At 45.8% G+C, this 72,089-nt stretch overlaps 1 protein-coding gene across 1 annotated transcript; it reads right to left on the bottom strand.

Annotated features, from left to right (window-relative positions):
• Positions 1 to 30,460: 30,460 nt before the first annotated feature.
• mettl1 (methyltransferase 1, tRNA methylguanosine) lies at positions 30,461 to 62,830 on the bottom strand. The gene is made up of 6 exons (XM_084316779.1): positions 62,665 to 62,830; positions 61,977 to 62,104; positions 61,146 to 61,330; positions 45,871 to 45,984; positions 35,973 to 36,074; positions 30,461 to 32,241 (listed from the first exon to the last, which is right to left on the bottom strand). The coding sequence occupies exons 1-6, from the start codon at positions 62,742 to 62,744 to the stop codon at positions 32,125 to 32,127; spliced, it is 726 nt and encodes a 241-aa protein (XP_084172905.1). The 5' UTR covers positions 62,745 to 62,830; the 3' UTR covers positions 30,461 to 32,124.
• Between the last annotated feature and the right edge of the window lie 9,259 nt (positions 62,831 to 72,089).

Here is a 72,089-nt window from a genome sequence, read left to right as displayed (position 1 = left end):
GGCAAGGAACAGAGGAGCTAGGCAAGGAACAGAGGAGCTAGGGAAGGAACAGAGGAGCTAGGCAAGGAACAGAGGAGCTAGGGAAGGAACAGAGGAGCTAGGCAAGGAACAGAGGAGCTAGGGAAGGAACAGAGGAGCTAGGGGAGGAACAGAGGAGCTAGGGAAGGAACAGAGGAGCTAGGGAAGGAACAGAGGAGCTAGGGAAGGAACAAAGCAGCTAGGGAAGGAACAGAGGAGCTAGGGAAGGAACAAAGCAGCTAGGGAAGGAAGAGAGGAGTTAGGGAAGGAACAAAGCAGCTAGGGAAGGAACAAAGCAGCTAGGGAAGGAACATAGGAGCTAGGGAAGGAACAGAAGAGCTAGGGAAGGAAGAGAGGAGTTAGGGAAGGAACAGAGGAGCTAGGGAAGGAACAGAGGAGCTAGGGAAGGAACAGAGGAGCTAGGCAAGGAACAGAGGAGCTAGGGAAGGAACAGAGGAGCTAGGGAAGGAACAGAGGAGCTAGGGAAGGAACAGAAGAGCTAGGGAAGGAAGAGAGGAGTTAGGGAAGGAACAGAGGAGCTAGGGAAGGAACAGAGGAGCTAGGGAAGGAACAGAGGAGCTAGGCAAGGAACAGAGGAGCTAGGGAAGGAACAGAGGAGCTAGGGAAGGAACAGAGGAGCTAGGCAAGGAATAGAGGAGATAGGGAAGGAACAGAGGAGCTAGGGAAGGAACAGAGGAGCTAGAGAAGGAACAGATGAGCTAGGGGAGGAACAGAGGAGCTAGGCAAGGAACACAGGAGCTAGGGAAGGAACAGAGGAGCTAGGGAAGAAACAGAGGAGCTAGGGAAGGAACAGAGGAGCTAGGCAAGGAATAGAGGGGATAGGCAAGGAACAAAGGAGCTAGGGAAGGAACAGAGGAGCTAGGGAAGGAACAGAGGAGCTAGGGAAGGAACAGAGGAGCTAGGGAAGGAACAGAGGAGCTAGGGAAGGAACAGAGGAGCTAGGGAAGGAACAGAGGAGCTAGGGAAGGAACAGAGGAGCTAGGGAAGGAACAGAGGAGCTAGGGAAGGAACAGAGGAGCTAGGGAAGGAACAGAGGAGCTAGGGAAGGAACAAAGCAGCTAGGGAAGGAACAGATGAGCTAGGGAAGGAACAGAGGAGCTAGGGAAGGAACAAAGCAGCTAGGGAAGAAACAGAGGAGCTAGGCAAGGAACAGAGGAGCTAGGGAAGGAACAGAGGAGCTAGGGAAGGAACAGAGGAGTTAGGGAAGGAACAGAGGAGCTAGACAAGGAACAGTGCAGCTAGGGAAGGAACAGAGGAGCTAGGGAAGGAACAGAGGAGCTAGGGAAGGAACAGAGGAGCTAGGGAAGGAACAGAGGAGCTAGGCAAGGAACAAAGCAGCTAGGGAAGGAACAGAGGAGCTAGGGAAGGAACAGAGGAGCTAGGCAAGGAACAAAGCAGCTAGGGAAGGAACAAAGCAGCTAGGGAAGGAACAGAGGAGCTAGGCAAGGAACAAAGCAGCTAGGGAAGGAACAGAGGAGCTAGGCAAGGAACAGAGGAGCTAGGGAAGGAACAGAGGAGCTAGGGAAGGAACAGAGGAGCTAGGCAAGGAACAGAGGAGCTAGGGAAGGAACAGAGGAGCTAGGGAAGGAACAGAGGAGCTAGGCAAGGAACAAAGCAGCTAGGGAAGGAACAGAGGAGCTAGGGAAGGAACAGAGGAGCTAGGGAAGGAACAGAGGAGCTAGGGAAGGAACAGAGGAGCTAGGGAAGGAACAGAGGAGCTAGGGAAGGAACAGAGGAGCTAGGCAAGGAACAGAGGAGCTAGGGAAGGAACAGAGGAGCTAGGCAAGGAACAGAGGAGCTAGGGAAGGAACAGAGGAGCTAGGGAAGGAACAGAGGAGCTAGGGAAGGAACAGAGGAGCTAGGGAAGGAACAGAGGAGCTAGGGAAGGAACAGAGGAGCTAGGCAAGGAACAGAGGAGCTAGGCAAGGAACAGAGGAGCTAGGCAAGGAACAGAGGAGCTAGGGAAGGAACAGAGGAGCTAGGCAAGGAACAGAGGAGCTAGGGAAGGAACAGAGGAGCTAGGGAAGGAACAGAGGAGCTAGGGAAGGAACAGAGGAGCTAGGGAAGGAACAGAGGAGCTAGACAAGGAACAGTGCAGCTAGGGAAGGAACAGAGGAGCTAGGGAAGGAACAGTGCAGCTAGGGAAGGAACAGAGGAGCAAGGCAAGGAACAGTGGAGCTAGGGAAGGAACAGAGGAGCTAGGGAAGGAACAGAGGAGCTAGGGAAGGAACAGAGTAGCAAGGCAAGGAACAGTGGAGCTAGGGAAGGAACAGAGGAGCTAGGGAAGGAACAGAGGAGCTAGGGAAGGAACAGAGGAGCTAAGGAAGGAACAAAGCAGCTAGGGAAGGAACAGAGGAGCTAGGGAAGGAACAGAGGAGCTAGGGAAGGAACAGAGGAGCTAGGGAAGGAACAGAGGAGATTGTTCGGAGCTAGGGAAGGAACAGAGGAGCTAGGGAAGGAACAGAGGAGCTAGGGAAGGAACAGAGGAGCTAGGGAAGGAACAGAGGAGTTAGGGAAGGAACAGAGGAGCTAGACAAGGAACAGTGCAGCTAGGGAAGGAACAGAGGAGCTAGGGAAGGAACAGAGGAGCTAGGGAAGGAACAGAGGAGCTAGGGAAGGAACAGAGGAGCTAGGCAAGGAACAAAGCAGCTAGGGAAGGAACAGAGGAGCTAGGGAAGGAACAGAGGAGCTAGGCAAGGAACAAAGCAGCTAGGGAAGGAACAAAGCAGCTAGGGAAGGAACAGAGGAGCTAGGCAAGGAACAAAGCAGCTAGGGAAGGAACAAAGCAGCTAGGGAAGGAACAGAGGAGCTAGGCAAGGAACAAAGCAGCTAGGGAAGGAACAGAAGAGCTAGGGAAGGAACAGAGGAGCTAGGGAAGGAACAAAGCAGCTAGGGAAGGAACAAAGCAGCTAGGGAAGGAACAGAGGAGCTAGGCAAGGAACAAAGCAGCTAGGGAAGGAACAGAAGAGCTAGGGAAGGAACAGAGGAGCTAGGGAAGGAACAAAGCAGCTAGGGAAGGAACAGAGGAGCTAGGCAAGGAACAGAGGAGCTAGGGAAGGAACAGAGGAGCTAGGGAAGGAACAGAGGAGCTAGGCAAGGAAGAGAGGAGCTAGGGAGGGAACAGAGGAGCTAGGGAAGGAACAGAGGAGCTAGGCAAGGAACAGAGGAGCTAGGGAAGGAACAGAGGAGCTAGGGAAGGAACAGAGGAGCTAGGGAAGGAACAGAGGAGCTAGGGAAGGAACAGAGGAGCTAGGGAAGGAACAGAGGAGCTAGGCAAGGAACAGAGGAGCTAGGGAAGGAACAGAGGAGCTAGGGAAGGAACAGAGGAGCTAGGGAAGGAACAGAGGAGCTAGGGAAGGAACAGAGGAGCTAGGGAAGGAACAGAGGAGCTAGGCAAGGAACAGAGGAGCTAGGGAAGGAACAGAGGAGCTAGGGAAGGAACAGAGGAGCTAGGCAAGGAACAGAGGAGCTAGGGAAGGAACAGAGGAGCTAGGGAAGGAACAGAGGAGCTAGGGAAGGAACAGAGGAGCTAGGGAAGGAACAGAGGAGCTAGGCAAGGAACAGAGGAGCTAGGCAAGGAACAGAGGAGCTAGGGAAGGAACAGAGGAGCTAGGGAAGGAACAGAGGAGTTAAGGAAGGAACAGAGGAGCTAGGGAAGGAACAGAGGAGCTAGGCAAGGAACAGAGGAGCTAGGCAAGGAACAGTGCAGCTAGGGAAGGAACAGAGGAGCTAGGGAAGGAACAGAGGAGCTAGGGAAGGAACAGTGCAGCTAGGGAAGGAACAGAGGAGCAAGGCAAGGAACAGTGGAGCTAGGGAAGGAACAGAGGAGCTAGGGAAGGAACAGAGGAGCTAGGGAAGGAACAGAGGAGCAAGGCAAGGAACAGTGGAGCTAGGGAAGGAACAGAGGAGCTAGGGAAGGAACAGAGGAGCTAGGGAAGGAACAGAGGAGCTAGGGAAGGAACAAAGCAGCTAGGGAAGGAACAGAGGAGCTAGGGAAGGAACAGAGGAGCTAGGGAAGGAACAGAGGAGCTAGGGAAGGAACAGAGGAGATTGTTCGGAGCTAAGGAAGGAACAGAGGAGCTAGGGAAGGAACAGAGGAGCTAGGGAAGGAACAGAGGAGCTATGAAAGGAACAGAGATAGGCAAGAAACATAGGAGCTAGAGAAGGAACAGAGGAGCTAGGGAAGGAACAGAGGAGCTAGGGAAGGAACAGAGGAGCTAGGGAAGGAACAGAGGAGCTAGGGAAGGAACAGAGGAGCTAGGGAAGGAACAGAGGAGCTAGGGAAGGAACGGAGGAGCTAGGGAAGGAACAAAGCAGCTAGGGAAGGAACAGAGGAGCTAGGGAAGGAACAGAGGAGCTAGGGAAGGAACAGAGGAGCTAGTGAAGGAACAGAGGAGCTAGGCAAGGAACAGATCAGCTAGGGAAGGAACAGAGGAGCTAGGGAAGGAACAGAGGCGCTAGGGAAGGAACAGAGGAGCTAGGGGAGGAACAGAGGAGCTAGGGAAGGAACAGAGGAGCTAGGGAAGGAACAGAGGAGATAGGGAAGGAACAGAGGAGCTAGGGAAGGAAAAGAGGCGCTAGGGAAGGAACAGAGGAGCTAGGGAAGGAACAGAGGCGCTAGGGAAGGAACAGAGGAGCTAGGGAAGGAACAGAGGAGCTAGGGAAGGAACAGAGGAGCTAGGGACGGAACAGAGGAGCTAGGGAAGGAACAGAGGAGCTAGGGAAGAAACAGAGGAGCTAGGGAAGGAACAAAGCAGCTAGGGAAGGAACAGAGGAGCTAGGGAAGGAACAGGGGAGCTAGGGAAGGAACAGAGGAGCTAGGGAAGGAACAAAGGAGCTAGGCAAGGAACAGTGGAGCTAGGGAAGGAACAGAGGAGCTAGGCAAGGAATAGAGGAGCTAGGGAAGGAACAGAGGAGCTAGGGAAGGAACAGAGGAGCTAGGGAAGGAACAAAGCAGCTAGGGAAGGAACAGAGGAGCTAGGGAAGGAACAGAGGAGCTAGGGAAGGAACAGAGGAGCTAGGGAAGGAACAGAGGAGATTGTTCGGAGCTAGGGAAGGAACAGAGGAGCTAGGGAAGGAACAGAGGAGCTAGGGAAGGAACAGAGGAGCTAGGGAAGGAACAGAGGAGCTAGGGAAGGAACAGAGGAGCTAGGGAAGGAACAGAGGAGCTAGGGAAGGAACGGAGGAGCTAGGGAAGGAACAAAGCAGCTAGGGAAGGAACAGAGGAGCTAGGGAAGGAACAGAGGAGCTAGGGAAGGAACAGAGGAGCTAGTGAAGGAACAGAGGAGCTAGGCAAGGAACAGATCAGCTAGGGAAGGAACAGAGGAGCTAGGGAAGGAACAGAGGCGCTAGGGAAGGAACAGAGGAGCTAGGGGAGGAACAGAGGAGCTAGGGAAGGAACAGAGGAGCTAGGGAAGGAACAGAGGAGATAGGGAAGGAACAGAGGAGCTAGGGAAGGAAAAGAGGCGCTAGGGAAGGAACAGAGGAGCTAGGGAAGGAACAGAGGAGCTAGGGAAGGAACAGAGGAGCTAGGGAAGGAACAGAGGAGCTAGGGAAGGAACGGAGGAGCTAGGGAAGGAACAAAGCAGCTAGGGAAGGAACAGAGGAGCTAGGGAAGGAACAGAGGAGCTAGGGAAGGAACAGAGGAGCTAGTGAAGGAACAGAGGAGCTAGGCAAGGAACAGATCAGCTAGGGAAGGAACAGAGGAGCTAGGGAAGGAACAGAGGCGCTAGGGAAGGAACAGAGGAGCTAGGGGAGGAACAGAGGAGCTAGGGAAGGAACAGAGGAGCTAGGGAAGGAACAGAGGAGATAGGGAAGGAACAGAGGAGCTAGGGAAGGAAAAGAGGCGCTAGGGAAGGAACAGAGGAGCTAGGGAAGGAACAGAGGCGCTAGGGAAGGAACAGAGGAGCTAGGGAAGGAACAGAGGAGCTAGGCAAGGAACAGAGGAGCTAGGGAAGGAACAGAGGAGCTAGGGAAGGAACAGAGGAGCTAGGGAAGGAACAGAGGAGCTAGGGGAGGAGCTAGGCAAGGAACAGAGGAGCTAGGCAAGGAACAGAGGAGCTAGGGAAGGAACAGAGGAGCTAGGGAAGGAACAGAGGAGTTAAGGAAGGAACAGAGGAGCTAGGGAAGGAACAGAGGAGCTAGGCAAGGAACAGAGGAGCTAGGCAAGGAACAGTGCAGCTAGGGAAGGAACAGAGGAGCTAGGGAAGGAACAGTGCAGCTAGGGAAGGAACAGAGGAGCAAGGCAAGGAACAGTGGAGCTAGGGAAGGAACAGAGGAGCTAGGGAAGGAACAGAGGAGCTAGGGAAGGAACAGAGGAGCAAGGCAAGGAACAGTGGAGCTAGGGAAGGAACAGAGGAGCTAGGGAAGGAACAGAGGAGCTAGGGAAGGAACAGAGGAGCTAGGGAAGGAACAGAGGAGCTAGGGAAGGAACAAAGCAGCTAGGGAAGGAACAGAGGAGCTAGGGAAGGAACAGAGGAGCTAGGGAAGGAACAGAGGAGCTAGGGAAGGAACAGAGGAGATTGTTCGGAGCTAGGGAAGGAACAGAGGAGCTAGGGAAGGAACAGAGGAGCTAGGGAAGGAACAGAGGAGCTATGAAAGGAACAGAGATAGGCAAGAAACATAGGAGCTAGAGAAGGAACAGAGGAGCTAGGGAAGGAACAGAGGAGCTAGGGAAGGAACAGAGGAGCTAGGGAAGGAACAGAGGAGCTAGGGAAGGAACAGAGGAGCTAGGGAAGGAACAGAGGAGCTAGGGAAGGAACGGAGGAGCTAGGGAAGGAACAAAGCAGCTAGGGAAGGAACAGAGGAGTTAGGGAAGGAACAGAGGAGCTAGGGAAGGAACAGAGGAGCTAGTGAAGGAACAGAGGAGCTAGGCAAGGAACAGATCAGCTAGGGAAGGAACAGAGGAGCTAGGGAAGGAACAGAGGCGCTAGGGAAGGAACAGAGGAGCTAGGGGAGGAACAGAGGAGCTAGGGAAGGAACAGAGGAGCTAGGGAAGGAACAGAGGAGATAGGGAAGGAACAGAGGAGCTAGGGAAGGAAAAGAGGCGCTAGGGAAGGAACAGAGGAGCTAGGGAAGGAACAGAGGCGCTAGGGAAGGAACAGAGGAGCTAGGGAAGGAACAGAGGAGCTAGGGAAGGAACAGAGGAGCTAGGGACGGAACAGAGGAGCTAGGGAAGGAACAGAGGAGCTAGGGAAGAAACAGAGGAGCTAGGGAAGGAACAAAGCAGCTAGGGAAGGAACAGAGGAGCTAGGGAAGGAACAGGGGAGCTAGGGAAGGAACAGAGGAGCTAGGGAAGGAACAAAGGAGCTAGGCAAGGAACAGTGGAGCTAGGGAAGGAACAGAGGAGCTAGGCAAGGAATAGAGGAGCTAGGGAAGGAACAGAGGAGCTAGGGAAGGAACAGAGGAGCTAGGGAAGGAACAAAGCAGCTAGGGAAGGAACAGAGGAGCTAGGGAAGGAACAGAGGAGCTAGGGAAGGAACAGAGGAGCTAGGGAAGGAACAGAGGAGATTGTTCAGAGCTAGGGAAGGAACAGAGGAGCTAGGGAAGGAACAGAGGAGCTAGGGAAGGAACAGAGGAGCTATGAAAGGAACAGAGATAGGCAAGAAACATAGGAGCTAGAGAAGGAACAGAGGAGCTAGGGAAGGAACAGAGGAGCTAGGGAAGGAACAGAGGAGCTAGGGAAGGAACAGAGGAGCTAGGGAAGGAACAGAGGAGCTAGGGAAGGAACAGAGGAGCTAGGGAAGGAACAGAGGAGCTAGGGAAGGAACGGAGGAGCTAGGGAAGGAACAAAGCAGCTAGGGAAGGAACAGAGGAGCTAGGGAAGGAACAGAGGAGCTAGGGAAGGAACAGAGGAGCTAGTGAAGGAACAGAGGAGCTAGGCAAGGAACAGATCAGCTAGGGAAGGAACAGAGGAGCTAGGGAAGGAACAGAGGCGCTAGGGAAGGAACAGAGGAGCTAGGGGAGGAACAGAGGAGCTAGGGAAGGAACAGAGGAGCTAGGGAAGGAACAGAGGAGATAGGGAAGGAACAGAGGAGCTAGGGAAGGAACAGAGGCGCTAGGGAAGGAACAGAGGAGCTAGGGAAGGAACAGAGGAGCTAGGGAAGGAACAGAGGAGCTAGGGACGGAACAGAGGAGCTAGGGAAGGAACAGAGGAGCTAGGGAAGGAACAGAGGAGCTAGGGAAGGAACAGGGGAGCTAGGGAAGGAACAGACGAGCTAGGGAAGGAACAAAGGAGCTAGGCAAGGAACAGTGGAGCTAGGGAAGGAACAGAGGAGCTAGGCAAGGAATAGAGGAGCTAGGGAAGGAACAGAGGAGCTAGGGAAGGAACAGAGGCGCTAGGGAAGGAACAGATCAGCTAGGGAAGGAACAGAGGAGCTAGGGAAGGAAAAGAGGAGCTAGGGAAGGAACAAAGCAGCTAGGGAAGGAACAGAGGAGCTAGGGAAGGAACAGAGGAGCTAGGGAAGGAACAGAGGAGCTAGGGAAGGAACAGAGGGGAAAACATTCAGTGTCATGGTGTGTGTGTGTTTATCATATAAGTTATCAGGACTATAAGGTATATTATGACCGATATACAGACCCTCATCTATTTATTGTAATATGCCTATTACCCTACCTCTAACTGCACCTCCCCTCCCCCATGCAGCTAGGACACCTGAATTTCCACAAGGGGATCAATAATGGCATATCTTATCTTAAATGGAGTTTAACCCACACGCGCATAGTAAATACTTTTTGAATACATGGAACTGATGGGAGAGGGGAAATTAAACAGAACGTGCAGAATGACTTAATATTCAGAGAAGCACAGACTGGTTCGTTTCAGTCACGATCGCCTCTGAATAGCCCCCTGGGCGAAGCTGTATTTCAGTGTCATTATATAAGGTCCACTGAGGACACCGCTTAAAATGCAACCTGGTAGCTACTAGGAATGTGCACAACCTCACATTTTCCCTCCGCTCTGCAGTAAACAGAAAATACATTTTCTGGTATCCCTTCCCACTTTATACAACCAGGAGAGAGAACCCTGGATATCTTTGACTCATTTCAAGAAATCCTGCCAAGCCAAATTAGCTTAATGCACTGGTAGATTGTTTTACTTGTTTCAAGCACATAATTTGCTCGAAGCTAGTTTTTATTTCTTACTTTTGCAGTGTGGAGTTCTCTTTCCTGATTAGATAAGTGAGAACGGGGTACCAGAACATGCATCTTCTGTTTACTGCAGAGCAGAAGGGACTGGGGAGACCCATGTTACTGACCAGACACTCTCTATCAGTGATGTGCTGTCAGAATGTAGAGCTATTATTTTAACACGTAGACCACTTATTTTAACCAAAAGAAAAACCAGGTACAGCACCTTTAACTAAAACATTCAAAAGGAGGTCATTATGAAGCCCTTGATGTAATAGTTTCAAGTTCAAGTTTTGTTTTATTTGTCACGTATAAGGTACACGTACATTGCAGTGAAACGCTTGGTTCTGTATGGGCCCCCTGCAATTGTCCAATAACCATGTACTGTACCAATAACTGGGGGCGACAGTGGCTCAGGAGGTAGAGCAGTCGTCTGGCAATCCAGAGGTTTGCCGGTTCAATTCCCGCACCTCCCGGGTAGCCCCTAACTGCTCCCGATGAGCAGGTTGGCACCTTGTATGGTTGCCTCCGCCGTCGGTGTGTGAATGTGTGAGTGAATGGGTAAAATGTGAGGAACAAATTGTAAAGCGCTTTGGATAAAAGCTGCTATATATAAATTCAGTCATTTATAGAGGTGTAACGATTCGACCTCACAACGATTCGATTCGATAACGATTCAATGCATCATGAAATCTCTTCATTTGACCACGATTAGTAATTTTCGATACATTTTCTATCAGTTAATTCCCCAAAAAAATTTGAATACACAAATGTGGCTGGAGAAACTGATTCACTCAGCATGAATGGACTATAGGTAAATAAAAACAATACACAAAAAAAATACAGAAACAAATAATAATAATAATCTTTTAAAAAAATGTTTTATTTAGATTATAATAGATTCTAACATATTCAAATTGATGCATCGAATCGAACACATTAGAACCGATGCATTTCGATTAATCGATGCATTGTTACACCCCTAGTAATTTACCATGTATTTAGACACATACTGGGATTCTATAGGCAGCCTGGGCCCTATTCCCCGTACCTGGTTCAACTAAGTCGATCAAAAGTCCCATTATCCAGATTCAATTAACCTGATGTTTGAATCCACGCTTTCCCTGTTCCTCGAAGGTGGATTCAGTCTCGTTCATTTGAACCAGACTTGATACTCAGGATAAGTGCGCACGGCCGCCTCAGCTGAAAAGACAGCAGGTGTCGATCGCAGAAATCCTGATTTTCTAACGGCATTGATTGATTGATTTAAAACTTTATTAACAGATTACAGAATGGGTACAATACAGTACGGCTCAATAGCCTCGCCGACAAGTTAAATGCATATCTATAGGTTCATTTTAAGTCCCTCATTACCCCAATAAATCAGATTATATTTCTTTAAATGTGCCTGCTGGCACTAGGCTTAATGGAATGAATAATCAAATGAGATCTTGCTAGCGAAAATAATTTGTTCAACTCTTTCAGAATAAGGATAAAAACAAGCACAAATAGTATATCTAATTGATACAAATTATATTATGAGGATATCTGTAGGCCTACTGTATGTGCTTATGTATTATGTACTATATAAATATTAGAAAAAGAAAGCAATACGCTTGGACCAGCACTCACAGATTTTGGTTATTTAATGGCAGCCTGAAACAAACATGTTTCGGAACAATTATGTTTCTTCCTCAGTGTTGATGGCTAGCCTTCAACACTGAGGAAGGAACATCAAGTCAAGTCAAGTCAAGAGTTTTAATTGTCACGGCATACAGGTATACAATGAAATGCGGGTGGTCTTGCCCGCAACGATGTGCAATACAGTGGTACAACATATAATAGAATAAAAAAAATGAAAAAACAACATTGTGCAGTAAACAGGTAACAGGTAACATGGAGTGACATCTCGGTATCTGTACATAGTTATTTACAGAGCATATGGGACATGCTAGTTAGCTTTGGTAGTGCAATACACTGTTATATTTCGTATTGCATCGCGTCCCGCTCTGAGCCTTACGAGATACTTCTATCTCCTGTGATACCTAATGTATCTCCCACGAACAAAAAACACATGCACCCCACCTGTATGGGGCCCCGCCCCTTATGGTGGCATTACCCATATAACCATGACTCTGGTCATGAAACACCCTTCCTCTATTTTCGTCCCAGCGTATTGGATGCGTGCACCATACGAGCTAGCGGAATGAAAAGATTAAGGAAGATTAATAATGTTGAGGGCTTACCGGAGAGTTGTTTTTCCCTGGATTCTCTGGAGCTTGTTTCGGCAACACATGAGACCTATGCTGGTGGTTCCTCGGCTGACGGCGACGGACCGAGGGGCAGCGTACAAGGTTTGGCTAACGGGTCGGCTTGTACAAAGGTGAGGTCTGTGTCAGTAGGCGTCAATGTCGGTGTTGGTCGTGCTGTGGAGTATGTTTCGGCACCAGGGCCGGGGCGGCTTGGCGATCGTTCCACTGTAGTGGGCGATGTCTTGGCGATCCTGGAACATGCTGTTGACGCTAATGCTAATGCTACTGCTAATGCTAATGCTACTGCTGCTTCTTCTGCTAACGCTGATGTTGACGCTGGAATGTCTAATAATCCCCGCCGCGGGATTCTGCTTTTCCCTCCTCTTGCCACCTTCATTGATGAAGGTCAGTCGGTGGTGGGTGTGGGGGGGTTCGCTGAGCTCTATTTACCTTTTTTGCGGGTGAAGGGGCTGACGACGGGGTGCAGCCCGGGGGTACCTTGGCTAAGTAGCCAGGTAGCTTCTTTTTTGTGCCCAGGCGGGGATGAACGACGTTCCGCCCGGCCGTTGCTTGATAGCATGTCGGCTCGGAGGGTGGCAGTATGGACGAATGAGTGGTATACTGCTGCAGGATGGCATTTAGCGGCGGCCAGTGTTGTGGCTCAGCTGGCTACTTTCCTATCCAAGATGGCGTCGGGTTGTAGGTCTTTGGGTCCAACCGACACTATGAACGTGATTCATGTTTGTGGTGTTATAGAGATCTTGACTCAGTCGCAAGCTATAACTGCGGGGAGGATTCGGATGCTATCGACTTTGGTTGTTAGGCATGTTTGGTTGGAGCAGTCTCCTCTTGGGGAAGAGGATAGGTTTTCTCTCCTCACGACTCCTTTTTCCACAGATAGTCTTTTTGGGCGTTCTGTGGAGGCGCAGGCGGTTTTTGATTCGGGTCCTACACCGCCTCACGCTGTGCAGCCAGGGGTGGGAGCACGGTCTCGTCAACGACTGTGGCGAGATCCTCGACAGGCGGCCATGTTTCCCCCGCCAGTGGTGCCCTGGTTGGAGAATCGACAGGGTTTCGCAAGGCCGACAGTCTTGGCGGCCGAGGGATCGGCCATTTTGGGTGATTTCGGGGTTGGTAAACCACCCCGTCGTCATTTTGCCGCGAGCAGCCCGCTCCCCGTTCAGTCCGCTTTCTGTTACCCTCAGAAGCGGGGCTCTGAGTGTTCTCCTTTGGCTGCGGGCCGCGAACCTTCTTTGAAGCGTATGCGGCCCCATTCTTCACTTCTCATGGAGACAGGGGCTGACACCCAGTTGATGGCTGAGCCTGGGTCTGTCCGTGAGAATGTTCCGTCGTCGCGTGGTTCCTACACCGCAGGTTGTGGGTGGGTGGAACCTGGTGTTACGGCTGCCACTAGCTCCAGTGGTCAGCAGGGGGACTCGGTGCCTCTTCTGTTGAATGCTCAGCAGGGGTTACCCCGGCTTCGCCCTCGCCAGGCGGGGTATCGCGCTGTTGCCTCCCACTCCCGTCAAACCGGCAGTGGTCTGCAAAGGAGAGGCTGGCGTGATTTTAGTGGTAGCAATATCACTGCAGGGCTTCGGCGTGTAGGAGCCCATGGGGTCCTCAGGCCTTGCGTGTCTGGCTGCGGAACGGCTCCTCAGCGTGTGCTGGAGGGGTGTTCAGGGGGTGAGTGTGTGTCCACAAGTTTGATGACCGCTCCTCCCGTATCAAACCGGCCCTTTCTGTCGGGGTCCCCCCTTGGGTGCTTTGCACGACGGGGGGGACCGGGCCAATTATCTGCTGTTCCTTGCGGCCCAGCGTCAGTTGACGGCGGGGGCGCTGTGGGATTATATTCACATATGGCGACGGGAATGTCCCTTGAATCGGTGGATGAGGAGAACGTTAGAGGCGGGGCTGGTTTTGCAGTTTGCGCGGCCCCATCCTCCGTTCTCAGGTTTGGTGCCGACCCTATTGTTAGGGTCGGGCGCGGTGACAGCCCTGGCCGACGGGATCCAATCTCTGTTGGCGAAGCAGGCCGTCGTTGTGGTCCCGAGAGAGGACGCAATGTCAGGCGTCTACTCCCGTTATTTTCTGGTGCCCAAGAAAACTGGGGGGGTCAGACCTATACTGAATCTGTCCATGTTCAATCGGTTGATTGTAGTGAGACCGTTCAGGATGTTGACCGTCCGACTCCTTCTGCTTGCTGTCAGGAGGGGGGACTGGTTCACCTCCATAGACCTGAAGGATGCGTATTTTCACATACCCATTTTCCCTCCTCACAGGAAGTTCCTACGGTTCCTGTTTCAGGGCGTAGCGTACGAGTACCACAGAATGCCGTTCGGTTATTCTCTGGCTCCCCGCACATTCACCAAGTGCGTGGCGGCTGCTCTGGGGCCTTTACGTCGTCGGGGGATACGAGTTCTGTTCTATCTCGACGACATTCTGCTCCTCAGCCGTTCAGAGGAGGTTGCCAGGTCTCATACTCGACTGGTGGTGGAATTCCTCACCAGCCTGGGTTTTGCTGTGAATTGGAAGAAGAGTACCCCTCTTCCCAGTCAACAGGTGGAGTACTTGGGCTTGACATTGAGGTCGAAGCCCATGCTTGCGACCCTCTCGGAGCAGCGTCGGGGGGATCTCCGTCACGCGCTCGGGGGTTTCCGTCTGGGAGGGACGGTTACGGCGCTGCAGGTGATGCGTCTGCTGGGCCTTATGTCGGCGGCCCACACGGTGGTTCCTCTTGGCCTCCTCTTTATGAGGCGGATACAGAGGTGGTTTCTCTCTTTGAGAATAGATCCGGTGTGGGGCAAAGGGAGACGGTTGACGGTTCCTTTGTCGATATGGGGGGATCTCGCCCACTGGGGGAGGCTGGGTATCCTCTCCGCTGGGGTCCCCATGGGCAGCAGTGGCTCCCACGTCACGGTTTTCACCGACGCCTCTCTCACAGGTTGGGGAGGGGCGTTTCGGACCCACGCAGTGGGGGGCAGCTGGACGGGTCATGCCGACCCAGCTGTCCTGCATATCAATGTGTTGGAGTTGAAGGCGGTCCTCCTGGTCCTCAAACGGCTCGGCCACCTGGTGGTAGGCGAACACGTTTTGATCAGGACGGACAATGTGACGGCGGCGGCGTATATCAACAGGCAGGGTGGGACTCGTTCCGCCCGCCTGCTCCGGGTGGCGCGCGAACTGTTGCTATGGGCATCCCGCAGGCTGCGCAGTCTGCGGGCGCTCCACGTTCCTGGTACGGAAAATGTGGCGGCGGATATAATGTCTCGGGGCGGTCCTCGTCGCGACGAGTGGGAACTCCGCCCCGACATAGTCAGACAGATCTGGGATCGGTTCGGGGAGGCCTCGGTAGATCTGTTTGCGTGCCGACGTTCTCACAAGTGCCCCTTGTGGTTCTCGCTCAGTCGAGCGGATCATCCCCCCTTGGGGGTGGATGCCTTCTCGACCTTTCCGTGGCCGCCCGGTCTTCTGTACGCCTTCCCTCCTGTACAGCTGTTGAGTCAGCTGTTGGAGCGGATACGGAGGGAGCGCAGGACGGTGGTCCTGGTCGCGCCGGACCGGGGCACGTCAGTGTGGTTCCCGGTCTTAATCCAGCTTCTGGTCGCTCCTCCTTGGGTCATTCCGTGGTCAGCAACGGCCCTCTCGCAGCACAACGGAGTGCTTGTCCAGCCTCCGGTGTTGGGTCAACGCCTGGTGGTGTGGCTGGTGGGAGGGTGAGTCTGGAGAGGATGGATCCCGCAGTGGTTGATACCATCCGGTGTGCGCATGCTCCCTCCACTGTCGCGGTTTACGCGGGCAGGTGGCGTGCGTTCCAAGAATGGTGCGATTGCGGTGCCACTCTGCGACCTAATCCTGCTTTCGTGCCTAAGAATATCCGGAGTTCCTTCCGCTCCCGGGATATTGTGGTTCAGGCTTTTCGTCCTCCTCCTCACACTAGTGAGTTAGATGCGGGCCTTCACCTGTCATGTCCAGTCCGTGCTTTGGGGATTTACCTCAGCCGTACTCAGGACTTCAGGGTTACCGACCAGCTTTTTGTCTGTTACGGTGGGGCTCGTGCTGGTAAGGCACTGTCGAAGCAGCGCCTGTCCCATTGGTTGTGCGAGGGTATTGCCCTCTGCTACACGTTGGCTGGGCAGGATCCCCCTGGGGGCGTCAGGGCGCACTCCACTCGTGGGGTGGCTGCCTCTGCCGCTCTCCTGGGTGGGGCCTCGGTGGAGGACATCTGTGCTGCAGCTTCATGGTCCTCACCGGGCCCCTTTGTAAGGTTTTACCTCATGGACATGACCGGGGATTCTGTCTCCCAGGCGGTTCTGGGGTCTGTGGCCTTTCCTGCTTCCCGTCCTTTGGTCGGGTAGCAGGAGTGTATGGGTATGGGCCGCAGTGTGTTGAGTCACACGTGGTTCCGCCTGTACGGTGTGTTCAAGGGGTTCTGGCTCCCTCTTGTTCGCATTCAGGTGGAGTTGACTGCGCCCCCCCTTCGTTAGGAAGGATGGGGTGACAGGGCTCCCCGCACCCCTTGATGTGGGCTTACGGGTCCTCAGGGGGTACATCTGTCGGGTCTCGCGCCCGCTCTTCCCCATTATCTCGTAAGGCTCAGAGCGGGACGCGATGCAATACCAAATATAACGATAGTTATATTAGTATTGGCTAAGCGTCCCGCTCTGCGCGCCCTGAGTTCCCTCTTGAGGGATCTTTTCCTGGGACGGGTTTTTGGCGAGGAAGGGTGTTTCATGACCAGAGTCATGGTTATATGGGTAATGCCACCATAAGAGGCGGGGCCCCATACAGGTGGGGTGCATGTGTTTTTTGTTCGTGGGAGATACATTAGGTATCACAGGAGATAGAAGTATCTCGTAAGGCTCAGAGCGGGACGCTTAGCCAATACTAATATAACTAGGTTATCTACATAACCTATCGTTCCTGTTATTCTAATTTAAAGTGTCCTTTCCTTTGGCCATAAGTGTGCGTGTGTGCGACATGAGTGTGTGCCCGCTCATGTTAAAGTGTTAAGTGGCTGCTCGTGTGTGAGCGTGCACAGCGTGCGTGTCGTGTGTGTGTTCATGTGTGCTTGTGTGTGGATAGTTCAATGTTCTGAGCACTCAATGTTCATTGTTCATGGCTCTGATGGCCTGGGGGAAGAAGCTGAGCCTAAGCCGCTCTGTCCTAGTAGCTGGGGTTCGCAGGCGTCTGCCTGACCTCAGCAGCTGAAACAGGCTGTTATTGGGGTGGTGAGGGTCTTTCATTATCCTGCAGGCTCTGGATTTGCACCTCTTGTTGTATAGAACCTGCAGGGGGGGTAGTGCAATACCCGTGGTACGCTCGGCTGAGCGCACCACTCTCTGTAGGGCCTTCTTGTCCTGTGCCGTGCTGCTTCCATACCAGGCAGTGATGTTTCCGGTCAGGATGCTCTCTACAGCTCCTGAGTAGAAGGACTGGAGTATCTTCCCCGATACTCTGAACTTCCTTAACTGTCTCAGGTGGTAGAGGCGCTGTTTCGCCTTATTTACTACTGTGTCTATGTGTGTTGACCATGTCAGGTCCTCTGAGATGTGGACCCCCAGGTACTTAAAGCTGCTCACCCTGTCCACGGTAGCCCCGTTAATCATCAGTGGTGTGTGCGTCTCCTGCTGTCCTCTCCTATAATCCACGATCAGCTCCTTGGTTTTACCAATGTTCAGGAGCAGGCTGTTGTCCTGGCACCAGCGTTCCAGTACCTCAACCTCCTCCCGGTAGGCCTTCTCGTCGTTGTCCGAGATCAGCCCCACCACCACCGTGTCGTCTGCGAACTTCACTATGGAGTTGGAGCTGAACTTGGCCACACAGTCGTGTGTGTAGAGTGAGTACAGCAGGGGGCTTAGAACACAGCCCTGGGGGGACCCGATGCTCAGGGTGATGGTGTTGGAGGTCTGACCCCCCACCCTGACCGCCTGGGGTCTTTCACTCAGAAAGTCCAGTACCCAGGCGCTCAGGGCGGAGCTCAGACCCAGCTCGATCAGCTTGTCCACCAGTCTGGTGGGGACTATGGTGTTGAACGCTGAGCTGTAGTCAATGAACAACAGTCTCACATAGCCCCCCTTCTGACGGTCAAGGTGGGAGAGGGTGCTGTGCAGTACCTGGGAGACCGCGTCGTCAGTGGACCTGTTTGTCATGTATGCAAATTTTTGCAAACATAATTGTTCCGAAACATGTTTGTTTCAGGCTGCCATTAAATAACCAAAATCTGTGAGTGCTGGTCCAAGCGTATTGCTTTCTTTTTCTATTATACTCCACGGGATTTCAGCACCCAGTGTTATATTTTGTGAGCGCAGTCTATCTTGACTTAACTATATAAATATTATACATGGTTCCCAAAGAGAGGCTTGGAGGGAGGCTTGCAGTTACACTATTAATCAGGTTTTAATCTGTTCATCCATACATGCATTGAATTGATTAACCTTCAGTTTATACCAGTGACACCTCATGTTCATCATCAGATAACAGTGCTTGAAATGCATTTTCTCAAATTTATTCATCAAAACGTCAAAGGCTCATTCAATTTATCAAGTCACGTCACGTCATCAAATCCATCAAACAGCGCATCTCCTCATATATTTTAAACCCAGTTACAATATCACAATAACGTGTGACACTGTCACAGTGACAGTGATACAATTAAACACTCCACAGATTCAGATTCCTCATAATTCATATCCACAATCCGCGCATAGACGCTTCAGCTTGAATGAAACACAATCCGGGCGCTCCGTTAAGCAAATACACAGCAAAGAATATAAAACGAATCAGAGCCAAACGCCCGATAGGTTTCATTCATTAAAAATATCCCTGCGGGATTCACATTTGCAATGATCTGTTTAGTCCGTTATTAAAATAACTGTGTGTGTCGCGAGCACCGTATCCGTATAAATATGACGTGCTGAATAGGACAACGTAAATTCATAGGCTGAATATAATTTATTATCAGCGTTACTGCAGACCTATTATTTTACATTTCAAACGAAGCACAAAAACATAATTCAGAATGGTATAATGGGATCTAGACTGTGAGAAATATTTCAGGAAGGGAGCTGGGATTTCTTTGCGAGGGTGTGGCCATGCAGGTTATCCAGCTAACTGAACTAAACCCTGCCCTCGACCAGGTTCAAACTTTCTGATCTGTTACCATGGCGATTTAGAAAAACAGAAGACAGTGGGGTCCAGCAGCAGGAACTGGAGTCTCCCTCCCGGGTCAGGAGTCAAGGGGAGGTCGGCATGTGAAAGCCGCAGACGTGAACCGAAATAGCTGAGGGTTAAAACACTAATTCACACAAGACTGGCGGCATGGTGTAAGATTATCTGAAACTTATGTAAGAGCGCGTCGGGGCAGGGTTTCACGGACACAAATGGCTCAGACAAAAACAAAGCCGGTGACATCACGCAGAGAGAAAGATGCACACGCATGCATGTAAAGTCGGCCGCAGTGTTAATTTTGTCAACAAAAATGATGACTAAATATGGTCGTCAACGAAGCTTTTCCCCCTGACTAAATCTAGACTAAAACAAAAAAGACAAAATCGAGACTAAAACTGACTAAGACTAAAATGCTCAGACCTGTAGTTGACTAAAACTGACTAAACTAAAAAGAAATGAAGGTGACTAAATATGATAAACGAAAAAGGAGCATTTGACACATGACTAAGACTAAAACTAAAATTAAAATAGCTGCCAAAATTAACACTGCGGCCGTCTTGTGACTTTTAAACGTTGCGATGTGTGAGATTCTTTTGTTTGCGTTTTGTTGTTCCCTAAAATAATGTGGTGTGTTGAGTGGGAGGCCTCTGCGTGGATTCGACCACTGAAAAGGGCAGATTCCGAGAGAATTCCCCTGTGAGCTTCTCTGATTGGTTTTGAAGGGCAAGCCTCTCTCTGTGTGAAACTTTAGAATGGAATATCTCTGCTCTGGTCAATGACACCCGCTCAGAGTGGACTATGAGTCAGTGTGTCCACGTTGAGATGTGTTTCGGGGGAGAATTCAAGCAAGAAATACCTGTGATAGAAAATAAAAATGTTTTACTTTAAGTAATTTGGTCCACATGATAAGATCTCAGCTGGGCTTCAGGTTGGGGTCACAACAGCTGCTCCAGTGGCAGGCATATTTATTAAATTTTAGGCCTAATTTTATGCCTGCACTTCATGCATTGCTCTTGATCTGCCAATTGTTTGCTAATTGTATGCCTATGTCTTTTTACGGCTGTGAAGCAGTTTGAGCTGCAATTCTTGTATGAAATAATAATTATGAACTTTATTTGTATACAGTAGCATCTTTCATATGAGAATTGCAGATCAAAGTGATTCACATGAGTAAAAAGACATAGGCATAAGATGAGCAAAAAATCAAGAGCAATGCACAGACATAACAAGTGCAGACATAACATTAGGCATAAAATGAGCATAAAATAGATAAACTCTGCAAAAAACATGCATAATATTCTGTACTTAAGTGTGTTTGACAAAATATCAGGTTTTGTTCGTTTTGTAATTTCTGAGTTGCACACGTGAGTTGCTATGGCAAAATCTTTCTATTCACCACAAGCTTTCCAGTGTATGGGCTTCCATTATTGAGGCATGTGCCGTCTTGCTCCAAATCACTACCACCCCCTGCAGCGGGGGGTGGGGTGGGGGGACGACTTAAAAACCGTCTGCACGGACCCGTTTCAAAAGTCCTTTTTTTTGCTGAGTTGCTTGTTTATTTAGAGTTCACTTCTACAAGACCCAAAATTAACCTGGGCCCCGTTTCATGTACCTGGATAACTGAGTTAGCCGGATAACTTTAGCTGGATAACTGGGTTAGCCGGACTTTCCGGTTTCATGTACGTGTATTTTCCAGATCACCATGCCAACAGATCCAAAAGTTTGAGCCTGCTCGAAAGCAGAGTTCAAGTTCAAGTTAGCCCGATCACGCAGAGCCACGCCCCCGCAAAGAAAGTGACAGCCCGTTTCCTGAAACTATTCCCACAGTCTACGATCTGCATTATACCATTCTGAATTACGTTTTTGTGCTCCATTCTTCCAGAGGGGGCTTTTGAAATGTAAAATAGACCCAAAATGCTGATATTAAATTCACTTTGTCCTAAATAATGCACGTTATATATACCGTGGCGACGGTGGCGCTCGCTCGTGCGATGTACACATGATGTGGTTATTTTAATTGTAACTGGGATTAAGATGTCTGATGAGATGCGCTGTTTGACGGATTTGAGAAATTGAATGAGCCGTTGACGTCACATTAATGAATGAGGATAAAGAGATAAACTTCATTCAAAACAAAGGATATTCTAAACACGGGTCTCTCGTTCATTAATGTATAAACAATGAATTTATCCCATCTGGCCCAGTGGCCCAGCGGTAGTGCTCAAGCCTGCCAATCCAGCGACCGGGGTTCAAATCCCAGTCTTTCCAATATGATTTTTTTGAATATAATATTAATGATTATACGCCAAAGTAGCCTGGTTTTAAGTTAAAATATTATAAATCTACATGCATTGAGGATGTCATTCTTTATATAGCTCTCAACGTGCACCAAATTGAATTATTCCTATATTGCAAAAAGAAGGAAAAGACTAGGGTCTTGAACCCCGGTCGTCCGTGTGAAAGTCAAAAGAAGAACCCGTTACACCACAGAGAAGATAAGTAAAAGATTGACTATACATCAATCAATGGGTAAGAGAGCCGTATCGTAATTCTGTATAACAGTTAACTAATAATTTTCGCTAGCAAGATCTCATTTGATTATTCAATCCAGCAGGCAAGTTTAAAGAAATATAATCTGATTGATTGAGGTAATGAGGGACTTAGAATTAGCCTATAGATAACACATTTAACTTGTCGGCGAGGCGATTGAGCCGTATCGCAATCTGTCAATAAAGTCTTAAATCAATTAATCAATCAAAGCCGTTGAGAATCAGGATCTCTGCCATCGATACGTGCTGGCTTTTCACCTAAAACGGCCGCGCGCATTTAGCCTGACTCGCAAGTCTGGCTTGAGTTAACGAGACTGAATCCACCTTTGTGAAACAGGAAAATCCCGGCTTCGAACATCGGGTTAACTGAAGCTGGATAATGGACATCTTGATCGACTTAGTTGAACCACGTACATGAAACAGGGCCCTGCTCTGTCCCCGAAAAAAAAATATATATATTTACAAACTAAAAATACATATGAAGATTTCAGTAAGATGGGTCTCCCAGTCCCTCCGCTCTGCAGTAAACAGAAAATAAAAGTTTTGGTATCCCGTTCCCAATTGATCCAATCAGGAGAGAGAACTCCACAGAGCGGGGTGTGGTGTGGGTAGCAGGAGAAACATGACTGCTTGCTCGTAAACCTTTTTTCCCCACCTAAGCGGTTCACTTAAACATTTCCGACAACATTTTAGCCAAGAAATAGGATATGCAACTGCTGGATCTCAATTCATTTGATCTGCGACTCCTACAGTAGTTTGACAGTTTGATCTAAATGTCGTGAGCCAGGCGTACCAACTGCAGCGTGGTATATGGCGACTTGTGCTCATAAATGATCCTTTAAAATGTTTCTGACATCATTTTAGGCTAGAAATAGGATATGCAATTGCTGGATCTTAATTCCTATTTAATCTGTAATGCCTAGTTTTGACAAGAAGTTAGCCAAAATGCTAATATCACTAAGAGCACCTTTAAGCCACGTACTTACTTACTCATAGTATATTTAGATTCTAGTGTCTATTATAACCGTATTTATTGTAATGCGTAATATAACTGATGGCATACAGACCCTCATCTGCACCTCGATTACACTGCCTACTTGCTCATATGCGTGTACTCAAGAGTTAATTATATTGTTTACACTGCCTTTTTTACTTTCTACTGTACTATCATTTTATTACCTGTATTATGTCTTCTATTATTACCATGTACCTGTACCTCCCCTCCACCCTGCTGCTATGACAGCTGAATTTCCTCAAGGGGATCAATAAAGGAATATCTTATCTTATCTTAAGAGAGATGATCAGTCACTCACTGGGGTCACCGTTACCGATTTCAGACGTTCATAATTACCGGGGTGGATTGACTTCTAGCGAACACTTAAGTCATTTAGAGTTTAGGTGTTTCCACACAATTCGTTTAACACTAGCACAGCCGACAAGGGGTCACATGACCCCCAGGCATTTTCAATAAATGTATCCTCGTCACTCTGTCGAGCTCCAGCTCAGTCACTCAATGACTTTTCCTAAAAGTACCCGTTTTATCTGGCACGGTTTCTGAAATTTCAAAATGACTTCAGGAAAATGGAATTAGAACGTTATTTCAGCTATTTCTGCTGAGCAGCCACCTCCCTACCTCCTTGACCCCTTTCACTCTCTCCCTCCCTTTCTCTCTCCCTCTCCCTCCTTCTCACTTCCTCTCCCTCCCTCTCCCTCCTTCTCACTTCCTCTCCCTCCCTCCCTCCCTCATTGACCCTCCCTCCCTTCTCTCCCTCCCATCTCCATTCTAAAGGCTGTCGGGTCTTCTGACCCGTTCCCGGCAGGAATTAGTGTAATTTTCTCCATGGCTGTGCTAGTGTTAAGTCACCAACCATCCCGTGTTTAGAACCCAACCAACGCCGCCTGACCCGTGTCCTCCTCTGGGAGTCTCTGCTAAGCCCCCCAGTATATACATGCAGCTTCATGCACGCCAATGAGAGTTGTGGGGCAGCCAGCCTCTACCCTACAGTACTCAAATACAGTGCAGAATCAGATGTCAGTTCACCCCCCCCCCCCCCCCCACACACACATAAAGACAGACCACCCAAGAAAAAATAACTGTAGAATGAGAAGATGAGCATAACAAGTAGGCCTATTCTTAGATACCAAAATAAAATATATTTAGGGCAAAAAAAGGACACATTTATTAAAAGGATTAGTCTTCCAGCTCTGATTAATAATAATTCCACTTCATGTCATCATTCCACTTCACTCGCACTCTCTCCCCCTCTCTCCTGCTCCCTCTCCCCCCTCTCCTCTCTCTCTCCTGCCCCCTCCCTCCTCTCTCCCCTTCTCTCCTGCTCCCTCTCTCCTGCTCCCTCTCTCCCCCCACTCTCTCCTGCCCCCCCTACCCTACTCCCTCTCCCCCCTCTCTCTATTTATGATCATTGAGCCTAAAGACATCTACCTATTTTTTAGCGACGAGTTGGAACTTGGAAGTACCGTTTTAGGGCCTCTACCACAGAATCAAAAATAGCATGTCTCCTGTTATGAAAGAGATAATTGCAGCCCACAATTGAACCCCTGAGACAAAGAGCCATACTGTATGTCAGCGTTTAAATATTTTTCCTTCTTCTTCTGGACAGCCTGTGTTTTTGCATTTGTAAAGTCAATCCGAATCATTTGATCACATCGCCACCGAAAAGACACTTCACCTCAACATACTGTAGGTACGGAGTGGGGTTATTCGTGTTGTTTTTCATCTCAAGGATTCTATAAAAAGTTATATTCATTCTATTAAAAAGAAATAGATGAGGATTCAACAGAACAATTGAGCACATCAGATGAAGAACAGTGATGGTTGTTGGAATGTAGAGTAGAACAAACAGATACTTTAAACCTGATTTCCGGACACTTCCTTGTCGCTGTCATTTCAGTATGTGCTTCTCCCCTCCACCACCACCACCTGGCTTAATGCCCCGTCCGTTATCCCTGTGGGGGGCAGGGGTCTAAAATGGTAAATGGTGCATTTATATAGCGCTTATATCCAAAATGCTTCACAATTTGTTCACTCACAGAGGCAACACAAGCGAGGTGGCGACCTGCTCATCGGGAGCAGTTAGGGGTTAAGTGTCTTGCTCAAGGACACTTCGACACGCTGCCCGGGAGGAGTGGGAATCGAACTGGGAACCTCCGGATTACCAGACCACTGCCCTACCCCCCGAGCCATTGTCGCCCAGTCTAAAGAACCTCTATTTATGAGGTTCAACACAAAAGACTATTCTATTTAAATAAACTATGTTAATAAACTATTTTGGAATGTGAAGCACCTCTATGACCGGCACTGTCACTCAAACTCACTCACTGATGCCCTCATTCACGGTTAGCTGCTCTGCTCTGCCCCTAGTGGCGGCACACAGGCATGACAGGACCAGATGAATCTATGCGAGGGCAGGAGCTCATAACCAAGGAGGGGAGGATGGCCACTGGATGGCTGACTGGTGTCTTAGCCTACATTTATTAGCCTTGCTCACAACCAGGACGTCAAGTAAAAACGGTTGTGGATAAATCTATGCATGAATAAGATTTTCAGCTAATGCGTTTAGTTTACACAACACTGTGATGTGAGGTGGTTTATGTTTATGGAGTACAGTGTGCCTCTCTGGTTCACATTGTTCCTTTGGTTTTGTAATTTTGGGACAATAATAACACCATCATTTTCAGAGAGAACCCTCATTTTCCTATTGTTAGTGTGCTCAACCATCTCAGCGGGGGGTGGGGTGGGGGGACGACTTAAAAACCGTCTGCACGGACCCGTTTCAAAAGTCCTTTTTTTTGCTGAGTTGCTTGTTTATTTAGAGTTCACTTCTACAAGACCCAAAATTAACCTGGGCCCCGTTTCATGTACCTGGATAACTGAGTTAGCCGGATAACTTTAGCTGGATAACTGGGTTAGCCGGACTTTCCGGTTTCATGTACGTGTATTTTCCAGATCACCATGCCAACAGATCCAAAAGTTTGAGCCTGCTCGAAAGCAGAGTTCAAGTTCAAGTTAGCCCGATCACGCAGAGCCACGCCCCCGCAAAGAAAGTGACAGCCCGTTTCCTGAAACTATTCCCACAGTCTACGATCTGCATTATACCATTCTGAATTACGTTTTTGTGCTCCATTCTTCCAGAGGGGGCTTTTGAAATGTAAAATAGACCCAAAATGCTGATATTAAATTCACTTTGTCCTAAATAATGCACGTTATATATACCGTGGCGACGGTGGCGCTCGCTCGTGCGATGTACACATGATGTGGTTATTTTAATTGTAACTGGGATTAAGATGTCTGATGAGATGCGCTGTTTGACGGATTTGAGAAATTGAATGAGCCGTTGACGTCACATTAATGAATGAGGATAAAGAGATAAACTTCATTCAAAACAAAGGATATTCTAAACACGGGTCTCTCGTTCATTAATGTATAAACAATGAATTTATCCCATCTGGCCCAGTGGCCCAGCGGTAGTGCTCAAGCCTGCCAATCCAGCGACCGGGGTTCAAATCCCAGTCTTTCCAATATGATTTTTTTGAATATAATATTAATGATTATACGCCAAAGTAGCCTGGTTTTAAGTTAAAATATTATAAATCTACATGCATTGAGGATGTCATTCTTTATATAGCTCTCAACGTGCACCAAATTGAATTATTCCTATATTGCAAAAAGAAGGAAAAGACTAGGGTCTTGAACCCCGGTCGTCCGTGTGAAAGTCAAAAGAAGAACCCGTTACACCACAGAGAAGATAAGTAAAAGATTGACTATACATCAATCAATGGGTAAGAGAGCCGTATCGTAATTCTGTATAACAGTTAACTAATAATTTTCGCTAGCAAGATCTCATTTGATTATTCAATCCAGCAGGCAAGTTTAAAGAAATATAATCTGATTGATTGAGGTAATGAGGGACTTAGAATTAGCCTATAGATAACACATTTAACTTGTCGGCGAGGCGATTGAGCCGTATCGCAATCTGTCAATAAAGTCTTAAATCAATTAATCAATCAAAGCCGTTGAGAATCAGGATCTCTGCCATCGATACGTGCTGGCTTTTCACCTAAAACGGCCGCGCGCATTTAGCCTGACTCGCAAGTCTGGCTTGAGTTAACGAGACTGAATCCACCTTTGTGAAACAGGAAAATCCCGGCTTCGAACATCGGGTTAACTGAAGCTGGATAATGGACATCTTGATCGACTTAGTTGAACCACGTACATGAAACAGGGCCCTGCTCTGTCCCCGAAAAAAAAATATATATATTTACAAACTAAAAATACATATGAAGATTTCAGTAAGATGGGTCTCCCAGTCCCTCCGCTCTGCAGTAAACAGAAAATAAAAGTTTTGGTATCCCGTTCCCAATTGATCCAATCAGGAGAGAGAACTCCACAGAGCGGGGTGTGGTGTGGGTAGCAGGAGAAACATGACTGCTTGCTCGTAAACCTTTTTTCCCCACCTAAGCGGTTCACTTAAACATTTCCGACAACATTTTAGCCAAGAAATAGGATATGCAACTGCTGGATCTCAATTCATTTGATCTGCGACTCCTACAGTAGTTTGACAGTTTGATCTAAATGTCGTGAGCCAGGCGTACCAACTGCAGCGTGGTATATGGCGACTTGTGCTCATAAATGATCCTTTAAAATGTTTCTGACATCATTTTAGGCTAGAAATAGGATATGCAATTGCTGGATCTTAATTCCTATTTAATCTGTAATGCCTAGTTTTGACAAGAAGTTAGCCAAAATGCTAATATCACTAAGAGCACCTTTAAGCCACGTACTTACTTACTCATAGTATATTTAGATTCTAGTGTCTATTATAACCGTATTTATTGTAATGCGTAATATAACTGATGGCATACAGACCCTCATCTGCACCTCGATTACACTGCCTACTTGCTCATATGCGTGTACTCAAGAGTTAATTATATTGTTTACACTGCCTTTTTTACTTTCTACTGTACTATCATTTTATTACCTGTATTATGTCTTCTATTATTACCATGTACCTGTACCTCCCCTCCACCCTGCTGCTATGACAGCTGAATTTCCTCAAGGGGATCAATAAAGGAATATCTTATCTTATCTTAAGAGAGATGATCAGTCACTCACTGGGGTCACCGTTACCGATTTCAGACGTTCATAATTACCGGGGTGGATTGACTTCTAGCGAACACTTAAGTCATTTAGAGTTTAGGTGTTTCCACACAATTCGTTTAACACTAGCACAGCCGACAAGGGGTCACATGACCCCCAGGCATTTTCAATAAATGTATCCTCGTCACTCTGTCGAGCTCCAGCTCAGTCACTCAATGACTTTTCCTAAAAGTACCCGTTTTATCTGGCACGGTTTCTGAAATTTCAAAATGACTTCAGGAAAATGGAATTAGAACGTTATTTCAGCTATTTCTGCTGAGCAGCCACCTCCCTACCTCCTTGACCCCTTTCACTCTCTCCCTCCCTTTCTCTCTCCCTCTCCCTCCTTCTCACTTCCTCTCCCTCCCTCTCCCTCCTTCTCACTTCCTCTCCCTCCCTCCCTCCCTCATTGACCCTCCCTCCCTTCTCTCCCTCCCATCTCCATTCTAAAGGCTGTCGGGTCTTCTGACCCGTTCCCGGCAGGAATTAGTGTAATTTTCTCCATGGCTGTGCTAGTGTTAAGTCACCAACCATCCCGTGTTTAGAACCCAACCAACGCCGCCTGACCCGTGTCCTCCTCTGGGAGTCTCTGCTAAGCCCCCCAGTATATACATGCAGCTTCATGCACGCCAATGAGAGTTGTGGGGCAGCCAGCCTCTACCCTACAGTACTCAAATACAGTGCAGAATCAGATGTCAGTTCACCCCCCCCCCCCCCCACACACACATAAAGACAGACCACCCAAGAAAAAATAACTGTAGAATGAGAAGATGAGCATAACAAGTAGGCCTATTCTTAGATACCAAAATAAAATATATTTAGGGCAAAAAAAGGACACATTTATTAAAAGGATTAGTCTTCCAGCTCTGATTAATAATAATTCCACTTCATGTCATCATTCCACTTCACTCGCACTCTCTCCCCCTCTCTCCTGCTCCCTCTCCCCCCTCTCCTCTCTCTCTCCTGCCCCCTCCCTCCTCTCTCCCCTTCTCTCCTGCTCCCTCTCTCCTGCTCCCTCTCTCCCCCCACTCTCTCCTGCCCCCCCTACCCTACTCCCTCTCCCCCCTCTCTCTATTTATGATCATTGAGCCTAAAGACATCTACCTATTTTTTAGCGACGAGTTGGAACTTGGAAGTACCGTTTTAGGGCCTCTACCACAGAATCAAAAATAGCATGTCTCCTGTTATGAAAGAGATAATTGCAGCCCACAATTGAACCCCTGAGACAAAGAGCCATACTGTATGTCAGCGTTTAAATATTTTTCCTTCTTCTTCTGGACAGCCTGTGTTTTTGCATTTGTAAAGTCAATCCGAATCATTTGATCACATCGCCACCGAAAAGACACTTCACCTCAACATACTGTAGGTACGGAGTGGGGTTATTCGTGTTGTTTTTCATCTCAAGGATTCTATAAAAAGTTATATTCATTCTATTAAAAAGAAATAGATGAGGATTCAACAGAACAATTGAGCACATCAGATGAAGAACAGTGATGGTTGTTGGAATGTAGAGTAGAACAAACAGATACTTTAAACCTGATTTCCGGACACTTCCTTGTCGCTGTCATTTCAGTATGTGCTTCTCCCCTCCACCACCACCACCTGGCTTAATGCCCCGTCCGTTATCCCTGTGGGGGGCAGGGGTCTAAAATGGTAAATGGTGCATTTATATAGCGCTTATATCCAAAATGCTTCACAATTTGTTCACTCACAGAGGCAACACAAGCGAGGTGGCGACCTGCTCATCGGGAGCAGTTAGGGGTTAAGTGTCTTGCTCAAGGACACTTCGACACGCTGCCCGGGAGGAGTGGGAATCGAACTGGGAACCTCCGGATTACCAGACCACTGCCCTACCCCCCGAGCCATTGTCGCCCAGTCTAAAGAACCTCTATTTATGAGGTTCAACACAAAAGACTATTCTATTTAAATAAACTATGTTAATAAACTATTTTGGAATGTGAAGCACCTCTATGACCGGCACTGTCACTCAAACTCACTCACTGATGCCCTCATTCACGGTTAGCTGCTCTGCTCTGCCCCTAGTGGCGGCACACAGGCATGACAGGACCAGATGAATCTATGCGAGGGCAGGAGCTCATAACCAAGGAGGGGAGGATGGCCACTGGATGGCTGACTGGTGTCTTAGCCTACATTTATTAGCCTTGCTCACAACCAGGACGTCAAGTAAAAACGGTTGTGGATAAATCTATGCATGAATAAGATTTTCAGCTAATGCGTTTAGTTTACACAACACTGTGATGTGAGGTGGTTTATGTTTATGGAGTACAGTGTGCCTCTCTGGTTCACATTGTTCCTTTGGTTTTGTAATTTTGGGACAATAATAACACCATCATTTTCAGAGAGAACCCTCATTTTCCTATTGTTAGTGTGCTCAACCATCTATCCAGACAAATACCCGTCTGCACAGTGGACACATGAAGAGAGGAGACAGCAGGGAAACTTACTGTCACGTGTATGTGTTCTGTACCTTTTCATTTATTAGACAAATGTGGGCACTAGCCTAGGCAATCATTAAGATGTTGTAGTGACATGTCTTAATGTCATGAAGAAGTTGTAGTGACATGTCTTAATGTGATGATGAATGCTTTGCATCCAATTATTCTATCTACCTACTTACACACCTGCATATATTCCATATAACTCTGTATGATAGCATGTACATAATGCTGTACATCTGTCTGTACATACCTGCATATAATCCATTTGACATATCTGTAGATACTATATCTATATTTGTACACATCCCTTACCTACTATTACTAGTTACGCTGCTGGCCAGTATGACTTACTACCATAGTGTCTTTATATAAACCTGTATCACTGTACATATTAATAATACAACTCTGTACATACATCTGATTAGCACTATTACTCAGTAGTACACATTTATATATTTTATACCCAGTTTAATCACCTGTACATTGTATATAATTACTATCGCACTTTACTGTTACATTTACACTCTGGTTGGATGCCAAACTTATTTTCGTTGTACTGTACTTGTGCTGTATGATGACAATACATTTGAATCTAATCCATGACCACCGCCTCCTCGTACGTCTCTCCCGACTGAACAGACGAGACGGCGGCACCACTGTTGTCATACGTTACGCTGAATTTAACCCAAAATCTACCAAACGGCGGTGGTTTCCAGCCAAGACACCGGTACTCTCGGCGGCGGTGAGGCGTTTCAAACGCAGGCGAGCAGCCAAGAACACATATCCGGTTAGCAACTAAGTTAGTACGAACTGTAATCTAGAGGAAAAAAAACACAACATTTATCGTTTAATTTTTTAAACTAAAACGTTTACTTGATTTGGCAGTTGTTAAAAATAATATTCCGTCACAAACATTCAATCTCCTGACTTTCACATTCACTGTTCCCATGTCCTCGTCAACGTCTAGTCGCAGAGGGATGATCCGGAGCGAGCCTTTACCCGCCGGTCCACTTCCAGCAGCCAATGGCGGCTGCTCCTCCAAGTCAGCTGGAAGTGGACCAGCTGACTTGTACCAGGTCCAGTACCCAACCTCCTCCAATGTACAGTTTCTTCCCCCTCAAATGTATATACGTACTCTCTTTTTAGACTATTTTTGTACTCATAAACAGTACTGTACATTTGTAGATCTGGTATGTCATAAATGTCTAGATGCAACAGTACGGTCTACCTGTATGTCATGTATGTCATTTATGTTATGATGAATTGAAAATGGGGGACCCTGATGTAAACAAGACGAAACTCTTTCTCTATTCTGCATCCCCTTAACTATTGTGTGTGTATTGAGCTGTACTGTATTGTACCCATTCTGCAATCTGTAAATAAAATGTTCAATCAATCAGGTAAAGGCTCGGTCCGACCGCCTCCAGCCGAGTCCAGCAGCGTCCGGCTGCATTCAATTAATTCCCAATGTAGAGGTGCGTCTGCAGTACCTTGTGCTGTTCCTCGACACTCTCTATTCTACATCGGAAGTGAATTGAAAGCAGCCGCTCCGCTAGACTTGGCTGTAGGGATGTCCCGATCACATTTTTTTGCTCCCGATCCGATCCCGATCATGTGATTTTGAGTATCTACCAATACCGATCTTTCCCGATCCGCTAAAAATAAAAAAATATATATATATATATTTTTTTTTCCCCCATCCCAATTTCTCACATTACATTCACCCTGAATGTTGACGTTATCCAGGTGAAAAGTTAACTTCATTCAAGCGAGGCATTGCAACCGGAGTAATCTAACCGGAGTAATCTAAAAACTCCGCCTCCAACCTGCTGCTTCATGAGAGCAATGGCGCCATCGTCTGTAAAAATCAGGTGACTGCAAGTTCTGCAACTAGTGGATGTCCCTCATCCTTGACATAAATCATTTGATGTATAATTAAATCAAATGAAATGCGTTTGTTTTGGCAAAATTCTTCTGCTCTGTGTGACAATAAATAAATGAATGATGATATGTAATTTAAAACCAAAACTAAGGCCTCAGTATGAGTTTAAGACGTGAACATGGTCATGTTTGTTGAATAAAAAAAAAAAAAGTAAAAAAAAAATCACGTGATCGGATCGGGACATCCCTATTTGGCTGCTTCGTGTGTGAGAACGAGCCGCAACGTGGATCGTGACGCGGCATCGCAGGGTATGGCCACTCTGGTCCGGCCCGTCGGCGCCACCCGCAGGCAATGAATCATAGAGTCTCCCTGCTTTGCCGCTGTTGTGTTGGTAGTCTCGGATGTAAATTTGGCCTTAGACTCTCCATCCAATAGACTTTTGTTCCAGTTTTTGTACAAATATCCACACGGTTGTCCCTCCGTCGAGGTCTTAGTTCAGATCGTCTACCCTTCTGAAAACCGCCAGGAAGTTCTTCCCTCCGTTCCTCTGCACCTTCTTGCCCTCCTCGGTGCAGGTGCCCAAGCGCTCGACGATGATGTCCTCAGCCTGCCGAGCGAAGAGGAGTTTCGTTATTAAAAGATTAAAATGAGCTAAAAAGGAACACGGCGACATTATGGGAAAGGTAGTCTCATGTAGCCATACCTCTCTCCACACACACTCGAGGTTAGCGCTGTGTCAGCGCCAGAGAAAGGGTCCGGCTGAACCTATTATTATCATGCCGGGAAACTACCTGGCTTGTTTGTATTTCTTTAAACCAATCACAATCATCCTGGGCGGCGCTAAGCAGCAGCGGTGCCCTTGCAAAAGTGTCGCAGATAAGAGGAAGGGGAGGAGAATCAGTCTCATGGCGCCGATCCAGACTATGGGAAATGCGCTTCTCCAGAGTCAATCGAGATGATAAGATACCAACTTCCACTGGGGCGCCCCATCCATTCATTGTTTACAAACATATCAATGCCAGAATATTTGCAATCTTTATATCCCTAGGCTATTGAGATGCCAATGATTAATTTGTGTATACATATGTTTATATATATATCTGTTGTCCAGGCCAAATGGTTTGTGAGTGAGGTTCTTTATGTTCTAGCATGGGTTTACCTCACCTTAGTTACTGCTTCATATTTAGTTCTTTATGGTCTAACATGAGTTTACCTCACCTTAGTTACTGCTTCATATTTTGTCTCTTTTGTGTTTTAGTTCTTAACCCCCCCCCCCTCCCCACTTCTCCCCCAAGCCAGTTCACTTTCTCTTTTTCCACCTAACCGGTTTGCCAAAAATGTGTTTCACCCAAACACACTTCTTATGCCTAATTTATACTCAGACATCAAAGTGGTTTACAAAGGTTGCGGTGAGCGTGCTCCCTCAAGCCTACCGGTAGGCCAGATAAGGCAGCATGGTGATTAAAAAAAGGAACTGAGACTAATTAAGTGTGGATCGAAAATAATATCCACTTAGACTACTAGAAAGGCATACTTGGCAGAAAATTATTTTCCCTTTTTTCCCTCTCTTGCTGGCCCAACACTCTCCACACACTCTCTCCAAACTAGTAGAATCCATCCGATAGATTACAGTAATTGCTGCTCCATTTGTCTCTCTCTACACTGTAGATTTAAGTGGTACGCCTAACCTTTGTGCTGGTGCTCTTAACATTTTCAGTAAGGAGTACCAGTGCTCCTAGTGGAAAAGGTTAGTCTGGAGCCCTGAACATGCAGCTGGCCAACAATGTAACAGCACGTCAGATCGACGTTAACCTCGTTCCCAGTTTTATCTCCTCCGTGAGATAAAGCCTGGTAAAGAACTACGGCCGAAAGTGTGTATGGGGTAGCATTTCCGGTGTATGTACTTCCCCTGGAAGCTGCCTCTGAACGGACCAAACTTTTCCCGAATCCTGTCGGCAAACAAGCTAGAATGTCCCGGTCATGTAGTAAATTCTTCAGGCAAAGCCGTTGCAGTGGCTTAAACGAGGAAATATTGTGCACTTCACATGTTTCTATAATTGTTTTGTCAAAACCGGAAAGCCTGTAGCCTGTACTTCCTGTACTTCCGTTTACACACTTTAGGAGGCATATCTTTACCGGCCTAGATCGACGTGAGCTGACGTGGACAGCGCAGAGCTGTGATTGGCCGCTGCCCTGGGCTGGGCCTGACGTACTTCCGTATTTACCATTCATCATCTGGGGAGCTCGGTCGTAGGGGTGGACGGTATGGTCTAAAATGTATATCACGGTATAATTTGAAGCATAGACGGTAACGGTATATATCACGGTATCAGGGTTTCCGTTAGAATTTTTTTTGCCGGTCTCCGTGTCAATCTGCCGGACAAATGGGAGAAATTCCGGTCAGAGTTTATTGAGCTTAAAAACAATTGATAGGCAGGCTATATAAAGAATGACATCCTCAAGGCATGTAGATTTATAATATTTTAACTTAAAACTAGGCTACTTTTGCGTATACAGTCATTATATTCCAAATAAAATAAGTCCCTCGTGACTCCGTGCTGCTCCCAACGAAGCGATAAACGAATCCCAATAGTATGCAACTGCAGAGCCGCAGAGCCAGCGGCGCTTTCAGGTCCGGTCACAGGCCCGCTCAGCAGCGCCACCCACCCAACGGCTGAATTGCCAATGGCTGAATTGGAGTATTGCACTGTGCGGGCACAGCCGTCAGCTCTGCAGTTGCATGCTTCTCGCAAATCCAGCATCCAGCTCCCGCTGCCTAACCCAAATTAATTTCGACATCGCTTCACCAATAGTCGTTATCAGAACACTACACACATATCATAATGTTCACAGCAAACTGTAGTTGATCACCAGGTATGTTTTATTAACGTAGGTTGAATAATTCATATAAGAAAAACGATAGGGAAATCTCTCTTACCTTTCTCCACTGGTTAAAAATGCCAGGAACTGAAATTGAAACTTGCTGTGCGCTGCGCGTGATATGTATTTATTATGAAATGACAATAGCGCGTTGACTGCCCGAAGCCTCTGTGCTCCTAAATAACTTTTTCCAGTTCGCACATATCTATTATCTATGACTAATTCTATCTATTTTTAGTGGCAAATGCGAGTGAAATAGTCGCGCTGTGGTTACATGACGTCATTGCTATTTTAGAGCTGCTCTACCGGTTACAAGGTATAGTCAAAATCCATACTGTAGAGCAAATGCATACCGTTTAAAATACCGTATACCGTTTATACCGTATACCGTTTATACGGTCCACCCCTACGAGTCGGTCGGAGCGTTCCATTATCGATCGTGACTAACTACATTACAAACACGGACCAAATCGAAGAAAGACCGGCAGAGGAAGTCCGAAAATATAGACATTTGTACAACACAACACTATGCGTTGACTCGTAGGCTACACTCTCTGACACTCCGTCTCCGACTCTCTGTCTCCAACTCTGTCTCTCTGACTCTGACACTGGGTATCCGACTCTCTGTCTCTAACTCTCTGTCTCTAACTCTCTGTCTCTAACTCTCTGACTCTCTGACTCTCTGTCTCTAACTCTAACTCTCTGACTCTAACTCTCTGTCTCTAACTCTCTAACACTCTGTCTCTAACTCTCTGACTCTCTGTCTCTAACTCTCTGACTCTCTGTCTCTAACTCTCTGTCTCTAACTCTCTGTCTCTAACTCTGTCTCTCTAACTCTGACTCTCTGTCTCTAACTCTCTGTCTCTCTAACTCTCTCTGTCTCTAACTCTCTCTGTCTCTAACTCTCTCTGTCTCTAACTCTCTGTCTTTAACTCTCGGTCTCTAACTCTCTCGGTCTCTAACTCTCTCGGTCTCTAACTCTCTCGGTCTCTAACTCTCTCTGTCTCTAACTCTCTCTGTCTCTAACTCTCTCTGTCTCTAACTCTCTCTGTCTCTAACTCTCTCTGTCTCTAACTCTCTCTGTCTCTAACTCTCTGTCTCTAACTCTCTGTCTCCAACTCTCTGTCTCCAACTCTCTGTCTCTAACTCTCTGTCTCTAACTCTGTCTCTAACTCTGACTCTCTAACTCTGACTCTCTGTCTCTAACTCCCTGTCTCTCTAACTCTCTCCGTCTCTAACTCTCTGTCTCTAACTCTCTCTGTCTCTCTAACTCTCGGTTTCTAACTCTCTGTCTCTAACTCTCTGTCTCTCTAACTCTCTCTGTCTCTAACTCTCTCTGTCTCTAACTCTCTCTGTCTCTCTAACTCTCTGTTTCTAACTCTCTGTCTCTGACTCTCTGTCTCTCCAACTCTCTCTAACTCTCTCCGTCTCTACAGAAGTCCCTGTCAGCAGCATTACCAGCTCTCCGTCAGGAACCAGAGTGAACAGCGGATGCTCCGTGAAGTGCTTCACGATCCAGAGGTGCACTTCCTCCACGTCCGTCATGGTGTACACGAAGCCCTGGAACCAAAGACACACAACGGGAGATGAGCGACACATTTGTGACATTTTGGCCTCAGTTTCTTTTTTATAATACAAATTTGTTCCCCCCATACTAAATTCTAAATAAATATGATGCACGTTTTATCTCTTTGGACTTCATTGTGGACCTTTTCATCCATCCTCTTAAGTTTATAGGACAGATGAAAGTCTTCAAGGTCGAGCATCTTGTTATACAACAGGTCTACAGATAAAACCAAACGCCCGTTAACGCCTGTTTTTTTTTGTGGTCGAAGCTTTTGACAAAACCACTTCTCATGACCAGACAAGTTTTGGCGGAAATCCAACGAAGCACATGCACACGCCGGAGGCACACAGACCTCGTTTTATTCCCCCCATTTAATCTTTTGACAGCGTGAATCGGCTCAAGTACTTCGAATATCAAAGGTTCTTTCAACAAAAAAAAAAGGACAGAAATAACCTGAAAGGCAACACAGAGGTTAACCACCCTGTGTCATTGGTGTTTACTCTGGAGCCGCCCGGGAAGATATGGTTATTAGAATGGAGATTTCGTGGAAAAATGTCAGCGAATGACACGGATTTCCACAGCAGCATATTGGCTCAGCGATAGCGCTCACCTCAGCAAGGCCTGGATGACAGCAGCGTGAGAAGAGGAGGTGTGACTAATGGGGAGGGTTTAAAGTCTGAGGGTAAACTGGGCTCAATGTCATGTAGGACTTACACATAATAGGAATGCAAGCGCACACACACACACACACACACGTATGCAGGCACACGCACGTCCTGGTGCACTACCATGCATACCGTTTAATTGCAACGTCTGAGGTTCAAATCCGACCCGAGACCTACTGTACATGTCATCCCCCCGCTCTCTCTCCCCTTGATCTCCTGCCTGTGTCTTATCAAATTAAGTGCAAACATACCAAAAATAATTGGAATATTTCACACTGACTTACATTCATTCCTGTTAAGTTACCTTAACCCAACACTAACCTTAACCCAACCTTAACCCAACCTTAACACATTCCCTGCCACGCTTATATCCATCCAAGTTTGATCACTGCCACCAGTCTAAGCCTATGGAGATGTTCACCTTCTTTGCAGGGCTATAACTTTTTAAATTGTATTGCTAAATTGACATTACTATGGCCCATTCAACATCGATTATCTATCGTTCAGGATGTAGGAACGTTTTACTTTTTCATTCATAGGTTCATATGAAAATACCGTCTAGAATATAAATATGTTTTTATCGTTTTCTGCAGTAATTCCTAGAATGTGAGATATAGGCATAAACGCATATATAGATGATCAAATGCCGTTTGTTGGCGATACACGCTATATTAAAAATTTCAACTGTACATGATCCTAAACGTTATGACTGATCATGCGCGGGTGAACGGGGGGGGGGGGGGTCATTTATAATTCTGTGATCGTCGGTAAATGCTTTATGTAGTATGGGTTATATATTGATCGGAGCAGTTTGCGCGGATAATAATAAACAAACGCGCTGAAAATGACGTCAGTGTCCTCTTACCGTTGGCCGGTGAGACTGGAGCAAAAAGATCCCACTTATTTGATGGCGATCGAGTCGATCCATTTCCGGTTTTGTATAATAATAATAACAGCCCAAATCATATAGATTATTGAGTTATGGCAGAGATCCATATACACAGTGTGTGTCTTGAGTCCCGCGACAATATGCGAGTGCCGGATGCATTTCCAAGACGCACCGGGATCACAAGAGATCCACTTCCGGTTTGGCAACTCGCCGATCATCCACCAGGTGGCAGTATTGAAGCGTTGCAGAGTTGTGCATGCTCCCACTGCATCATACCAGGCTCCGTGAGGGAAGTATGAATAACATGGCGAAAAAATGAAATATGATCTCAATAACGTCGTATGCCGTGGATTGGCAGAATTCGCATGAACTTGAAACACGTTGTACGACGTTTATAGCGCAGGATGTGTTAAGTTTTATTCAACCTTTACCAAACCTTAACCCAACCTTAACCATAACCTTTATCCAACCTTAACCTTAACCCAAACTTAACCTTAACCCAACCTTAACCTTTATTGAACCTTAACCTTTACCCAACCTTAATAATAATAATAATGTATTTTATTTAAAGGCGCCTTTCAAAGCACCCAAGGTCGCCGTACAAGGTTAAAAACCAATACAATTACACACAGTAAAAACATAATATTACAGAGTTACACATAGGGGAGCAGTTATAATAAACTTAAACTTAAAAAAGAGTTAATTACGTCATGTATACGTTTGCGTGTTATCCCGTGGTGAATATTGTATAGTTTCAGAGTGATCCGGGCTAATTCCTGGAAGCGAGTTATGGAGCATTTTGCAAAAGTAGTTTGCGTTGCTCGCCTGGACACAATACTATTTCCAAATCAAAGGTATATAATAGGTATTATGTTTCATCATGAATGCTTCAAAGAGGGGGGGGGGTCGTTTTGTGATGCTCTGATCGTCAGCAATGGCATACGTTTTGGAGTATGCGACATATGATCGTTGCGATCGATGTGAAATCATTGTAGGATCAAAGTAGGATTGATGTCATATAGTCCTTACCTTTGCTAGGAGGTAGGGGTGTAACGGTACGCGTATTCGTCGCGCGAATTTACGTTACGGCCGTCACGGTGCGGTACGCGCAGCCATACGGCGAATACGCCCCACAGCGCACACACGCGAGGTCCGTGCGAGAACAGCGTGCGTGGCCGGGCACACCGAGTCCCCGACTTCAGTTCAGAGCGGGGAAAGTGCACGGAGAAAGGCACATTTACATTGGAACAGCTGCAGGGTCATTCCAATTTTACAGTTTTCTTTCGTTTTCTTGTTCGCCCAATAACGTTAACCAAATGAAACCAATGGAAAGAAACACACACGCGTCGCCGACACACACACGGTCACGCGCCAAGTCATCTGTTCTCTAGTATTCAGTCTCGTCGTGAAGTTAAATTCTCTCTAGAAGTGAAAGTGAAACTTAGCAAGGATACGTTGTTAAAGGGGCAGTAGGCAAGTGGATGCCTGAACACAGAATGACACCAGTATCACTGACTACCACGGCAAGCCTATAGAAAATTATTCTATTTAATAATAATAATTATAATAATTATCATAAATATAATATATAAAAAAAAATGTAAAAAATTATATTAATAATAATTATTATAATTATTTTTTCTGTTGTACCGAATTCCTACGGAACCGTGACCCCAATACCGAGGTACGTACCGAACCGTGGCTTCTGTGTACCGTTACACCCCTACTAGGAGGTATTCCAAAATGAATATTCCAATGGTCTGATCGCGATTTCCAGTATTGATGTCCATCGGGTCCCTGACATGAAATGGGACAAACTATGCATCAAGTGTGCTGGACACGTTCCAAGTGACTCGAATGAAGCCTTTTACTTGCCCGGGTCCCATTTCTCCGCCCGGACCATATAAAATGTAACACACAGTGTGAAATAAGGTTTCAAAGGGTAGGCGATACTGCCACCTAGCAGGATTCGGCCAGCATTGCAATCTCGAGGTCTGATAATGAGTCCCAATGATACACCGAGGTCCGTGAGACTGTATAGAATATTAAAAGCGAATAAAAGAAAAAAACGATGAAAACCCGAGAAATCTCAGGTTCTGGCGCTCAACCGCTGGCGAGATAACCCGAGAAATGTCGGGTCTGGCGCTGAAAGTGTTAACAGGCAGCCAGTAAAGAGAACAGGAGTGATGTGGTTGGTGGAGGGAGTTCTAGTGATAATGTGAGCGGCTGAGTTTTGGACCAGTTGAAGTTTATAGAGGTACTTGTGTGGGAGACCAATGAGGAGGGAGTTACAGTAATCCAGGCGGGATGTGACCAGGGCGTGAACAAGAGTAGCGGTGCTGGTAGGTGTAAGTGAGGGGCGGAGACGATTGATGTTGCGTAGGTGGAAGTAAACAGACCATGTGATGTTATTTATGTGGGATTTGAATGACTGTGTGCTATCGAGGATGACACCCAGACTCTAAACCTGAGGGGAAAGGAAGACTGTAGAGTTGTCAATGGTGAGGGAAAAACAGATTTGGCTATGGTAGATTTGGAACCAATGAGGAGTACCTTGGTTTTATCACTGTTTAGTTTTAGATAGTTGACTGTGAACCATACATTTATTTCATGTAAACATTCATTAACACATTGGGCGCCGGGCATTGTACCCAGTCTGCCAGCACTGTAACCCTATAGAGATGTTTACCTTCTTTGCAGGGCTATAACTTTTTAAATTGTATTGCTATATTGACATTACTATGGCCCATTCAACATCGATTAACTATCGTTCCGGATGTGGGAACGTTATATTTTTTCATTCATACATTGTTGTATGTACCTTCGAGAATATAAGTATGTTTTTAAGCTTTGCTGCTGTAATTCCAAAAACGCTAGTTATAGGCCCCGACGCATATGATGCGTTTCTTTCCTATACATGCTATATTAAAAAATTCAAATGTATATGATCGGTATACATTATGCTTCATCATGCGTGAAGGAAAGGGGGGGGGTCGTTTATAATTCCTTGATCGTCAGTAACGGTTTTATTTAGTATGGGTTGATATATTGATCAGACTGATTGCAAACAAGGAAATGGACAATCGGGCTGAAAATAACGTTAAGTGTCCTCTTACCGTTCGCCGATGAGACTGGAGGAAAAAGATCCCAATTATTTGACGCCGATCTCCTAGATCCATTTCCGGTTTGTATGGCGCAATAAACGCCGAAATCATATCGATTATTGCGGTTCGAAAGCGATCCAAATGCACTTGAGTGTTTGTCTGGAGTCCCGTAACAAGATATGACTGCCGGAGAGATTTCCTCGATGCACCGACCGCCACTTCCGGTTTGACGTGAGTGTAACTTGCCCGACAATCCACTAGGCGGCGGTATTGAGGCGTTGCAATCTCAGACAGGGTGCCGCTGCAGTCCGGGGGGAGGCTGGATGAATTATGAATGCCATGGCGGAAAAATTTAATATTGAACCAAAAACGATTTACGCCGTTGTTGGCGTTCAACGCATGGCGGGCAATAACGACTTACGCCGTTTATGGCGCACAATGTGTTAAGGGAAGTGGCGGGGAGGGCAGAGTCAGGTTTAGTGGAAAAATAGAGCTGGGTGTCATCCGCGTAGCAGTGAAACTGCAGACCAAATTTCCTGAAGATGTTGCCAAGGGGTAGGAGATAGATTAGGAAAAGGAGAGGGCCCAGAACAGAGCCCTGGGGGACACCGACAGTAACTGGAGTGGAGTGTGATTTGACATCTTTCAGTTGTACATATTGAGTGCGGCCTGTGAGGTATGAGTTGAACCAGTGAAGAGGCGTGCCAGTGATGCCAATGGAGGTTAGTCTGTCTAGAAGAATGGAATGTGAAATAGTGTCAAATGCTGCAGAGAGTGATTAAAACTGCTCAGTACATTTCCCGCGCCACGAAGTTTTTCCCTGCGCGTGCACGGTCGGGAGTGTGTGTGTGTAAATGCTCCGTGTCCCTCTCTCTCTCTCGCCCGTTCTCTGCTCTCTCCCGCGCCACGTCAACCCGTTTGAGGAAGTGTCAGTATTTCCACTCGCTCTGTTGTTGAGCGAATTGTTGATTGTGGGCGGTGACTACAACCAGTGCCTTATTCACGTCAGCAAAACAGTCAAATCAGAATGGCTTAGTTCAGTGAGGGAGGATTTCGTAAACTCGAGACTGGACTTAAGAGCCAAAATGAGAATTAGAGACACAGACCCCATTGATACAACCCCACATTGCTAGAAAACAATGCTAAACACTGGAAAAGGCCATTTATAAGACACAGGACCTTTAAACAATAACCCTAACCTTTACCCAACACTAACCTTTACCCAACACTAACCTTTACCAAACACTAACCTTAACCCACACTAGGATGCAGTAAAAAACTCAAAACCAGATTCTCAAACATAAACATAAAAACGGACAACACGCTCATCACAGACAAGCTGGATGTAGCCAACTACTTAAACATTTTCTTCACAAACATAGCCACAACACTGGTAAACAAACTACCCTCCCACGGCGTTATGGGGTTAACTCGCCATCGCTTGAGTGAGTGCCAATCACAAGTATAGTCGGGTTTTAATCGTTATTTCTTTTATTAGCGATATCCATTCATTTTTCATCCATCCAGCCTGACGTTATCATTGGGAATGGGTCTGAGCTTGCAAAGGGCAAATACCGCCACCTATCGTCTCCCGGATAGTATTGCACATCATTGGATTGGATTGGCTGGGACTGTGCATCAAAAAAATAAGTCCGGTCCAGGTTTTACTTCTCGGCATGCAGCTGGATACTATTGCATTGACTGGGGGGACTGGAAGCATAGTGGATTATGTTTTGGACTATAACGTTGGATCAATGGACGCAATCGATATTTGGAATGGCGATCAGGAATTGGATTCATCTTTTTGCATGACATCAGATGTGAGGTAAGGTATGTTACGAATCTTGGGGTAATCAGATGTTCCTTTCTCCGCCATCGGAGTGTGTGTGTGTGTGTGTGTGTGTGTGTGTGTGTGTGTGTGTGTGTGCAGGGCTGTACGCTAAGCTTTTTCACTAGGGGCACAGTTGCCCCTAAATGAGAAATTTAGGGGCACAGAATATTTTTTATGGGCACATTTTTAAATAACAATTTTACCATTATAGTGCAAAAAAATATGTTCCTCCTGCCTCATTACTGTGGTCCCTTTATTTAACATTTAAGTGCTTTTGTTTTCAGGTTTGTATCTTTTATAATGCACCAACTGAGAAAGTGTGTAAATCACTAATAGAACAAAAACAACAAACTGTGTGTGTGTGTGTGTGTGTGTGTGTGTGTGTGTTTGCGCGCGCTTGTAGTGCTCCTTGAATGAGATCACAACACACACACCATTGCATTAATCAGGAGGACAAGAAACTCTGCATACCTTTGTTTCACAATGATTATTTTTATTATTGTAAATAACCCCATGAAGGTTTATTATTTTTATTATATTTGTGATGTTACTGGTTTCAGGGTGTGCCTAAAGTGATCAATGTGTTGGAGATCTATGCCAGTTAATGTTTATATATATCCAGGACTTTTTTTTATAAGAATTGAGAGGCCTACTACGGTATTTGTATACGTGACCTTTATTTTGAAAACTGAGTTGCAACGCAACCTTGTTTACGTTTGCGCTTTTGACAGTGAAATGTTCAGTTCAACTTAGCTCGAAGGAAAGACTCTAATCAAAAAGGTTTAATTGACCCGTATGAGGCTCTTACGGTAGGACTTTGATTGTTTATAGAAGAGGAATGTAATACTATGCAAAACGAGAAATAAAGTGATTTTACCAGCAGTAAGTTGCAAGCCACTTTCATACGGGGAACCGTGACAATTATTAGTATTATCTTATTTGCATATTGTCTCATTATTAGATAGATAAGATAGGTTGATACTTTATTGATCCCTGGAGGGAAATTTAAGTAGACAGTATTTAAGTATTGAAAAATGTCCTAATAGTGGGCTACTCACCTAATGCATGGCTGACATTTGTTAGAAGTGTCCGTGTCCCCGTCAATCATCACTGCCAGATCCGACTTAATTTAATCGGCTATGGTCTCTTATCATCTCTCCACATCGGATGTGGTTGTCATAAGATGGACTGATATCCGCTCTGTTCTTCTTGCAGAGCTAAATTAGCGGCTTAAACTTATTGAAAGGAAGTTCTTCTTTGGCGATGCAATAGCCCACATTCAGTTTCGATTAGATTGTTCGCTAGGAATTATGGGATTTGGTGTTGGATGTATCTACGCAGACGGGGACATGGTATTTAATCGCACGATAGACTACAACTACCAAGTAGAATAGCGTGGCCCAGATTCACTTCACAGTACACGCACGGGGGCTACGCAGTAAATTCATTCATCGCAGACAGATTTTTTCATAGCACCGCAACATTATGTCGCACTGTACAGCCCTGGTTGTAGGCTAATGTTTTACTATTTTTTTTATCCAATTTGTATGGATTAATTTAGGAGTGAAATGAGAATGAAGGGTTGAAATCACTACTCGCAAGGTTGCCCCCAAATATTATTTACCACTCGCACGGGCCAAATTAAGGGGCAATTTGTGACAACCTCGTCGCACTGTACAGCCCTGGTGTGTGTGTGTGTGAGGTTCGCGCCGACCAAAGTACGGAGAAGCGATTTTTCAGCCCCCGCTTCTCTTCGTACATGAGGACACATATACGATCGATAATCTAGCGTTTATTTGAAAACTATTCATAAATCAGCCGAAAAATTACAACGTGTTTTGTGTATTCCACTAAAGGGCTATTATCGTGTCTTTCTCTGGAATTACTAGAAATCTCCAAAACTATACTCGTATTCAAAACGGTATAAAACGGAAATGTACCGATGAAAAAACAATCCGTTTGGTTGTTGACTGCAAGCAAGTCATTGATAAGCGACGGGTGTATTAGACCCATAGCCATAATTTAAGATTATAGTTTAAGCGTTCGCAAATATCCCCGTCCTCCCATTGATTAAAGCGGTGGCAATCTAGACCTAATTTGGTCATATGGGCGTGGCTCTGAATGAGTTAAACAATAACCCTAACCTTTACCCAACACTAACCTTAAACAATAACCCTAACCTTTACCCAACACTAACCTTAAACAATAACCCTAACCTTTACCCAACACTAACCTTAAAGCACACACACACACACACACACACCATATTAAAGCAGGGGAATTGAACCCCCTGTTCCCGTCATCTCTGCTCCCTTCAGTGTAAAAAGAGCCCCACTGACTATGACCCGACACGCAGGAGAAGAGTGTGCTTATGTCTTCTTACATAAGTCAAGCAGCTGAAAGCTACTATATATTGGCTGCTGGTACAGTATGGTTGGGGTCAGTGACATCTCCCAAAGAAACAGAGTTGCGTAAAATGAGATAATCTTCTATCTCTACGACTACGGCCACAAGGGAGAAAACTGTTATTGATACATCTTTAAAGTTCAAGCCTCGCACGATTAGGGTCATGGTTCAAACACAAGCGGTTGACACGTGAAAGGGTGCAGCACAAAAAACAAACAAACAAACTAAAAAGAGGTGTCTTTGGATTGACACAATGGTAAATCGCTTTCAGTGACTGACGCACTCACTGACCAATCACGTTTACGCAAGCGTGTACCATTCGGCTGTGCGGAAAGGAGGGTCTTTCTAATCTTGAACTATGATTGGACGGATGCGTGTCTTCCAGAATCGGCGGCTGAATCGGCGGCTCACAAATTCACTTTCTGGGCAAAAAGAAAATGTATGAACAGCTAAAAGACGGCGGACAGTGTCTTTTTCTTCCAAGCGCTGATGAAAAAAAAAAATAATCGTAGTAATTTTAATACAAATAAATTTAAATTCTGCTACTCTCTATCGCCGACTGATACGACACAAGAGTGAATCCACCCCTTCATGAGCGCTTTTGCATTTGGCAAATTTGCGGTTCCAAACACCGGCGTGTGGAATACCTGGGAAAGTTATCCGACGCGCGGTAGGTGATGTGTTTTACGTCACCAGCGGCAACAGTGGAGTGTTTGGAATAAACAGGAGACAATCCCAGTAGTTAGTATCACACAAGACGGAAGGGAAATAAGTACAGTGGAAAGAATGCGAGGCAAAACAAAACAAAGGGAAACGTGGATCTCATTGGGAGATTACAGTTTCATCTCGGACCGCGAATCAGGACTTTATTAGTATTCTATGCTATGCACTTGCCCCGGGTCTTAGCGTGTAGGCATATTCTGCCAGGAGGGTGGGACTGATGATCCTCCACTTGTGTTTCGTCTTCTTGAAGTGAGGGTCCGGGAACAGGAAGAACATCTTACTGAGCTGCGGGACAAAGACAGACACGGAGACAGTCAGACACGGAGACAGAGTCAGACACAGAGACAGAGTCAGACACAGAGACAGAATCAGAGAGACACAGAGTCAAAGACAGAGTCAGAGACTAAGTCGGACGGAAAAGATAATCGGACGTCAACTGACCTCAGCTGAGAAAAAAAACATTGCCATTAATCGCTTCGATTTCTAGGCACGATTCACAAAATTAAACCATGTTTCTTAAATCAGTATAGTTGCACAATGCATGAGTCAGCAGTCCAATGTTGCCCCCCGCATAATATTCGGTTGTTAGTTGTCAGGCAGGCTGAATTGCAAAAACTGGAATTTCCCCTCGCTCGATTCTCCTTTTTTCTCTCTTCATAAAGATAAAGTTCCCCCCTTGTCTCCGTCTTTGACATTAAGTATACACAAGTACAGCAGCAGGTTCCACTAATATTAGTCTGGCTGCCACGTTAAAAAAAACATTCGTCACTTTTTTTTGTTTTATTAGTTTAAATAAATAATGTCATGTACAGACAGACGAACGTGCGGATAATCACGGGGGACTGCCACAGCCTCGGGGGGGCAGCTTCTGGGCCCCACTGTTCACGAGATGGAAAAAATAACTTCACACTTTAATTAGTTATTTTAGGAGTTTCAAAACGTGCAGAGGAGAGAAAGAAAAAATAACAAGAGCCACATTTTTCGGGAGCGCAGAGTGTCGTTTCTACAGCCGAATCATACATGTGGGCAGGCGTGGAACTTATTTTACAAACATACAAATAATAAACCCACGAAAAAGAAAACAAAATAAAGATTACAAAAAAGGGGCATTCACATCCTTCTTGCACACATGGTCCCTTCAACGAACGTACGGCGATGTTTACATTTGAATCTTAATCTTTTAATTGAAATGAATTATACAAAGTCTGACCTCGCGGGCCTCACCAATTCCCACCAAGAAGAAGAATTAGTTCGAAAGAAAGGTGCTTCTAAGCGCACGTGAAGTAGGCAACAGGGTGGAAAACTTGTCATATTCGTTGAGCTTTTCAAACGAGTCGGACCTTTGCAGGCCGAAGTCAGAACTGTCATGACTGGTTGGTCATGGATTATCAAAACTACATACGATACTGCCCAAGAAAGACCCTGGGAATAACATTAACTGCTTCTGCGCCAAGAACGAGTTTACTCGTTTTTATGATAGTTATTTCCTTTATTCGTTATTGCCATTCATAATTCATCCAGCAAGGCGCTGGGAGACTCTGATATTGCAAAGGGCTCAATACCACTGCCTGGTGGATTTCGGGCAATGTTGCACCCACTCTAAACCGGATGGTGCGTTCTGTGCACCGGTGAAAATGTTGCGTCACAAGTCGTACAAACGGAAAACGGATCTAGCAGATGGAAATCAAATTGGAATATTTTTTCTCCAGACTCATCGGCCACAGGTAAGAGGAATCTAACGTTAATTCCATTTATTTCATTGCAATCCATCTGATCAACGTATGATGTCGTACTAAAGAAAGCCGTTACTGACAATCAAGGAATCATAAACGACCCCCCCCCCCCCCTTTCCTTCACGCATGATGGAGCATAATGTATACCGAGCATATGTCTTTGAATTTTTTTATGTAGCGTGTATAGGGACGAAACGTCAATCGATTATGTATAATATGCGTCGGGCCTATAACTCACGTTCTAGGAATTACTGCAGACCACTCTAAAAACATACTTATATTCACGACGGTATTAACACGACAATGTATGAATGGAAAAATATAATGTTCCCACATCCGGAACGATAGATACCCGATGTTGAATGGGCTATAGTAATGTCGATATAGCTATAATATTTAAAAAGTTATAGCCCTGCAAAGAAGGTGAGCGACTCCATAGGCTTACAGCGCTGGCAGTGAGCGCTATAAGATGGTCAAACTGCGTGGCAGACATTGTGTCAAGAAGCAGAATAAGACCGACGGCTGATTTGTGGGCAGATTCGGACAAGTTAACAAAATGGTATGCACGCTTTTTTATTGCCATTCTCCCGAGTAGTGGTGATGATCAATAAGGATGATTGATGACAAGCATATCACTATAAACTCCACAGCTAGTGGGCGTTTGGGCTGTGTGGTCAAATTTATTTGGTAAATTCTAAGTCCCACCGTTGTGGGCATATAGTGTTTACTTGGCTCCAATGTCGTGTCAGAAGATGCAACAATATCAGTGCGCTGCACGTGGTGTTTGTTTTGGAGGCGAGAGTGTCTGTCATCATTTTCACAACCTCCGTCTCTGCCTGGAGTCTGTACTGTGGACATGCGTCAGTTTTATAAGTGCTGCTACTAATGGTGAGTAATTACAGTTATCATGCAGAGCTATCATTCTTCCTTATTTCTTGGGAGGGGTTGTAGTTAAAGGTGACTGAGTAACCTGTTTTTTCAATTTCAACTTGACACATTCAAGTTCACTTTAAATGTAGACCCTGATGAACTATATATCTCCAGGCTCTTTATCGGATCAGGGAAAGATAGTTCTGGTTGCGTCAAATATATCAATACATTGTCCGTGAATAATGAAATGTTCGGTTCCCCTCCTGCCATGTCCACCCCATTGATGTTATTATTCTGTCTAATCTATTGGCCTAGAGAGGTTTGATAAAAAGAGGGGCGACTTTCCGGACAACCCTATCGATAACCCCTTTCTAATAAGAGTGATTTGGGTCCCCATTCATCTTATACTTATACTGCAGCTTATATTGCAACTACTACAGAAACTACTACTACAGAGTACACAATTACAACTCAAGTTCAGCCCTATGTTACTCTATTTCATTAGCACTAAAAGTGATTTTTCTTTATTGTGTAAGACACTTCAGAATGTTAACTTTCAAAAGAGACCAGGCTTATGCATGTGCTATAAGTATAAAGTATAAAGATACGCTTTTCAAAAAAAGTATGCAGTCCTCAAGTCTGGCCACTTTTCTGGACATAAAACTCACCAACAAATTGACTTAACTAGCTTTCCTAGTCTTGTTTGTTTGTTAAATAAATTGTTTGCTTTGTTCTTATTATGTAACCCTGATGAAGACATTGGTTTTAGCATTAAAGGTTTACTGTTCTCTTAAGTGTTATTCTGCGATGGCTCTGAAATATATTTGTGGCACGAGCCAGCAAGCTGGGGAAATGTCCATCCCTGGGCCCTATTCCCCGTACCTGGTTCAACTAAGTCGATCAAGAGTCCCATTATCCAGATTCAATTAACCCGATGTTTGAAGCCGGGATTTTCCTGTTCCTCGAAGGTGGATTCAGTCTCGTTAACTCGAACCAGACTTGAGACCCAGGATAAGTGCGCGCGGCCGCTTCAGTTGAAAAGCCAGCACGTATCGATAGCAGAGATCCTGATTTTCTAACGGCATTGATTGATTAATTGATTTAAAACTTTATTAACAGATTGCAGTACGACTCAATAGCCTCGCCGACAAGTTAAATGCATAATCTATAGGCTAATTTTAAGTCCCTCATTACCCCAATCAATCAGATTATATTTCTTTAAACTTGCCTGCTGGCAGTAGGTTTATGGATTGAATAATCAAATGAGATCTTGCTAGCGAAAATAATTAGTTCAACAGAATAAGGATACGGCTCTCTTACCCATTGATTGATGTATGGTGGATCTTTTACTTATCTGCACTGTGGTGTGACGGTTTGTGGTTTTGACTTTCACGCAGACGGCCCGGGTTCGAATCCCACTTCTCCTAGTCTTTTCCTTCTTTTTGCAATGTAGGAATAATTCAATTTGGTGCACGTTGAGAGCTATATAAAGAATGACATCCTCAATGCATGTAGATTTATAATATTTTAACTTAAAACTAGGCTACTTTTGCGTATAATCATTAATATTATATTCCAAAAAAAAAATATTAGAAACGCGGGGTTTCGAACACCGGTCGCCCGGTTGCCAGGATTCAGCACTAGCCGCTGCGCCACTGTGCCAGACGGGATATATTCATTGTTTATCCATTAATGGACGAGAGACCCGTGTTTAGAATATTTTTCTTTTGAATGAAGTTTTATCTCTTTATTCTCAAATGCATTAATGTGACGTCAACGGCTCATTCAATTTCTCAAATCCGTCAAACAGCGCATCTCAGACATTTTAATCCCAGTTACAATATCACACAAAAACCACAATCCACGCATAGACACTTCAATTTTATGCTTGAATGAAACACAATCCGGGCGCTCCGTTAAGCAAATCTACAGCGGAGAATATATGAAACTAATCAGAGCCAAACGGCCGATAGGTTTCATTAATTAAAAATATCCCCGCGGGATTCACATTTGCAATGCGCCGTTATTAAAATAACCACATTCAGCGTGTATCGCGACTCCGAGCGCCGTATATGACGTGCATTATTTTATTTAGGACAAAGTAAATCTATAGGCTCAATATGATTTATTATCAGCATTTAGTTCTATTATTATACATTTCAAAAGCCCCCTCTAGGAAAACGAAGCACAGAAACATAATTCAGAATGGTATAAATGGGATCTCTAGACTGTGAGAATCATTTCAGGAAGCGAGCTGTCATTTCTTTGCGGGGGCGTGGCCATGGTTCATCCAGCTAACTGAAGTTAACCCTGCTCTCGACCAGGCTCAAACTTTTTGATCTGTTGTCATGGTGATTTGGACAATCGAGCGTCGGGGACAGTGGTGCAGTGCTGGTATAACGAGGTATAACGGCGTTTTACCTCGGTCACTGAGGCTGAAGTACGCGCACGGATATGTTCCCGCGTGTACGCGCAGTCACGCACACAAAAATCCGCTGTTCCCATTCGTTGTAACTAAGTACCGGCTCGGCCCGCGGGGCCGCGGCCACCGTTTTTACATAACAAAAGCACAGGTAGAGTGTCTCCAACGGCCACGTCCGCGAGTACACGGTATAAACGGATCATTTTGACAACAACAATAGTATCATGTTCATACCTGCAACGCAAGGATGCCACCGGGGGGGGGGAGGGAGAGAGAGAGAGAGAGAGAGAGAGAGAGGGAGGGGGGGGGGAGAGAGAGTGTAAGAGGGGGAGAGAGAGAGAGTGAGTGAGTGAGTGAGTGAGTGAGTGAGTGAGTGAGTGAGTGAGTGAGAGAGAGAGAGAGAGAGAGAGAGAGAGAGAGAGAGAGAGAGAGAGAGAGAGAGAGTGGAGTAGGGAGAAATATATGGGGGTTGAGAGATTGTTAAGTAAGAGAGCGATGGAGAAATATATGGGGGTTGAGAGATTATTAAGTAAGAGAGCGATGGAGAAAGATAGGGGAAGAGAGAGAGTGAAGTAGAGAGAGATGGAGAAAGATAAGGGAAGAGAGAGAGTGAAGTAGAGAGAGATGGAGAAAGATAAGGGAAGAGAGAGAGTGAAGTAGAGAGAGATGGAGAAAGATAAGGGAAGAGAGAGAGTGAAGTAGAGAGATGGAGAAAGATAAGGGAAGAGAGAGAGTGAAGTAGAGAGAGATGGAGAAAGATAGGGGAGAGAGAGTGAAGTAGAGAGATGGAGAAAGATAGGGGAAGAGAGAGAGTGAAGTAGAGAGAGATGGAGAAAAGAGAGAGAGAGTTGAACATTGTACATATGTCTATACTGAACACTGGGACCTCTATTTTTACTTCTTTTTACATGCTACTTTATTTTATTTCATACTTATCTTGTCTAGCACAGTCTCTGGAGCGTAACAGTAAGAAGCATTTTGTATAAAAGTATTCTGTACTTCTGTATGACAACTATCAAAGAAACTTGAAACTGTTTTGAAACCACTGTTGTGAAACAAATTACATTGAAAAAATGTAAGTGATGTGTACTTTTTCCCCTTCTCAAAATAAAGAACCAAGTAAACACAAGTTGTCTGATTATTTTAAGTTTGCTTTTGTGTTTGTGTGTAAAACAATTTCTTTAATTGAATTAACTTAAACTAAAAGTAAATACAAACTAAATTAACAATGTAACTTACATTGTTGTAAGAGTGGAGCGTTTGACCTACTGTCAATTTGCCACTGCACCACTGGTCGGGGAACAGGAAGGTCCGGCTTAAGTCAGGCTAGACTGGAAATTATCCGGCTAACTCAGTTATCCAGGTACGGGGAACGGGGCCCAGGTGAGCAAGTAATATTTGAACGTGATTATAAGACACGTCTGTAAATTAGCGAGAGATTCATTGGCTTACACTCTTTGGTCTGACCCCTCCTTATTTGATACGCCTTTTAAAATGGTCATCTAGCACCTATGACACGAGAGCTGCTCACCATCTCACTCGCCGTTTAAATCTTCCTCCGGTCAATCCTCCTTCCAATTTTCTGCTCCCAGCAGTTGTGACGAGATGCAAAAGACGCAAAAGATGAAGAATTGTTTACGCACACCTGCAACTGTCATCCAGCCTTTTAACTGTAATTTGTCTATTCTGCTTCATGCGTTACATACCTTGTAATTTTATGTGGTTGTTTGTTTGCATTTGAATTATTTCCCTTACCTCTGTGATGTACTGTATGTACCATCGGTCTCTTTTCCCCGTTACCCTTCGAGAGGCCCTTTTGTCCTCTCGCCAGGCTGCCATTGTAAATAAGAATTTGTTCTTAATTGACCTGCCTGGTCAAATAAAGGTTAAATAAATGAATAAATAATAAGTCATGTAAAAAGTTAAATGGCTGCTGTCCCCCGTATGTTTTAGGGAGATTTGAGATGTATCGAGAGTGTCTCCGATGCAAACTGTGCAGGGCTGAATGTTGGCCGTCGAGTCATGCCTTTATGTCCATAACGTCTAGCTATTTGTAGCTCAAACCTTCACAAACATTCTCAGCTCTGAGCTTTGACACGAGGTGCGTGTGCGAACAGCTATACTCTTCCACATTTGGTTTGAATGGCATATTTTCCTCAACAATAACTCAACGACGCTCATTCATGGCCAGACGCCCCCCCAGGTTGCCTACTCGAAGCCGTGGCACGAAAAGCCTCCCGTTTCTAATGCCTGTTTCAACAAGACATAGATTACGACAGCTAATAGGAGTGGATAAACGCTCTGGCATTAGGCAGCCTTGTGTGGCACTTATACTCAGCTGATTTGAAGAGTGGTGTGTCGCTCAATGACTCCATTGTTACAAAATCCTGGATTTCGTTAATTTGTAAAAGCCCACGTGTCAGTTAGGCTTAAATCATACGCCTCTCCAGCAAATACAGCGAAGTGCTCAGATTTCGGCACTGCTAGACAAACAATGCCACTTACGCTGCCAGAGGCATGGTAGATGGTGCATTTTTATATAGCGCTTTTATCCAAAGTGCTTTGCATTTTGTTCCTCACACTCACACATTCACTCACCGACAGCGGAGGCAACCATGCAAGGTGCCAACCTGCTCATCAGGAGCAATTAGGGGTCAAGTGTCTTGCTCAAGGACACTTCGACACACTGGCCGGGAGGAGCGGGAATCGAACCGGGAACCTTCTGATTACCAGACAGTCGCTCTACCTTCTGTGCCCCTCCTGCCGACTTGTTGTACAATTTGTAGGTACTTTGGATAAAAGCGTCAGCTCAATGACTAAATGTAAATAAAGTAAAGGCACACTCCATTGCTTATTATAATTAGTGCTACTACTGTATATCATGGCAGCTATAGTAATGGTACATCGTCACACTTAATAAACCATACATTCGTTAAGTCGCTGCATGTTTGGAAACTATAATCTCACACTCTTTCAGACGTTGACTGGCTTTGATATATTGGCATAGTTGAATTAGAAAATTAATATTGTATGGTTGTAGTTTACATTTATTTGACAATTATTTAAATATATGTTACAACAAGTCATGAATCCTAAAATTATTAAGGATGGCACAACAAAGTCAGACTTATTTCCATTGTGGTCCTTTGGTCTCAGCAGCACATAGTATTGACATAAACATTATCATCATCAGCCTACAGTATATATTGATAAAGTTTTGGGCGCCCTGTGATTGATTATTTTGTGTACCATGTTGAGCCTAAGCTGCGCTAGTAGCCGGTGGAGCTCCTGAAAAGGACTCCTCCCAACACGATCACGAGGGCCTCGTCCCATCACAACCCCCGATCAGCTGATTCTGTGACACTGGCCGGTTAAACAGTGATGGCTGACCCCGTGGTCCGTTTCTGTGATCATTTGCATTGCTCACGCATCTGTGTGCTGCTGTAGGCTGCCCGACTGCCGTGACCTCCCACAGAGCCCCAATCTAGAATGTTAAACGGACTGCATTTATTTATTTTTGTATCCAAAGCACTCTACAACTTGTGCCTCACATTCACCCATTCACTCACACGCCGACTGGTGGAGGCAACCATGCAAGGTGCCGACCTGCTCATTAGGAGGTTAAGTGTCTTGCTCATGGACACTTCGAGAGGAAGAGAGGAGCCGGAATCGAACCGGGAACCTTTTGTGAGTTTTGCCCATCCCTAGTCAGCAGTGTTGGGGGTAATACAGTATACACAGGTGCGATACAGTATACAGTATACGTATAACGTATATCATGCCAGTTAGGGTATGACTTATATCATGCCAGTTAGGGTACCTTATGTATACTGCACCTCTGTACGTATACTGTATACTTTACTTACTCATAGACATAGTATATATATATATATATTCAGATGCTAAGTGTTTATTGCCCATATTTATTGTAACATATAATATAACTGATATATAACTGCCATACAGACGCTCATCTGCACCTTTGATTACACTGCTTACTTGCTCATATTCTTATATTCAGAGTAGGCCTGTCCCCGACTAAGGATTTGTATAGTCGACTTTGATTTAAAAAAAATTGCATTCGACTGAGATTGGCAGTCGACTACGGCTCCTTTCGATCGATTAGTCGACTATTCAACTAGCTTATTCGGGTGTATATGGAATGACATATTCTAGTATCAGTTAGGGATCATTTGTCCCGCCGACTTCTTTAACTCTTTCATGGCCAAAAGCTTTCCCCATCTGCACTTTCTAGCGGCAGCTTTTCTTGACAATTTTCACGATCTTTGCGGAGCTATTGTATATTCTATATTATTTTTATATTTTATTACACGCTAAACATTGCACATTTCCAAGATAATCCAGTCTTTTTCCATAGATCGCAAGATAAAACGCGTTATATGCAATAAGCCCAAATCGTTCTGGTTGATCCTCTGAAAACCCAAATACTCCCAAATCAAAGGTATATACCATGTACACATGTGCCTTCACAAAATCATCAAGGGGGGGGGGGGGGGGGGGGGTAGTCTTACCCCGAGAAGCGTTGGTGGTGAAACATGAGTTTACTCGTTATTGGCCACCATTGAGTTAAAAGTTTTAACTTTTTTTAACGTATCATAAAACAGACATCAGAATAATAATAGTAAATTAAATTAAATAAAATACAGAAAAATAAAGAGGAGAAAAGGAAGCAGAGAAGGAGAGGTAGAAAAAGAGAGGGAGGGAGAGGTGGGGGGGCCTCGATCATTCGGTGAGTAGGGATTAGATGGAGTTAAAGCATGTGGGTCCCATTTTTTTGGAATGTACTTATGTTACCTCTGGTGGAATATCTGATTCTTTCTCATTTGAAAAAGGACATCACTTCTCTCAGCCATTGGGTGCTAGAGGGTGGTTTAGTAGACTTCAATTGGAGAAGGAGATGGCGTCTCACTATCAAGGAGGTAAAAGCCAAAACCCCTAATTGTCTGGAAGTGAACCGTGCATAGTCTTCTGGAATACCAAAGATGGCAGTATGTGGAGAAATATTTACAGAGAGTGTGAATATTTTGGACATTGTGTCAAAGTAATTTTTTTCCAGAGGTTAGTCAAGAGCGGACATGTGTAAAACATGTGGGTTACGTTACAGTACAGGGTGAGGTATTACATTTGTCACACCTATCCGTCACGGTAGGATATATTTGTGACAGTTTAGCTTTAGAGTAATGAATTCTAAATAGTACTTTGAATTGAATAAGAGTGAGTCGTGCACAGGTTGAGCTTGAGTGAACGGTGTCTAAGGCAGCATCCCACCAGCTTTCATCGAATGTCAGCCCGAGTTCGGCCTCCCAGGCCTCTTTGATTCTATTGTTGGGGGTGTCATCCATAGATAGAAGACTATCATATATCCTAGATATTTGTGATTTTTGGAATGGGTCATGCTGGATGAGCCTCTCCCATGTCTGCGTCGGAGGCAGTTGGGGAAAGCCCGGGAATAGTGATTGAACACAGTGTCTGACTTGGAAATACCGGAAGAGATGGGAGGCGGGGAGACCAAACCTAGTCGACAGATCGGTAAAGCTACAGAAGATATCATTTTTATATATATTTTTAAAGGATTTCAGACCTTTGTCGTGCCAGACTGAAAAACCTGAATCCGAGATTGATGGTTTGAATAGGTGGTTCCTCACTAACGGACTTGAGGTGGACGGAGGGTTAAATTTAAAGTGACTTCTGAATTGGTACCATATTTTGAGAGTGGAGTGAACCACTGGGTTCTGTGTAAATCTAGAGAGGGTTTGGTTGGAATAGTGGAGGTAAGGGTAAGTAGAGCTAGCAGTGAAGATGAAATACATGATTTTGATTCAAACTCACACCAAAGTGGATTTGCTGATGCATATACCAGTAGGAGATTTTATGAATATGTGCAGCCCAATAGTACCTTTGGAAATTTGGTAACGAATGATAACCCTCCACTGAACTTGCACCTCTGAAGTACAGATTTACGGATCCTGGCTACTTCACCACTCCAAAGGAAGCTAGAGATTGTTTGATCAATATTTTTGAAGAATTTCTTAGTCAGAAAAACGGGAAGACATTGAAATAGGAATAAAAACTTAGGAAGGATGTTCATTTTAATTGTGTTGATTTTTCGATAAGGGTAAACTTTCCCATCTCTGCTTTAAGATTAGACACTAAGGGGGAGAAATGAGACAGTTCTAGTTACATTTATCCCTAGATATTTAAAGCCAGAAGTACTCATTTTAAAAGGGAAAATCAGATTGTGTCAGTTGTAGTGCTGATTGATTGATGGGGTAACATTCGCTCTTGGAGATATTAACTTTGTAGCCTGAAAATGCGCCGAATCGTTTAAGGGAAGCTAGAATAAGAGGAATCGATGTGCTTGGGTCAGAGACATACAGTAATATCGTCCGCGTAAAGTGACAATTTAAATTCCAGTTTTGACCTAGTTATTCCGTTATAAGTCGGGGAAGACCTCAGGTATATTGATAATGGTTCGATTGCGATTGCGAACAAGAGTGCTGCTTATTCTTATCTTTACTATAGTTGTATTGCCTATGTCTTTCTACTATTACCCTGTCTGTACCTGTACCTCCCCTCCCCCATGCTGCTATGACGCCCAAATTTCCCCAAGGGGATCAATAAAGGAATATCTTATGTTATCTTAATGTCTTGCAAACAAACATGTTACTGTAATCACATTACATTTTTCCTGTAACAAAGTGATATTTGGATACAATGTATTAAATCACAGTACAGTTCACAACCTGACAAATCTGTTCCCTTTGTGTTGTAATGGATACTGTGATTATGGCCTCTTGATAAAGTAATAGTTTACTTTATTACTTATTATTTGATTTTGATTTGATTTGAATAGTTCTTTCATCATGAACTGGGTATAGGTACAGTAGAATCACTATTGTGTTGTATCAATGGTGTTATTAGGGCTGGGCAATTAACCAAATGTTTACAATGTTTACACACGACTTACAAGTTTGCAGGAAGGGTACAATTCTGGAAGCTACGGGTGAGTAAAATTGTTCGTCAAACAGTGTCGAACTTGAGTGCTACAGACTTGAGTGCATATTAGCATAGTAATAATATGGGCAGTAAGGTAGACTATAATAATAAGGTAGATTCCTTAGTAGGAGAGTGCATACTAGTGAAAGACAGTACAAGGTTAGTATTTATTTCTATTCCTCATTTCAGATGTTGATTGTGAAGTGAAGAAGTGTGTTTTTAGTGGACGACTAATTCAATTACAATTACAAGTAATTACAATTTTACCAACAATTATGAAAACAAGATATCGACTTTGAGCCAGGTCATGTTTTTAAGCCAGGTCAAGCCTTTTAGCCAAGTCATGTTTTTGAGCAGGGCAAGCCTTTGAGCCAGGTCAAGCCTTTTAGTTTTATGCTCCTGGGCCCTCATTCATCAACGTGTTCTACGCACAGATCTGTGCTTACCCTGTGCGTACGATCATTTCTAAGCAAAGAGTGGGATTCATCAATTTCGATTTGAACTTGACTCCGTGCTTACATCTACGCACAGGTCAGACCTGGCGTACCTCGCGCCCAGTGGTAGAATATATTATTACAACAAGGAAATGAGCTTCTGTGCATAATAACACTGGCATGTTCTGTACGAACCGTAGTTCATTATAGTTCATTGTAAAATAGCAACAGTAGTGTAATTATGGTCAAAACCCTATAAATAGCATTTGGAATAATAGATCTTTCTCTCAGAATGAATGCAGCATGGTTTATATAGCGTTATCGGAATATACGGGGTGTAGGCTACTGACTGACTGCGCTCCGCGTAGCTTGATTGATTGAAAAGTTTATTAACAGATTGCAGAATGGGTACAGTACAGTACAGCTCAGTACATACAATTGTTAATTGGGGATGCAGACCAACTTTCGTCTTGTTTACATCAGGGTCCCCCATTTTCAATTCATCATAAATCATAAAGTTCAACTCGTTATTATTTTGCGCACAGACCGCCGAAACACGGGAACGTTTTGATTATATTTAAAAGGCTTTACGTTAAACGAAACAAGTGGAATTTCGAAGCTGTAAGCAGAATAAGTCATATGAATATAGTGTTCTTCCCCCTTTTTACTGTATAAGAAAGAATAGAAAACGCATTGCAATGACACCATGCAGATAGTGGACAGACTATATGATGGGATTCAAGTTCGCGTTTCTGTTGCTCATAGGCATGCTGTCAGAGTATGATATCTTAATCAAACATTCTAGAACATTTGTCATCACAGATCATGTCCTAATAGAACATAGGCTATGGCATGGATCGTGATATTGTGTGGACTGTTATTATTACTGTATACCGGTACACCACCCATTGTGACAACAGCCTTGTGAGTCCCACACACAAACATGATGGAATTCAAGTTCGTGTATTGAAAGGCAGGCTCCATCACAAATGCAGTTATGTGAATAGAAAGGGATTCCACTCAGTCAATGTTGCGATGCGCATTTGCCTGATACATGTTATTGCTGGATGCCGGGAGGAAGGCGATGCTGAATGTTTTCAATTCATTAAATAAAACGGATACTTTTTGCAAGGGTTTACTGACTGTCATACAAATGATCAACCAACTACATACTGTAACTTTTCAGTGCACGTTCTTATTTACATTGTGACAACAGCCTTGTGAGTTCCCGCAGTGACCCGCACACAGACATGATGGAATTCAAGTTCATGTTTGTATTGATCACATATAGGCAGGCTACACATGGCGTATCGGCTACATCATACATGGCAGTAAGATTCATTGTTCTTGTATAGCTCTCGTATTATTGTTTATGTAGGCTACCCAATACTGACATCAAAATGGATTGTAGTATGCCTCTAGAAATCATATGCAGCAGGTAGAAAATTGACGGGAGATCCATCGCGATTTGGAATCAAATTGAGGAGAACTTTAATCCCTGGGTATCAATCAAACAACACGGGAAAAGGCAGTCATATTCCAGCGCGGTCTTTATTAGCCGACAACAAAATAGATGCCTCTAAAAATCATATAGCCAATCGAACACAACTAATAAAGGCATTCATATTACAGCACGGTTATAATGACACACAACCAACGCCAAACAGTGGTCAACGAACGGTCTTTATTAGTATTTTGAGCTGTCCAGGCAGAATTGCAGCAATGGTCTTAGGGAGCCGTTGATATCTGACATCACCGTTTACAAATCCGCCTTTTATTTATCCCATAATACGCGATAGTGTCTTCTTGGTTAGACAGCAGTGAACAATCTTCGTGGAGTTTCTCAGAGTCCCGCTCGGGTCAGTCCATTATTTCACATCCCATGGGGGGTGTTTCCTCATTTTCATGACCATATATGGATAATCATGCACGAGCATTGACGGTAGAACAAAGTGGTATTCATCAACACGGAGGAGCATAGAGCCTGCTTACGCACCGTGTGATGAATCCCGACTTCCCTGTGCGTACACTAGTTCTACATTCCGTGCTTACGTGTGGAAATAGAAATGTTCTACGCACACTATTGATGAATGAGGGCCCTGGCTCTTTGAGCAACAACACATTGCAGACATTTTAGGGTGTAATGCAATAGTAATGTAATGAGTACTTAACTAATACATTTTCCCAGGGAGTAGTAAGTAACTTGTTATTGTTAACAGAATTTTGTAATTATTCACATAACACTTTTGAGAACATTGATTGTCAGCTACATGAAAGCAATCCTCAAATAGTCTGGTACGTTTTATGTCCAACAGAACAATATGATTCAGGTAAAAAAATATATATATATATGTAAAGAAAGAAAAAAAACAAGAAATGCCCCCTTTTTTTTATACACTTTTTCTCCCATCCTAATTTCCTCTCATGCCAATTCTCCCTCCCCTGTCCTGATCATTGCTCGCATGTGCCCCCCACTGGCCGGTCGTAGGGAGGATAGAAGCCCATCACATGTCCCCTCCGATACATGTGGAGGCAGCCAGTCACTTCTTTTCACCTGCCAGCGCGGACTCTCATTGGCGAGGTGTAACGTGTGGGAGGCTCACACCGCCCCCGCCATTTTCCTGACTTTGCTGTGCAGGCGCCCCGACCGACCTGTAGGAGTCGCTGTTTACAACGACCAGACTACCACCCTTCGACTCCCCTCCCGCTGACTCTGCCAATTGAGTCAGTATGACGGCCGGCCCAAGCCGGAGGCAACGCTGACAGCCGGATTCAAGACCGGTGTCTCTTGCGTTGGTGACGAGCACAATGTCCGCTGTGCCACCCAGCCACCTAAAATGCCCCTTTAACTTGAAACATAACCATGTCGTGTGTGACGCTGATGAGATGGCAGCCAGGCTATAGGAAGCCACACCTACGTGTGAGTGACGCTGGTGAGATGGCAGCCAGGCTATAGGAAGCCACACCTACCTGTCCCTTGGCGAAGAAGTTGGGCAGGTACTTCATTGCGTTGCTACGGAGACAGGCGATGTTCTGGTAGCTGCCCGGGTTGGCAGCACGCAGTGACTGGATGCGGTCCTGCACATAGTCTGACACTTTCACACGGATCTCCAGACCCAGGATCAGCTTGTTTGGGAAAAGTGGAGACAGCTCCACTGGGAGGAGGAGGAGGAGGAGGAGGAGGAGGAGGAGGAGGAGGAGGAGGAGGAGGGAGAAGAGCACAGGGAGATACATGCAAACACAAAGAGATATGATGTCGACATTTAACTTGAGAACAGGTGACAAATGAGAAACAGGACTACTTATTAAAGGGGCACTTTGAAAAACACCCAAAAAAACTATGCTGATTTATTTTGCACATAATCTCAAACACATCCAAAAAATATAAACAGTTTTGCATACATTCATTTAGTTTGTCAGTTATTGAGAGTAAATTAGTTTGAATATGGCCACAATTACAGCTCCATGGAATTATGTAGATGAAAAAATAGCAATACCTTGTCTTATAGGGACTGCTACCTTATCATTTCATGGAGCTGTGATTAACACAACACAAGGATTCAATGTCTCCGATGATCACTGGTGGCCATATTCAAACTAATTACTCTCAATAACTGTCAAACTAAAGGAATGTGTGCTAAACTGAGTTTTTGGATGAGTGTGAGAATTATGTGCAAAATAAACCAGCATTGTTCAACTGCAGTGAAGCGTTTGCATGAAATGTAATTATGTCAGCTATCCACATACAACTACACTATCAACATTTGCAGGTGGTGAGTGAGGCAGCGTTTACATAGTTACCCAACAGCCCTCCATATCCGCATCCAATATCTGCAAACTCGACTCGAGCTGCCCCTTCGTCAGACTGGGCACCATTTAAGACCTCTGCATACAACTGAGACCAATCCATACTCTCTGGACAAAGGGGGCTGAGGGGGTCATCAAGCAAAACAGTTGTCAGTGTTGATGTTGTGATTGATTGAAAACTGTATTAACAGATTGCAGAATGGATACAGTACAGTACAGCTCAATACATACAATTGTTAAGGGTATGCAGACCAGAGAAAGACTTTCGTCTTGTTTACATCAGGGTCCCCCATTTTCAATTCATCATTGTGTAGACTGTCAATGCTAGAATTGCTTTCAAGTTCAAGTTTAAAGTGTTGTTTTATTTGTCACATATAATGTACATTACAGTGAAATGCTTGGTTATGTATGAGCCCCCTGAGATTGTGCTTCATACAGTAATATTGTTTTTTAAGTAAAAGAATAAAGACTAAACACTATACAAAATATACAATATACAAACTATGGCTTTCCTGTCAATTTATAACGTTAGCCATTTCACATATTAGCTAACTTCTTAGCGATAGAAGCAAAAACAAAGGAAAGAAACGAAGCTAGTCTGATAGATTAATATTAGCTACAGTAACCAAGCTGCTTGCCAAACTGGCTCCATGCGTAGAGAGGTATGCACATCATCACTCACTATTCAAACGTGTGATCTGCCATTGGGTTTGAATGGGCTCGTTGCCTGTAGAAACGCTTCTGGGGCATCGACACGCTCATCTTGGACTCAATTGATTATAAACAATATACTTCAGAGTGCTACTTTGTTCAATGAAAGGGCTATAAGCTAGCTTCTCTCCAGTATGACTGAGTATCATCAGCACGTTGACTACGGGTCGCATACTTCTGACGTCATTACAGAGATCAACGCTTCTGGGTTGTAGTCTGACGTCGCTTTGGACCGCCCGCGAGGTCCACCCGATATGCCTCCTAAAGTGTCTAAACGGAAGTACCGGCTACAGGCGTTCCGGTTTCGACAAAACAATTATAGAAACGTGTGAAGCGCACAATATTTCCTCGTTTAAGCCACTGCAACGGCTTTGCCTGAAGAATTTACTACATGATTGATTGATTGATTGATTGATTGATTGATTGATTGATTGATTGATTGATTGATTGATTGATTGATTGATTGATTGAAAATTGGATTAACAGATTGCAGAATGGGTACAACATTACATTTACATTTAGTCATTTAGCTGACGCTTTTATCCAAAGCGACTTACAAGTTCTGTATGACAAGTCATCAGGAAGGGCACAACTCTATCAGCTGAGTAACAATGTTCATCAAAGTGTTGCGTGCTACAGTGTAGGTTAGTTTATTAGGACAAGTGCACGACAGTAAGGTTAGTTAGGGTTCGTTTTTTTTTTCTTTGAATTTTTTTATTATTATTTCAGATAATGGTTGAAGAAGTGCGTCTTTAGTCGACGGCGAAAGATTGGACCGGTTTCGGCTGTCCTAACTGGGGTGGGTAGTTCATTCCACCATTGTGGGGCAAGGACTGAGAAAAGACAGGTTCTCCTTGATGACCCTCCCGGAGCTCGGATACTATAGGAGTAGGTCTGAGGCGGCCAGAAGATGCAGAGCGTAGGGGTCTTGAGGGTGTGTAGTTAGAGACCATTGACCGGAGGTAGGCGGGAGCGGTTCCCTTTGCCGCACAGGTATGCCAGGTCGAGGGCCTTGAAGCGGATTCGTGCAGCAATGGGGAGCCAGTGCAGGTCCCTAAGAAGTGGGGTGACATGGGCCGACTTCGGTAGGTTTGAGATCAGGCGGGCCGCTGCGTTCTGAATGAGGTGAAGAGTCTTGGTGGCAGTTGCCGGGAGGCCAGCAAGCAGTGCGTTGCAGTAGTCGAGGCGGGAGATGACTTGATTGGACGAGGAGTTGGGTGGCTTCTTTTGTCAGGAAGGGGCAAATCCTTCTGACGTTGCTCAGGAGGAATCTGCAGGTTCTGGTTGTCGCTGCGATGTGAGCAGAGAAGTTCAACTGGTCGTCGAGGACAACACCAAGGTACAGTACAGCTCAATACACACACTGTCTGTCTATCTGTATGTCATGTATGTCATATATGTTATGATGAATTGAAAATGGGGGACCCTGATGTAAAGCTCCAGTAGGGTCCAGCTGCAGTGCCGGAGAATCCTTGCTGGAGCTGGAGGCTACAGTATAGGGCCCAGCTGCAGCGCCGGAGAATCCTTGCTGGAGATGGAGGCTACTCGAGTATACACAGACAGTGGAGCTGTTTGCAGATAGCGAGCATTTTGACTTGTTGCGTGGTGGCGATGTCTCGCAGATAATACAACTACAAGTATGATTATATAATATATATATTTTATTAAAATATACACACTGTCTGTCTATCTGTATGTCATGTATGTCATATATGTTATGATGAATTGAAAATGGGGGACCCTGATGTAAACAAGACGAAAGTCTTTCTCTGGTCTGCATCCCCTTAACAATTGTGTGTATTGAGCTGTACTGTATTGTACCCATTCTGCAATCTGTTAATAAAATTTTCAATCAATCAATCAATCAATCAATCAATCAATCAATCAATCAATCAATCAATAAATTCAATCAATCAATCAAACACAATTGTTAAGGGGATGCAGACCAGAGAAATACTTTTGACTTGTTTACATCAGGGTCCCCCATTTTCAATTCATCGTAACATATGACATATGACATACAGATAGACAGTACTGCTACATCTAGACATTTATGACATACCAGATCTACAAATGCAGTACTGTTTGTGATACAAAAAGAGTCTAAAAAAGAGAGTATAAACATTTGAGGGGGAAGAAACTGTACATTGGAGGAGGTTGGATAGGGGGGGGGAGGTTGGGGAGGTGGGGTGGGGTAGGGGGGGGAAACTGTACATTGGAGGTGGTTGGGGGGGGGGGACTGTACATTGGAGCGGGTTGAGTTTGGACATTTACAGGGGCCAGTTTTGGATTGCAGTCTCCCGTAGGCCGTAGGTGTTCTTTTAGAGAGGTTTTGAAGGTGGGTAGTGATTCACATTCCTTTACAGCTGTGGGTAGGGCGTTCCACATTGATCATGTGGCATAATTGCTAAACGTGTTTAGTCCCTTGTTTGAGTCGAATCTGGGTTTAACACCATTTGTGGAGCTCCCTCTGGTGTTGTGTTTGTGGTATTCACTGACCTTTGGGAAGTATTTTGACATGTACATGGGTACCTTAGTGGTGTAGTGTATCTTGTAGACCAGGCCCAATGCAAGTTGCTGTACTCTGTCCTCTACTCTAAGCCATCCTAGGTTGTCAAAGTGGGCAGGGGTGAGGTGGGTTCTAGTAGTAAGAATCTAGTTTGTTGGTTGACTTTTTTTATTACATTGGATGCCATTTTGTCACAGGAAAGATTTGCCTCTAGGATGGAACCCAGGTATGTAATTTCATCTTTCCATGTGACAATATTGTCACCCACTGCAACTGAGTCACGACCGCGACATTCTAGCTTGTTTGCCGACAGGATTCTGGAAAAGTTTGGTCCGTTCGGAGGCAGCTTCCAGGGGAAGTACATACATTAAGCATTTTTGGTTGAAATAAAATTCCGCACATTTTCTTTACGATTAATTGCGAATATTTTCATGTTGAGCTATAGATTGTGGATAAATACGCACAGAAAGGTACACCATGCAAATGTTAATGCTTTATTTGTTTTAAACGAGACGATTTAGAAATGGGCAATGGGGAATTACATTGCGTTTTCAAGATGGTGGACCGGCTGGAAACAGCAATAACGTAACCACTACACCTATTGCTAGGGAAATGAGCAAAAACACCCAAAATAGGCGATTGGCTTTAGCGTTACGTTTTCACATTTGTTTTTATCTAAAGAATGAACAAGTGTATGGTAAAGTGTCTTACCCCTCACAAACTTAAACCGTGCACTCATTTTGAGAAGTGAAGATTATAATGATGTAATAATTATAACAATAGCAATATAAAATCAGTCCTAGAAATCGATGTTCCAAAACATTAAGGGGTTAATAGAATTATAGAAATAAGCACACAACAAGCACACACAAAAATCTACCCGAAAACAGGTTATATATCGTATAGCTCTGCTCAGCGTCATAGTGCAATACTCTTCATATCCAGTATTGAACTGAAATAAATTCTCACATGTACCTTTACCTACCATCATCTGTCTGGCCACACCCCCATCCGCTACCTACATAAGCAGGGGTGTGGCCATACCATCAGCTCCTTCTTCAATTTTCACCACATTGAGTGCCTGTGCACTTTAAGTTTGCTGAATTATTTTTGAAGAAAGTAGAAGATCAAGGAGCTACGTTGACATTATATCTTTGTTTTCTCTCTCACTATTTTCAAGAAAATACGGCGATAATGTTTTCGTCACTGGGGTGTCTGGAAGATGATGATCATTCTGACCTCCACCGGCATTTTCGTATTAGGGGCTCGCGTCGCTGGTCTAATCCCCACCTGCAGTCCTCCAAGCTGCAGCTGGACAGGTATTACCTTCGGTTCTGCAGCTGGACTGTGCAGGAGGCGTCGGCTGTTGTGAGAAGCTGGCTACCCCTGGGTGAGTGATTTTGCTATGCGAGCGCCAGTTGTGTTGCTATGAGGGGGTTAGCTGCACAATTTATGAAAGCCGGCCCCAGACTAGTATCCTTTTTTCTGCCTCTTAGACGGCAGAGGGAGGGTCCTGGTTTGAAGCCCACGGTAGACAATCTAGTGGGCCGTGACCAAGATCTGTGGTTAAAACCCGGGATCTTTTGGACGAGCGGATTCTTCTCTGTCATGTGAAGGCCCCATCTTTCAAGTTGAAAGTTACCCTCACGAGGAAAAGTGGGTTTGGTGCTTCGTTATCGGAAGCTCCACGCTCAAGTCGGCTGCAGCCTATGAGGGAATTGTGCCGACACCGCTGTATGTCAATCACCGTTCTGGAAACTGTGTTGATTTCTTTTTCTCTTCTCTCTTAGGATGAGGATCAGACGGCGGCTGTCTGAAGTGTTGGCTTATTGTGTTCTCGTGTGCAGTTTCGGTGATAGCTGCTTAGCTTGCGTGCTAGCTGGGTGAGCTAACTGTTAGCCAGTTAGCTGTTAGCTGCGGCGCTGGCTCGTTACATTCACTAGGCCAGGAGCGTTAGCTTGTTGCTACCAGTCGGCCTGAGTTGGCTGTTAGCTTATGCTACACCGTTGAACATTAGCCGTGAGAATAACAGGCAATAACACTCTGACTACGACGTCATCTTTGACAGAGGATGTTAGTCGGCCCTACACCGTGTTGCCCCGCCAGCGAGGACTTTTGTCAACATGGAGACCAGTGTTTGCAGTCCTCTCAGCCTGCACTCATGGTGTAGGTAAGAGTCCTTCTGGACACTTAACGCCTCTACCTTCCTTCCCTTCTAAATGTTTTGTAATAACGATGTTTTTTTCCAAAACGTATGTTGCTTCACTATATTGGGTTGTGTGTGAATTGTCTTGTCGCTGGTATAGTTTCTCTCTACCTAGAAAATCGGCGTTGTTTTTTACATGAGTAAAAATGAACTGGTTTGGTTGTGATGAGAACTTCTGTGTTCATGTAACGTTAGTTAACGTGGTTGAGCTCACAACTAGTTGGGTTCTATGACGTTAATGGATTGCTCAGCACCTGTTCTGCACTGTACTTCACTTCGTGCACAAGCACTGAATACAAAATTCCACCATGTACCTTTACCTCCCAACATCCGTCTGACCACACCCCCTTCCACTTACCTTCATAAGCAGGTGTGTGGCCACCTACTCGCCTCCTTCTTCACTTTCACCACAAGGAAGTGCCTTCGGTAGATCCCCACTTGACGAGGTTGTTAGCTGAAGAAAGTTGAGACGTGTTTACATTGTGCTTATTTTTTTCTTCTCATAAATATTCGATAGAAAAAGATAAGTCATAATGTCTACTTCGGAGAGTCGCAGAGCCACTCTCCACCAGCGGTTCTCCATTTCCGCCTCCGTCGTGCGTTCTGGTGCGGGGCTGTTGCCTCTCTCGTGGTTGGCAGCCACGTCCGGTAGGCGTCCGATGGGTAGTTTGCCTCTCCAAAGAGCTGGTGCACCGGTGCCGTCGCTTCTGCGATGGCCTGGTCATGGCTCTGGTTCCTCTGCTTCCGGGGAATCGTCCGCTGTTGATCGGCCGGTTCCTTTGGTTCCGGAGGATTTGAGACGCAAACTTTTTGCGTCTGCTCGCTCCCGTCGCAAGATGGTGGCTTGCAGACGCGAAGGGCCTGGGTTTGGTGAATTGCTGGAGCCCGATGAGGATGCGTCGGTCTCTACCTGCCCGATGGAAACAGAGGATTGCATGGTGGAGGCAGACGGGTTCCTATTCGAAGGCCCAGTGGAGACATGTATCCCGCCCGTCCAGGTAACACTGGAGGGGGGTGAGGGGTCTCCTTGGGGCGCCTTGTTTGAGGATGTCGGGGAAGACCCTCTGACTCGTCGGCAGGATGCCCTACTATCAGCCACATCAGAATGTGGCTCCTTGACCAGTCGTAGCCTGCTGCATGTGAGGGATGCTGGCTCGATGGAGGAAAGTCTGCAGGGGGAACTGCAGGCTTTGTTTCCCGAGCTTATGGCGGTGGCGGCCGCTGCAAACGGCGTGCCGCTGCCGCAGCCACTGCCGGTTCCTGTCCCCAATGATCTAATAGGTCATCTCTGGCAGCGTCGCCCGGTGAGAGGGGTGGACGTTGTCTACCCATTTTTCCCCTCAATGGGGGCCTATGTTCGTTGGGGCCAGGTGGTGTCCCACATCATTGGCCTCACCCCCGCCTACGTGCCAGTCACGCGGGTGGCGGGTTTGGTCGACGGTATGAGAGAGGGCGTGCCACGGCTTGATAGGCCGATGGCCGCTCTCCTCTGTCCGGAGGTGGTGTGGGAGCCGTTACGCAAGCCGGTTCCTCAAGGGCAGGCATGCGTTGTTCATGGGACGGGGTAGCACGGTGTGCAAGCTCACTGAGTATTAAAGATTTGAGCAGAAGCGCGTGCACGCACATGCATGGTTGTGCGCGCATGCGCGTGCACTCAAGAACGCGCTGCGCTCGACTCGGCTCGTCTGTTTACCTGCCTCCCGGCGCTACCTCGCATTATCATAACAATAGCCGCTAGGCCGGTGTCTTCAACCACGTCTGGACTCTTTGTGATGTAAATATGGAATGTCCCAAGTTGCTGCTGTTTACAGAGTGTATTGTTGTCCAAAGGTGAATGATGTATGAGGACGTGTCTCACCGTTTGGAATTGACAACTGTTTTGATTTAACCCTTCATTCACCATCATTCACCTTTGGACAACAATACACTCTGTAAACAGCAGCAACTTGGGACATTCCATATTTACATCACAAACTTTGGGACTGAGTAGATAATTAATTAATCTTCTCTTTATTTTTATTATTTATATTAAAACTGAATCAAACCATAAACAAGGTTGCCTGTTGGGATGTTAGATCCTAATGTGAAAAACTGATTTTATATGTCTGCACTTTATGTGCTCATTTTATGCCTGTCTTTCTTCTGTTGTGAAGCACTGAGCTGCAGTTTCTGTATGAAAGGCTATACAAACAAAGTGTATTATTATTATGTGCGCAAGGGAACATATGCGCATGCGTGCGGGGCCGCGCGTGCGCGTGCGCGCGGCGTCATTATCCTGCGTGCCGGCTCAGTCCATATTAACAACGCAAGCCTGCTCAAGGGAAATCGGCGAGGCGGTTGGCTTATTGGAACGACCAGTCATTCATCTCTGGAACGCAATCTCTGGCTGCCGCGTCTAACGCTGCGCAGCTGGCAAGATTTATGTCCGGGATGTTGACGGGCGGCATGGAGCTGGGTGATGTCCAACATGACCAGCTCACCCAGGCGGCAGGAGCTGTCCTGCATCTGACTCAGCTGCAGGCCATATCCGCTGGGAAAGTGCACGCCCTGGCGACTCTGATCCAGCGCCACCTTTGGCTGGAGCAGACCAGTGTGCCGGAGAAGAAGAGAGCCCCTCTTCTAACGGCACCCCTCTCCGACGCTGGACTGTTCGGGAAGGTCCTGCATGTGATGACCTCGACGTGCAGAGAAATGCAGGAGGAGCGCTCCGTGCTTCAGCCTCATTTTCCCCCTCCCGACATCGCTGGTGGAGTCAGACGGCTGCCACGTCGTCGAGCTTCCTCCGCCGTGACTGCTGCTGCTACCACCGCCACTGCTGGCCCTTCGAAGAAGGCCAGGAGGAGAGAGGGCGCCGCCGCTGCAGCCGGCCCATCCACGCCTGGAGGAGACGGTAGGGATCGTCGTGACCAGCCGCCGATTGTCTACCGTCCCTCCGGGGCTTCCCGGGGTGGCAAATCCCGAGCGGCTCGAGGCGGCCGGCGCCGCTAGACCCAGTGACTTTTTTCCCCTGTGGTCCCCTCTGTTAATTCCCTCCCCGGCCTCTCATATAATTTGTTCAAAAATAAAAAGTCCCCTCTGAACAACGTGGAGGAGGTATTGCCTTCATGTTTAACAAAAATTGGAGCGATCCAACTAACGTGAAGGAATTATCCAACCACTGCTCCCCAGAACTGGAATATATAACCATCAAGTGTCGTCCTTTCTTCCTCCCGAGGGAGTTAACGGCGATCGTCCTGATCGGAGTGTATATTCCACCGCAAGCCAGCAACAAGGTTGCGCTCTCCAGACTCCACGACGAGGTAAATAGAATACAAGTGGCGAATGTTAACGCCGCCATTTTAGTGCTGGGAGATTTCAATAGCGCCAATCTGAGAAAGGTATTGCCTGACTTCTATCAGCATGTGACTTGCAACACCAGAGGCGGTAACATCCTAGATCACTGTTACACGCAATTTAAAGGTGGCTACAAGGCTCATTCTGATAGTGGCTTTGGTAAATCAGATCACGCGTCCATCTTTCTTTCACCAAAGTACAAACAGAGAATTAAAAGTACTCCTGTAGTCTCGCGAGAGGTGCAGAAATGGGATTTGACGTCAGAGGAGACGCTCCGGTCAGTGTTTCACTACACAGACTGGAATGTGTTCCGCGACACAGATAACATTAATGTCTACACGGAAACAGTGCTGGACTATGTTTGTACTAGGGTGAAAGAAACAATCCCCACTACCAAAATGAAAGTTTACCCAAATCAAAAACCCTGGGTAGACAAATCCGTCCGTGAAGCTCTGAGAGAGCGCACCAAAGCATACAACGACGGCCTAGTGGCAGGCAACATGAATGACCACAAGGTGGCGCGATACAACGTAAGGAGGACAGTGTCAGAGGCCAAACGGCGCTACAGGGATAAAATTGAACTCCAGTTTGAACAAGCTGACTCTAGAGCTATGTGGCAGGGGCTCAAAACGATGACAGACTACAAAGGCGCCTCCCTCAAACTGAACAGTGACATCTCCTTAGCAAATGACCTCAATACCTTCTATGCGAGGTTTGATGCTGGTAATAACAACACCAGCTCACAAGCCACGGCAATGGGGGGGGGGGGGTCGGCTGCTGATGGAGGCGCAGTGTTCAGGGTAACAGAGCATGAGGTGAGGCGGACCTTTAAAAAAGTGAATATCAGGAAGGCAGCAGGTCCGGACGGCATCCCCGGCCGCGTCCTAAAAGTCTGTGCCGACCAACTGGCCCCAGTATTCACTGACATATTTAACCTGTCCTTAGAACAGGCTGTCATCCCCACCTGCCTGAAGAAGTCCACTATTATCCCTGTACCCAAAAAATCCAAGCCTGCTTGCCTCAACGACTACCGCCCTGTAGCTCTCACCTCCATAGCCATGAAGTGCTTTGAGAAGCTAGTAAAGGGCTACATCTGCTCCTCCCTCCCCATCAACATGGACCCATTGCAATTTGCATACCGCCCCAACAGGTCCACGGAGGACGCCATAGCCCATGTGCTGCACACAGCAGCATCACACCTGGACAAGAGGCAGGGGAACTATGTGAGAATGCTATTCATCGACTACAGCTCGGCATTCAATACCATAGTCCCCTCCATACTCATAGCCAAGCTCAGGGACCTGGGCTTGGGCTATGACCTCTGCCAGTGGGTCTTGGACTTCCTGAC

The sequence above is a fragment of the Notolepis coatsorum genome (assembly GCF_963971535.1).
Source record: "Notolepis coatsorum genome assembly, chromosome: 6".
NCBI lineage: Eukaryota > Metazoa > Chordata > Actinopteri > Aulopiformes > Paralepididae > Notolepis > Notolepis coatsorum.
This window is presented reverse-complemented; position numbering and strand designations above follow the sequence as displayed.

Coding starts and splice junctions, on each gene's coding strand:
- mettl1 (XM_084316779.1), bottom strand. CDS start 62,744: ATGAGCGTGTCGATGCCCCAGAAGCGTTTCTACAGGCAACGAGCCCAT. Junction 45,985..61,145: donor ACTTCTTCGCCAAGGGACAG/GTAGGTGTGGCT, acceptor TTTGTCCCGCAG/CTCAGTAAGATGTTCTTCCT. Junction 32,242..35,972: donor TGGTTCCTGACGGAGAGCTG/GTAATGCTGCTG, acceptor TTCGCTCGGCAG/GCTGAGGACATCATCGTCGA.